At 46.2% G+C, this 70421-nt stretch overlaps 4 protein-coding genes across 7 annotated transcripts; 2 read left to right on the forward strand and 2 right to left on the reverse strand.

Moving 5' to 3' along the window:
• The first annotated feature begins 31001 nt into the window (after positions 1-31001).
• On the forward strand, positions 31002-33798 carry LOC101774523 (oligopeptide transporter 1). Its single transcript, XM_004974539.1, has 6 exons — positions 31002-31017; positions 31151-31608; positions 31732-31829; positions 31930-32502; positions 32611-32884; positions 32995-33798. The coding sequence occupies exons 1-6, from the start codon at positions 31002-31004 to the stop codon at positions 33796-33798; spliced, it is 2223 nt and encodes a 740-aa protein (XP_004974596.1).
• An 8525-nt stretch (positions 33799-42323) lies between these two features.
• LOC111257619 (ketol-acid reductoisomerase, chloroplastic-like) lies at positions 42324-45936 on the forward strand. 3 transcript variants are annotated; one of them, XR_002678155.1, is made up of 6 exons: positions 42324-42609; positions 42712-43344; positions 43485-43550; positions 44197-44252; positions 44880-44962; positions 45807-45936. XR_002678155.1 is itself a non-coding variant. In XM_022827523.1 (5 exons), the coding sequence occupies exons 2-5, from the start codon at positions 43204-43206 to the stop codon at positions 44890-44892; spliced, it is 276 nt and encodes a 91-aa protein (XP_022683258.1). In that variant the 5' UTR covers positions 42328-42609; positions 42712-43203; the 3' UTR covers positions 44893-45460. The 3 variants fall into 3 exon arrangements, 1 of the variants encoding a protein (XP_022683258.1); XR_002678154.1 differs by lacking the exon at positions 45807-45936 and adding an exon at positions 45085-45460; XM_022827523.1 differs by lacking the exon at positions 45807-45936 and having other exon boundaries at positions 42328-42609; positions 44880-45460.
• Positions 45937-46026: 90 nt separating this feature from the next.
• On the reverse strand, positions 46027-49294 carry LOC101769655 (60S ribosomal protein L17). 2 transcript variants are annotated; one of them, XM_012847093.2, is made up of 7 exons: positions 49148-49294; positions 49028-49064; positions 48884-48924; positions 46734-46964; positions 46545-46654; positions 46401-46468; positions 46027-46263 (listed from the first exon to the last, which is right to left on the reverse strand). In XM_012847093.2, exons 1-6 carry the CDS (start codon positions 49148-49150, stop codon positions 46426-46428), a joined length of 465 nt encoding a protein of 154 aa, XP_012702547.1. In that variant the 5' UTR covers positions 49151-49294; the 3' UTR covers positions 46027-46263; positions 46401-46425. The 2 variants fall into 2 exon arrangements, with proteins under 2 accessions (XP_012702547.1, XP_004973207.1); XM_004973150.4 differs by having other exon boundaries at positions 46072-46263; positions 46552-46654.
• A 16939-nt stretch (positions 49295-66233) lies between these two features.
• On the reverse strand, positions 66234-69584 carry LOC101770062 (heterogeneous nuclear ribonucleoprotein 1). Its single transcript, XM_004973151.2, has 6 exons — positions 69425-69584; positions 69285-69325; positions 68162-68325; positions 67914-68013; positions 67650-67822; positions 66234-67413 (listed from the first exon to the last, which is right to left on the reverse strand). Exons 1-6 carry the CDS (start codon positions 69463-69465, stop codon positions 66880-66882), a joined length of 1053 nt encoding a protein of 350 aa, XP_004973208.1. The 5' UTR covers positions 69466-69584; the 3' UTR covers positions 66234-66879.
• Between the last annotated feature and the right edge of the window lie 837 nt (positions 69585-70421).

Raw genomic sequence — 70421 nt, forward strand, 5'->3', positions numbered from 1 at the left:
AGGTATGTAGTCGGTAACTTGTCTATTACTGATGGATTTGAACTCGTTATTGATGTGGCGAATCTTGTTTTGGTTCGTGAAGGCTGTAGATACGACGCTTGGTGAAGATGAGGCTATTTCTGAAGAAATGGCCGTGACCGACCCAGAAGTCGGTAATGTGGCTGTTGACATGGTGCCGGAGAGGGTACCATCAACAGAAACTGGGGTAGCCCCCGAGTTAACTGCGTCAACTCCATCGGACACCATGCCGCCTATTGCTGACCAGGTGGTCCTGGGGCTGCCTGCTGGAGTAGCGGGTACAGCGAAAGAGGTGTCGCCAGTACTCGCTACTGGTACCTTGCTGTCCAATGTGATCGCCAGTGGTAAGCGTTGTCCTTTCCGATTGTATTCATTTGAGTAGTACTGTAGTCTTAACTTCGGTTTTGTAGGTCTTGGCGAGAAGACAGCGCCGGTCGGTATTCCCGTGGCGCCTAGTACTCGGCCGCTTGTCGCCGAGAAGAAGCATGTGCGACTACCGCCACGTTCAACCCGGTGAGCTTCCTTGTCTTTTTGAATGACGTTGGATTGTCTTGAAATCATGTAGTGACACTTTTTTGGTGCAGAGATGTAGAGGAGACTTGGAGTACTTAGCCTGCCTTCTGACTTGGAGTTCCAGAGGGCCATCGATATTTTCCAGGGCTTCCAGGTAGATGTCCTTGTTGAGTTTGTTGCATGACCCGAGTAGTTGTGAGGCTTGAAACTCACCATACCGTACTTGGATTTTTTTCAGGAAAGAAGCCATTAGTTGGAGCAGGAATGTGCCCGGCTGACAGAAGCTCTCCGGGTTCATGAAGTCGGGGCAAAGTCCTTTGCCGTGGAATGCGCGGATCACGCGGTTCTGCAGGAAAAACTGGAGAGCCGCTATAAGTCTTTGAACAAGAAATATCAAGGTAAGCATTCCGACTACTTTGCTTGTGTCCAACTATAGTTGGCTGTGGCCTGAGTTCTTTGTTTTGTAGAGCTCAAGAAGTAGGAAGCGGCTGCAAGGAGCCAAGTCATCGACTGGAGAAACGCTCATGACCGGGTGGCAGATGAAGCCGAACATCTTCGGGCCGCGCTGACGGAAGCACAGGCTGCTTGCAAGCACCAGCGGGACCGAAAGATGCAAAATGGCGTGATGCTTGCCATGGCCATGGTGGCATGCAGAGATCATGCCTAGACCCTGGGAAGACTCTGTGGCAAACTCCAAGAGTTGTCTGGAGCGGCCGAAGACTTGGTGAATGCTATAGCCCCCATGGAGGAAGGCGCAGGGCCGCAATCGCTAGTGGAGCGACTCAGAGGTGCCCCGAGTAAAGTGGCGGGACTTTGCAAGACTGTTTGCAAACAAGTTCTTGCAGTTGTGAAGTCCTACTACCCGAGGGCAGACTTGGCGGCAGCTGGTGATGGCGTGGCTCGCAACTGCACATAGGAAGCATATACGCAGTACCTCGAGGAGGCAGAGCCTATTGCAGCCAAGATGTCGGAGTTTGTCTCCTTAGAAGAGCTTTGAGCTTTTGTGTGTACTCTTGTTTTTTTTGTCGAGTACGTTTGAAACTTTTGAATATCAAGCCTGTGGATTTTGAATTTCGTTGTCTTGCTTAGGGAAGTTTTATTCCATTGTGTCCAATCCAGAGTACTGGAGTCAGCTGGGCCTGACCCTCTAGGGGAGAAGCTTCATCTTGTCCGACCTTGAGGCTTGGGGTCGGAGTAGTCCAAACCCCTTCGAGGGTGAAAACCACGTCTCACCCGACCTTGGGTCCTAGGGTCGGAGTAGTCCAAACCCCCGAGCTGTAGGCCACACTTGGCTTGTAGTAGTCCCGAGTGTCAAGTAGTCGTAAAGCTGTTGAGTACTCGTCATTTGAGGGACACGGGTGTACTGTACTCCTTTGTCCTTTGTGGATGCACGGGTGTACTGCACTCTTTTGTCCGTTGTGTCGTAAGTGCTGTCACATGGGTGGAGTCAGGGGTCGTCAGACTCATTGATCACGGATGCACAGTAACTCTTGGGCAGGTGGTAGTTGTGGCTTCCGGCTATAAATAGGGCCATTTGGTGAGCGAGCCAACTCAAGTTCCTGAGCAGCGATGGATTGCCTTCGGTTGCTTCTGTTTGAGTGTAAAGAGCCATCAAAGAGTGCACCGGTGCTAGAAGATTCCTCGTAGATTGAGGCCACCTTCCGTCCACAAACTCCTACGCTCGTAGGGATAGCCGCGATGCTAGAGGATTCCTCGCGCGCCTCATCTTGCAGCTCGTGATCAAGTGGGGTACGCACTGGAACTCGCGAGTGATGGGTGATGAGAGCCGTGGTCTTTATCCCGCTCTGAGAGAGGTGCAGGTGCTGCCGTAGAGTAGATTGGCTCCGCAAGGCTAGCAAAAGAGCAGCCTTGGTTCCCTCTAGGCACGTCGTGCCGGATTTGGCGTTGCCGCTGTCAAGGCAGTGGCGATGCTGGAGTTCCTAGCATTGCCTTGGGTAGGGTACCTGGGCATGGCTGCGTTTTGCGCAGCTTCCTTGCGTGTGGGCCCTTCTTGTGGTCGGCAGACCTGAGTGGCCTTGTGATATAGTAAAAGCCTGAGGCTTAAATGCAGCCCGCTAGTAGGCAGTTGCTTGTAGTCTTCGTGTATGCCAAATACTTGTACTCGTATGTAACTTGATGTACTCTTGTTTCAGTAAAGATATTGATACGAAGATTTTGTATTAGGGCAATGATCCTTGTTGTGCTTGAAAGCTCATGTCGAAGCTAAGACATCTTGAAGTTGGTAGTCGGGTAGTTGGTCCGAGTAGTTGCCTTGAAGCGATTACTCAGGTGCTGCTATGGGTAATACCGACAGAGATGTTCGATGTTCCAGGAATTTGGCACTTGTTCTCCAGAGAGCTCTTGGAGTCTGTAAGATCCGGGTCCCGTAACCTTTGATACGATGTAAGGACCTTCCCATGGTGAATTGAGTTTATGCAATCCTGACATGTCTTGAATACACTTAAGGACCATATCGCCCGAGTTGAAGGATCTTTCCTTGACGTTGCAGTCGTGATAACGCCTTAAACCGTCAAGGTATCTAGCAGATTGCACTAGTGCTGCGCATCTTGTTTCTTCTAAACTGTTTATATCTGTTCGCCGTGTTTCTGTTGCAAGTTCTTAGTTGTATTGTTCAACCGATGGTGATTGCCACATGATGTCAGCAGGTAGTATGGCTTCCGAGCCATATACTAGGAAGTAGGGTGATAGCCCTGTAGTCTTGCACGGTTGGGTGCGTAGGCCCCACAAGGTATTGGGTAATTCTTTGAGCCATCTGCCACCGTTGGAGTTGCCAACGTCATGTAGTCGTTTCTTCAGAGCGTCGAGTATCATGCCATTAGCACGCTCAACTTGTCCGTTGGCTCACGGGTGAGCAACCGAAACATAGCGGACGTCAATGCCGCTGTTCTCGCAATATTCCCAAAAGTCGTGATTATTGAAGTTAGACCCTAGGTCTGTGATAATCCTGTTGGGAAAACTGTAGCGGTGTACGATTTCATCCAAGAAGTCGAGGACTCGGTCTGTCTTGGGGCAAGTGACTGGTTTGACCTCGATCCATTTGGTGAACTTATCGATTGCCACGAGTACTCTATTGAATCCTCCTGGCGCAGTTGGTAACGGACCTATCATGTTGAGCCCCCAGCAGGCAAATGGCCATGTTGGAGGTATTGTGACTAGCTTGTAGGTCGGTACATGTTGCTGTTTTGTGAATAATTGACAACCTTTGCATTTCTGAACTAGTTGTTTGGTGTCTGCCAGAGCCATTGGCCAATAGAAGCCTGCTCTGAAAGCTTTGCCAACTAGTGTCCTCGAAGAGGCGTGGTTGCTGCAGATTCCTCTGTGAATCTCTTCTAGGATTTCTTGGCCATCTTCTCTGGTGACGCACTTCATGAGCACTCCAGATGATGCACCTTTCCTGTAAAGCTTGTTTCCGACTAGAACGTAATTCTTTACTCGCCGGGAGATTTGCTCAGCTTTATTCTTGTTAGATGGTAACTGGTGATCTTTGATGTAGTCGATGAAGGGTGTCCTCCAATCGACTTCTATCATCATGATTTCGCGAGAGACGTCAGTAGCCAAGGCTACTGGTGGTGTGACTTGTTCAGGTATGGACAGCTTGCGAAGTTCATGTACAAAAATTCCGGCTGGAACTTCTACACGAGTTGAGCCCATTTTGGATAAAACGTCGGTGGCAACGTTGTTGTCGCGGACGATGTGATGAAACTCCAAGCCTTAGAATTTGTTTTCCAGTTTACGAACTTCTTTGCAATAAGCGTCCATGTTGTCCTTGTTTCGGTCCCACTCGTCATTGACATGGTTTATAACGACTAGGGAGTTGCCGTACACCAGTAGTCGTTTGATGCCGAGGGAGATTGCGAGGCGAAGGCCGTGTAGCAGTGCTTCGTACTCGGCTTCGTTATTAGATGCTTCCCAGAATATCTGAAGCACGTACTTGAGTTGGTCTCCTTTGGGGGAGATGAGTAAGACACCTACGCCGGTTTCTTCAAGTTTGAGGGATCCGTCAAAGTACATTACCCAATGTTCTGGTCGTTCGACTGGTGTTGGAACTTGATTTTTCAGTTCACTCAGCTATGAAGTCGACCAAAGCCTGAGACTTGATGGCTGTCCTTGGCTTGAAGTTCAAAGTGAGAGCTCCGAGTTCAACTGCCCATTTGGAGATTCTACCCGTGGCATCTCTGTTATGGAGAATTTCGCCGAGCGGGAAGTCGGAGATGACTGTGATGTTGTGCTCTTGGAAGTAATGGTGCAGCTTCCGGGAGGTGAGCAGAATAGCGTATAAGAGCTTTTGTATCGGTGAATACCGAGTTTTGGAGTCCGAGATTACTTCGCTGACGAAGTAGACAGGTCGTTGGCCTTGTAAGCGTGGCCCGGTTCAGACCGTTCGACTACTATTGCCGTGCTGACGACGTGAGTAGTAGCGGAGATGTATAGAAGCAAGTCTTCGTTCGGAGAGGGAGCGGTGAGTACAGGAGGCTTTGATAGAAAGTCTTTGAGTTGTGTTAATGCCTCATCTGCCTCTTCCGTCCATTTGAACTTGTCCTGGCGTTTGAGAAGCTTGAAGAAGGGTAGTCCCCGTTCTCCAAGTCTCGAGATGAACCGGTTGAGAACGGCCATGCAGCCTGTGAGTTTCTGAACATCCTTAATGCTGGCTGGTGCCTGCATATTTGTGATGGCAGATATTTTCTCCGGGTTGGCCTCAATGCCGCAATGGCTAATGATGAACCCGAGTAATTTGCCGGAAGGTACTCCAAAGACGCATTTAGTAGGATTGAGTTTCCATCGGAAAGCGCGGAGACTAGAGAAAGTTTCCTCTAAGTCAGCAATGAGTTCCTCCTGGTTTCTTGTTTTGACGACGATGTTGTCGACATAAGCTTCGACATTGCGATGAAGTTGCTTTTCAAAGCACATATGTATGGCCCTTTGATAAGTTGCTCCTGCATTTTTTAGTCCGAAGGATATTATTTTGTAGTAGAAAGCTCCGAAGGGCGTAATGAATGCTGTTTTGGCTTGATCTTCTTCTTTGAGGCTTATCTGGTGATAGCCGGAGTAGCAGTCGAGAAAACATAGCAAAGCGCACCCAGCGGTGGAGTCAACCACTTGATCGATCCTGGGTAGCCCGAAAGGATCTTTCGGGCAGTGTTTGTTGAGGTCGGTGTAGTCAACACACATTCTCCATTCGTTGTTTTTCTTATGAACAAGCACAGGATTGGAGAGCCAGTCGGGATGAAAGACTTCTTTGATGAATCCTGCCGCGAGTAGCTTGGCTAACTCTTTTTTGATTGCTTCTCGTCTATCCTGAGTGAAATGGCGTAGTCGTTGCTGTTTTGGAGTAGCTTTGGGATCGACGTTGAGAGAATGCTCGATCAGTTCCTTGGGCACACCTGCAATGTCAGCCGGTTTCCAAGCGAAGATATCATGGTTAGCCCGAAGGAAACTGACGAGCGCGAGTTCCTATTTAGGATCTAGCCCTGTTCCGATCAGGACTGTCTTGGAAGGATCACCGATCTAGAGGTCGACTGATTTGAAGTCTTGCTCACTGGCGGGTTTCACCTTTGTGGACCCCGACTTGTTTTTCGGGATCTCTAGTTCGGTTGGGTGGAGCTTCTTGGAAGCTTTGAAGACTTGCTACATGGGATTAGGAGATTGAGTAGTCGCAGCAATTTCCATGGCTTCGGTGTCGCACTCGTAGGATCTCTGGAGATCTCCTCGTAGCGTGAGCTCCCCTTTGGGGCCTGGCATTTTGAGTACCAGGTAGACATAATGTGGTATGGCCATGAACTTGGCGAGTGCTGGCCATTCGAGTATGGCATGATAAGATGTCTCGAAGTCGGCGACCTCGAATCTGATGTACTCGGTGCGGTAATGGTCCTTAGTTCCGAAGCTGACCGGAAGGACAACTTGTCCTAGTGGTATAGCCGCGTTTTCGGGCACGATGCCGTAGAAAGCGGAATCCGTTGGGGTAAGCATTTCAGTGATGTCGAGGCACATCTTCCTTAATGTCTTGGCGAAGATAACGTTGAGGCCGCTTCCACCGTCGATGAGTACTTTGGTTAACTTTGAACCTGCCACAACTGGATCCAGGACTAGTAGGAAACGGCCTATTTCTGAAAATTTTAACCATTGATCTTTTCTGCTGAAAGAAATTGGAACTTCTGACCATTTTAACGGTGTGGGGTCCGTTGACTCTATGGCCATGATCTCCCTGAGTACAAGTTTGCTAGCTCGCTTGGATGCAGTGCCTGGGATACCGCCGAATATGATGTTGATGGTTTTTGAAGCGGCCTGGAAATCTCTGTCCTCATCTTCATCATTGCGGGCTTTATTTTTACCCTTATCTTTGTTTTTGGTGTACTCTTTAGGATTTGGTGGTGCGGGTAAGTCTTGCATGACTCGGCGCATGCTGTAGCAGTCTATCGCCGAGTGCTTGCTAGTCGGATGCCATGGGCACTGCTTTTTGAGTAGCTCTATGAAGGTTGGCCCTTCGTCGTTTCTGCAGTGCCCCTTTTTTCCGGAGCTGGTCATGGCGGCAACGGTGTTGTCGGGCTTCCTTTTGCGATTGTGATTACTCGGATAGGAGTTTCGAGCATCGTTATGCCGAGTTCTATCTGGTTCATTGTTATGGTTGTTGTCACGTCCTCGGTTATGGTGGGAACTGAACCGTTCTCGCTCTTTGTCTTCTTCGTCAGGCCATTATTGCACCATGACTTTGAGTTCTTTGACATCGGCTGGTCGTCGGCGATCGAAATCTTGGTATGTTCGTCGATCATAGAGTCCATTTTGGAAGCACTCAATGACATCTGTTTCGGAGATGTCAACTATGGTAGCCTTCTTTTCGAAGAACCGTCGCAGATAGTCGCGTAAGGTCTCGCCCTCTTTTTGCTTAATTTGTCTTAAGTCGATTTTGTTGCCTGGCCTGGCCATGGAGCCGGCGGAGTTGTTGGTGAAAGCCCTTGTCAAGTCTGCCCAAGAATCAATGGACTTGGGTTTTAATGACTCGAGCCAGGTCAGTGGTGCGGGTTCCATGCATATGGGGAAATGAACGACTTTGGTGTCGTTATTGCCCCCGGCTGCTTGGACGGCTAGCGAGTAACAGCGTAGCCATTGAATTGGGTCTTGCTTGCCGTCGTACTTGGTGATTCCGATTGGCTTTAACTTGTCGGGTAGTTTTGTTTTCATTAACCGGTTTGTGAAAGCAGGAAAATATTTGTAGCTGTTGACTTCCCGTTCGCGCCGACTGTTGAGAATTTCTCGCAAATCACTGAAGTTGGATATTTCGTTGTTCTTCCGAGTAGGACGGATGCTTTTAACTGAGTTGGTGCAGCTGACCTCACCAATATCTTTATGTCGTGCAAGAGGTTTATGCTTGCTTGGACCTTGGCTGTGTTGCCGAGGTTGGTTGACTGCATCATCGTTTCGTGGGGCGACGTTTTTGTCTGCAGCTCCCCTGCTACCTTCTTGATCAGATGTGATACGAGGAACAGACGAGATTAGTGATTCTTTATCGAGTAGCTTGTAGGCTTGCTCCACGAGTTGTGCGATCAGTCCATTGCCGCGCTGCACGAGTTGAGTTGTGGTTGCGTTGTCTCTATCCTGAGGCATCAACGTAGTTAAAAGGTTGATTGAGGCGATGGCCGCGAGTGGAGTATTGTGCTCCTGAGCCTGAACTGCGTTGAAAGCCCTTTCAAGATTCGTAATGGGGATATTTGTAGCCAACAACTGTCGTCGCTCGGCTCGAGTAGCATTGCGCGCCCTTCATTGGTTGCGCTGCTCGGAAGTTTCACCGTGAGGGGCGTCAGCAGTAGATTCATTTTTGGAGATGTTGTCGATTTGTGCTAATCACCTGGGGGTTCTGTCCTGGCTAGTACCCGGGTTGTTATTCTGAGTAATAACAAGTATTTCCCTATCCGAGTAGTAGCTTTCAGAGCTTGATGTTGCAATTTCTATGTAACTTTCGTCACGGTTGAGTGGAACGCCTTCTTGATATGGTAAGTTGTCTATATGGGTGACTAGGCACGAGTCGTAGTCACGGTTGAGAAGTGGTGGTCGCAATCCCGGCCAGTGGACGAATCTGCCTTGTGATGTCGAAGTTATTACCAACCCTTGGGCTGGACCAGATAATGGTATCTCTGGTGAGTAGGATGAGTCGGAGTCAACATCTTCGTCATGCCCGAGTTGGACTTGGGTTCGAGCAATAAAACCTTGGTGGACTTTGGTTCCATTGCGGAGTCCGTGCAGGAACCGCTTTGAAGTCGAAACCGATTTGGATGCTGACTGGGGCCATCGAATCCGAAGCGAGTCCGACCCTGAGTCCAGGGGTCGGCTGAGCCCGACCCTTTGGAGGAGTAGCTCCGCCTTGCCCGACCCTGAGTGAAACTCCGCCTCGCCCGACCCTAAGTCCTGGGGTCGGGAGTGCCCGACCCCTGAGCGGAAAGTTGGAGTAGTCCGAGGCGAAATCGAATCCGACGCGTAGTCGAACTTGAACTCGTTGACTTTGAAATCTTGATTTTTTCTGGTCAGATTTTCTGGTTTCTTCTCCTGAGTGTCGACGATCTGGCGCTAGAACGATCCCGAGCCTTCGGCGATGCAAAACCAGGATCCAAAAACGAAGGTGGCGTCAGCTTCGATGAAGAAAACGGGTCTGATGATGACCTTCGCCATTGAGTTCGCGCTGAGAAACTCGACGAAGCCCCCTACCTAGCGCGCCAGCTGTCGGTGTTTTAGACCGGCAACCCGCCTAGGGAGTACCCTAGGTGATCTTTTATGCGGTAAGGGTCGTCGAGAATCAAGGAATCAATGGTGATGTAAGGAACACGATTTAGACAAGTTCGGGCCGCTAGATCACTTAATACCCTACATCCTGTGTGTTGGTTTGTATTGATGTATGTTTGGGTCTTGAGAGATATGTTGAGGGGGGGTCCCTGCCCGGCCTTATATACACAGGAGGGCAGGGTTACAAGTCTGAGTCCTAGTCGGGTACTATTACAGAGTTCTACTCGGTATTGGCTTGAATAGTTTTCCATATACATACAAGACTAATCCGAGAAGGATACGCCCATCCTTGTTCGGATCTTGTCCGAGTACGTCCCTTGGTGGGCCATCCAAGGCCTACTCATGGACCTGGGGTGTATGCCCGACAGCTACTGCTCCATCTTCTGGCACCGAATGCAGCTCGTATGTGCCGTCGACGAGATTTAGTTCTACACGAATGCAAATGCAGGGGTTAACACTTAGATGGTTATTTCAACAACAATTGCAAGCTTTAGCCCAGAAACTTGTAGCAAAGCTACAGGAAAAGTGGGAATTTCAAGCTTCAGTTGATAGAGAACAAGACAAAAGGGTCAGATTGGGAGAAACTTATGATCTGACCCTCAGACCTAAGGAATAACTGTACCGGGGTCCTCAGACTTAATACAGAGAAGTCCCAAAAATTTTACACAAATAACCACGGGTCAAAGAAAATGGTACAGCCGAGCCCTCGGGCGAGGCGGAGAAGGGTCGGTGAAACAGACAGGGTCGGGTGAGACGAAAAAGGGGGTCGGGCAAACCAGACAGGGTCGGGCGAGACGGAAAAAGGGATCGGGCGAACCGGGAAGGGGGTCAGCAGCTTACCTTTAGGCCTACTGGTGAAGTCTTGGGGTCGTGAAGGAACAGACTTGGGCGGAAGGACTATGGCACTAAGGCTTGGGCGGCGGCGAGGTCCGGCGGTGCTCCGTGTGGCGGAACCGCCCAACTTAAGCTGGTTTAAGTGCGCCTAATTGCTGTCTTACCAGCAATTATCCGAAACGCACCTAAAATAGCGTAAGTCCGGTAGTCCGTCGAGTGTCCCTAGGACTCCTCGAAGGATCCACGGCGTGTCTCATAACCATACATCAGGATAATATCCGCGATGGGATAATATCAACAAACATTACATTTTTACATATATATATAAAAGGTACGAGTTATTACAGGACATAGGTTGAAACAAACTTAGTGATGCAGTGTTAGACAGGCTCTAAGATTTAAACATAAATAGTTCAGGAGAGGATGCGCAAGTAGAACTTTTTCTCTAGGGTATTGTGAGACTCAGGTCAATACCCTAGGGCTTCGGGGTCTCCTCCTCTGTAGACTCCTGCGGAGCTTCTGAAAGATAGCCACAAGGGGAAAACCCTGAGTACGGGGTACTCAGCAAGTCTTACCCGACTAACCAATATAATAATTTTCTTTGGAATGCATGCTAGCTTTTGGGTGTACTTGGCTAACATAACTTTTGCCGAAAAGCTTACTATGAGTAATGCCTTAGCTTTATCTTTTATTTGGGTTAAGTTATTATCTAACCATTCTAAATGATAACAGAAGGAAAACAACCATAACTTGTTAAATCATACATTAATTGATAACAGAGGGATACATATTGCATGAATTGATACTACGATGCTCAATAGTGATCAAGTGCATTCATAACCGAGAATTGCGGCGATCCGGATCTAATTACATCCTGCAGGAGAGTACCCTGATCACCAGCGTTATACGACTGTCCAGGTCGTATTTAACAACCTCTCGATTAGCAAAATCGATGATTAGGAATATGACTACCCGGACCCAGGGATGCACCCCCACATGAGACTCCACGTCTGGCCTGATCACCATGTGAGTTTCAGGCTACACCCCTGCCAATCTCCAGCACGTCAAGCGCGGGTACGAAGTATTCCTGACCATAGAGTTTACTAACCTACTGGGCTTTACTGGTCCCATACCCAGTAAGTGATCAGATGCTTATCACTTGATCAAAGGTTAAGACAACGAATCGGGCCTTAACCAAATTAATCTAGCAGACAGAACTATATCTCTAGCTTCTGTCCGTTTTCATTTCCAAGTTATCTTCCATAAGTAACATGTATGATTTAAAAGTTTTCCTTAAGGTTGGTAAACCAAGCATGTAAGCAAGTAAGCAATTCTAGACTTGGGTATCTTCTAAGGTTTGAACAAGTGGCAAAGATGTCCTTAAAACAAGGCATGATCATACACAAGAATAGGTTTCAAGCAACTCCTAGACTTAGTGCATACATATAGCAAATAACCTATAATTAGTCACATGAAATAACGACTCCAAAATAGATAGGTATAAATGCACCGGGGTTTGCCTTGTTCGTTAAAAAGATTAGTAGTCTCTGACGGATGGGCTTCACAGGGAACTAACTCAAAAACTTCTTCGGTCTCCGAAGGTCCTTCTGAAAATTCCCAATATTCTCCTTCCGGTGCTTCGGGATCTATGGCATAACACATGCAGGGTTAGAAATGCAAAATTTTGAATAACAGACTTCACAACTTTCCTTCATGATAAAGTTGCAAGCCAACAAGGACTATACAACCTATCACGAAAAAGTTGCAAGCCAACAAGGACTATACAACCTATCACGATAAAGTTGCAAGCCAACACACATAAACCCAAAAAGATTAACCCACAATTTTATTTTTCTTATTTAACCCTCCTTATAGCTTTTTCTTTTATCTTTAGAAAAAGTGATAATTATTTCCTAACTTGAAAATCTAATTTCCTATGAGTTAAGAATAATTTGTGATTAAGAAAGTGTGATTCATATTTTATACATTTTATAAATATTAAGTATTTATTTAATTACCTTAAAAGGAAGGCATTAAATAAATACCCGAATTTTTATTATTTTTCTAGGGTGTAAAAATTTTAATGCATAAAGGAAAATAAAACAAGCCTAACAAAATTGGTTTCACTAATTTTGGACACTCCTATAAATTTCTGTGATTTAAATGGTGTAAAACGGATTTAAACTAATTACTTTCCTAAAGGAAATCTAATTTTTCCCGAAATCGCCCGGAAATACTTTTCTCACCCAGCCCCTCTCTACCCTCTCTCACGTGCACTGGGCCCCATAGCGCGGACCCCACTTTTCCTATTCATTCTACCCGCCGGCCCCTTTCTCCCTCTGACAGGCCCCGTGGGCCAAATTCTCTTCTCTTTTCCCTTTCTCTGGGCCGACACCGGCGCACGGCCCTCCTTCTTTTTCTTTTTCTTTCGCGACATCAGCCTGTTAGCTGCTCTGGGCCCTCGGCCTCTTTCTGTTTTCAGCCGACCCGCGCGCTTCACTGGGCCTCCGCGACGCGCCGGCCCAACAGACGGCCGCGCCGCTTCCGGCCTCTCTCTCTCCCCCTCTCTTCCCACTGCCGCGCGGGCCCAACGCCCGGGTGCTTCTTCCTCCTCCCGCCAAAACGCGCCCATGACGCGGGGCGGCGCAACCCGCCGGCCGGCGCCCCACCGGCGGCGAAGCTCGGTTAGGACAGCACCCCTACACCTTCACGTACCCGTGCGCAGCGATAGCTCCCCGGGAGATGGCCAGAGCCATCGCCTCCACGGCGACGGGCGGCGACACCCTCGGCCGGTGGTGACTACTCACGACAACGGCATAACCTACTCAAACATCTACCCCTACACCATCCTAGGACCCTAAGGACTCGCCCACGACTACTAAAGAAGGAAGGGGAGCAGCGCAAGGTAGAGCTCACCGTGAGCGGGCGGCGCGACGACGGCGGACAGAAGCGGCAGCGAGCACGGTTATTCTGGCATGGATGTTGGACAACAACTGGTCTGGGGTGTAGCTGGGGTGTCTGTGGAGGAGTGGGCGAGAGGAATCGACGAGAGGCGAGACGTGGCGTTGGAATTTTGCTTGGCGGCGGTGCTTGACAGAGGAAACGCTGGCGGCGGTAAAAAGGACGGGGGTGAAACGGCGGCGCGGGAGCAGTAGATATTCAAGCGTTTCACCGCGCGCATGGGCGACACCGTGGCCTACCCATAGGCTTATGTGGTGAGGAGGTGGCCTAGCTAGACGCGCTGGCGAGCGACCGACGACGGCGGCGGCGACACGTCTTGCAGCTCTGTCACCGCTCCTCTAACGCCCGTGATCTTCAGAGTTCCACCGCGGCCGATTCCCAATCCAACAGTGCACAGATGCTTTAATCAAAGTTGCAGATAAACTCAAACTCTCCATCTTTTATTTTGGCTCCACCCCGAGATAAACATCAAACTAGATGAATTTTGGAAGTGTTGCTCGGGTTTGTTCTGAATATCGACTGAATCAAAAAATGCAGTTTGTCAGTTACCGACAGTGGTGTTGATCTTACTTGGTGAACCGATTCCATGATCCAAATCTTGTTCTTCCAGTCCCACTTCTTCCTAAAGGTGTTCTATAACATCCCAAAGTTCCATTTTGCTCATGAACAAGTACCCCTTTTGATCTACATTGTTCTGAATTCAAGTCCAAAGTTGACACTTATGTGGCTGTTTTCAGACTTAACCAAATTCAGTGATGTCTCTGGCAGTGACAAAGTGCTGACTTTGAGCTATAATTCGAAATTGTTCCCTTCCATATTCCTGGCCAACAACACCCAATTCTTGTAGTCCAAGATTCACACTTCAATATAGTGTAGTGGTTCTGGTGCACTTATTTGAAAAATTTTGCAGAATTAAATTTTGAAAACAGACTCTGCTGCTGTTTTTCTGAACTCCTATTTTCGGACGGTGAACAGTAAACACCCTTTGCTTTTTCTTTTCTCTGATTCCTTAGAGATAATTAGCACTATTTCAGTTCCGAATTTTTGACCCTTCGGTTCCAAACACTCTTACACTTGTATTCCATATTTTTGACAAATTGTTCTGAATTTCAAATTTGTAATTCAAATTTCGGCCAAATTTGACCCAAATTTGATTTTTCGGCCAATTTCTTTTTCTTTTCTTCTCAATTTACTTTTAATCCTTCAAAGTCATTTAGATGACTAGATTAGCAGCTATTACACTCCGGCGGCGGTGGTGCTTCTTGTTGACACAAGTAAGCTCTAGCACCGTGCGGAGGAAACAAGCGGCTGGTGGGTTGGGAAAGGCGGGTGTTGAGTGGAGAGGGGAGTTCTTCAAGAGCTTAGGTGGCAGCGCTTGAGCACGAAACAGAGGAAGATGCGGCAAGGCAATGATGGCGAAGGGAACTCCAGTAGGGGCTCTGGTACTCCCTTTTATAGCTGTGCGGAAGAGAGGGAGCCCGGGCAGTGCGAGGATCAGGTTGAACAGGGTTGAGTGCTCTGTCGTGGCCGGCGACTGGGCAAGGCGGGGCTCATCGGGGAGGTTGAGCCACGCGGTGGAGAGGCTCTGAAGCAGGGCGCACGCTTGCTCTGGCGCGCTTGACTGGAGAGATCTGTGGGATCTGGGTTTGGGTCCATCTTCCAGTCTCTGGCTCTTCACAGCTCCAAAGTTTGGAGGAACACTGTCTGTTGGGACTTAGAGAGAAATAGCGGGTTGTTGGGTGTCAGGGGTCGGGGCTAATTAGAACTGCAGATTTGGGAACTTGTCTTAAGATTAACTTGGCTGATGAACCTGAGTCGTTACAACCTACCCCTCTTAAAAAGAATCTCGTCCCGAGATTCGGGTGTAAGGACAACCAGTGGGGGTGCGGTTCTTACCTCCTTGGCTAAAAAGAAAGCCTCTGAAGTGCTTGTTCAGATACTCCTCCATTTCCCATGTTGCTTCATCCTCCGTGTGGTTACTCCATAGGATCTTGTACATTTTCACCACTTGTCGTCGGGTGCGCCTCTCCTTGTGGTCGAGAACTTTGGCCGGGTACTTAGCATAGGTCAGGTCGGGCTCGATTTGAAGTTGCTCCTGTTTCAAGATCTTAGTTGGGACTTGGACACATTTCTTCAGTTGGGAGACATGGAAAACATCATGAATGGCTGAGAGCTGCTCGGGTAGTTGGATCCAGTAAGCAACGGGTCCACAAATTCCCACAATCTCATAAGGGCCAATGTAACGGGGAGCCAATTTTCCTTTTACTCCAAACCGTTGCACTCCTTTGGTCGGGGAGACTCGAAGATATACGTGATCACCAATGTCAAACTGCAAGGGTCTCCTCCTCTTGTCGGAGTAACTCTTTTATCGAGATTGGGCTGCCTTGAGATTTGCTTGAATTATCTTAACTGGCTCTTCGGCTTCTACTACTAGATCAGGACCATAGGTTTGTCTTTCTCCAACTTGTGACCAATTCAATGGTGTCCGACATCTCCGACCATATAAGGCTTCAAACGGTGCCATCTTCAAGCTAGCCTGGTAGCTGTTGTTGTAGGAGAACTCTGCCAATGGTAGGCACTTATCCCAATTCTTGTCATAGTGGATGACACAAGCTCATAGCATGTCTTCAAGGATCTGATTTATTCTTTCGGTCTGACCATCGGTTTGGGGATGATAGGTTGAGCTACGGATGAGCTTGGTGCCAAGTGATGCTTGTAGTTGTTCCCAAAAATGTGCTACAAACTGAACACTTCGATCAGATATGATCGTCCTTGGCACACCATGCAGAGAAATAATGCGGTTAAGATACAGCTCTGCATACTTCTTGGCCATGTAGGCGGTGTGGACAGGAAGAAAGTGTGCAGACTTTGTGAGGCAGTCTATGATAACCCAAATAGAGTCATGTCGCTGAGATGTAGGGGGCAGTCCAACAATGAAATCCATGCTGATGTCTTCCCATTTCCAGGATGGGATAGGTAACGGTTGCAGGGTACCTGCTACCTTCAAATGGCTGGCCTTGACACGTTGGCAGGTGTCACATTCCGAGACATAGCGTGCAATTTCTGGCTTCATTCCACTCCACCAAAAAGTTTGATGGAGATCATGATACATTTTGTTGCTGCCAGGATGGATTGAGAACTTGGAGAGATGGGCTTCATCTAGGAGTTGCTTCTTAAGGGTGGGGTTAGATGGGACAACAAGTCGGTTCCCATAGTACACTCTCCCATTCTCATCCTGTCGGAAATGCTTATACCCTTCATCCTTCCATTAAATCTTCCTTTTAATTCGCTTTATTTCCTCGTCCTCCAACTGTGTCGTCCCAATTCGGTCCTCCAAAGCAGACTCAAGGGAGATATGATCGAGGGTTCCATGGGAAATAATCTCCAAACTAAGTTTTCCCATTTCATGACACAAGGTCTCTGTGAAGTTGGTTGCCGACAAGCAATTGCAATGGGCCTTGCGGCTGAGAGCGTCTGCTACCACGTTGGCCTTGCCGGGGTGATAATGTACTTCCAAATCATAATCCTTAATCAACTACAACCATCTTCTTTGGCGCATGTTGAGGTTGGCTTGAGTGAAGATGTACTTGAGGCTCTTGTGATCAGTGTAGATATTGTAGTGGATGCCCATTAGATAGTGTCTCCATATTTTTAGGGCGTGAATCACTGCTGCTAACTCAAGATCATGGGTCGAGTAGTTTAGCTCATGAGGTCGCAATGCTCGTGAGGCATAGGCAATGACTCGGTTGTCTTGCATAAGAACACACCCAAGTCCAGTGCCAGAGGCGTCACAGTACACGTCAAACGGCCTGGAAGGATCGGGTTGAGCTAAAACTGGGGCAGAAGTCAACAATTGTTTCAAGGTGTGGAAGAATTCTTCACATTTGTTGCTCCACACAAACTTGACTTCCTTCTTCAGCAGCTCAGTCATCGGCTTAGCTATCTTGGAGAAATCTGGGATGAAACGCCGAGAATAGCCTGCTAGACCAAGGAAACTTCGGATCTAGTGAACTGAAGTGGGTGGCTTCTAGTCCATGACCTCCTGTACCTTGTTGGGGTCAACTGCTATGCCATTCTGAGAGATGGTGTGTCCCAAGAACTTGACACTCTCTAACCAGAATTCACACTTGGAGAAACTTGGCATAAAGCTGATGATCCCTCAACCATTGAAGAACCACATGAAGATGATCAGCATGTTCTTCTTCGTTCTTCGAGTACATCAGGATATCATCAATGAACACCACTACGAACTTGTCTAGCTCGGGCATTAACACCGAATTCATGAGATACATGAAGTAAGCGGGTGCATTGGTGAGTCCAAAAGATATAACCAGGTACTCGTAGAGTCCATATCTTGTGGAGAAGGAAGTTTTGGGGATGTCACAGGGTCGGATATTGATTTGGTGATAGCCGGAGCGAAGATCAATCTTGGAAAATACTGGTTTGAAAATCAGAGTTTTACAAGTTCAAGAGCAGCGGAAAAAGGTAAATATAGCGGAAGCTAGCACCGGGGTCAGATGTCCCTAATGAAGCCGATCAGGACATCAGTGATCCCTTTCCTCGCCGTCCGAGGAGGGATCCCACTCGACCGTCCACCTAGGAGGAAGCTGAGGCGGCCAAGTGCCAACAGCAGCAAACTCAGAAGCTTCAACTTCACCTGAAAGAGATGCCACAAGCAAGGCTGAGCTGCTAAGCTTAACTAGACTTAACCGACTAGTGGGGAACCTACTCCACCAACATCTAGACATGCAAGGCTCTCTGGCTGAGGGGTTTGTTTTGTCAAAAGCGACTACAGTGGGTCCTTACTTTCAATATTTTAGCTCAGATTCCAAGTTCATTAACCAGTCTACATTGGCAACTTATGCTAAACAAACATAGTTTCCAACACAATGTATAGAACAAGCATCGAGTTCATATCATCATCATGTTCTATATTTACTCAGTGTAGCATAGCGATCAAGCAATCTCAAACTGTGAGAGGTAGACGAATCGATTCGAGTTTCTTAACCATGCATGGTGAACCTAATCTCACAACATCCGCGTACCACAAAGGGTCGCTTCCTGTGTCGGTCGTCCCCATCAATTCCCAGGCACGTGTCAGGTCCAAACTTCCCTTAGCATGCAATGCTCCACCGTCCCGACCTCTTGTCGTACTGTGGCCGCACTTGCACCCACATGATGCACCATGAGAACCTTGTTCCAGGGACAGCAGGGGTATAAGCCACACCCTAGTTCAATCAGGTACTAGGCTTCCCCATCCCATACTAGGTATGAGATTAGTACTTTCAAACACTTGATCACGAACACCAACACCTTCCGACCTTAAGCAACTTCATATAGACAGACGGGCGATCCACCGCCCACCAAAAGAGTTCACCAGTCCCTGCCCCGTCCACCGTCCTTATAGTTGTAACCAGAAGGAGAACAACCAACTCCTATAACTCGCGAGTGACAGGAAATCACTCGACTTTTACCAAGTCCTATTAAGCAATGCAACTACTCGGACTTATCAAACTAGTGTTCAGATCAAGGGAACTAAGTCATGCATCTATGGTCTCAAACAACTCCTGTAACATAAATGCACATACAAACGAAAGAAGGCATGTGCAAGTTTAGAAAATTGGGGTCATGCTCTGGGGCTTGCCTTCGAGCAGGGTGGAGGCAAACTGGTCCTCTGCGAGTTCTGCTTCAGCTCCTGCGATCGGTGGCTCAGCTACTGCTCCGTCTTTTGGCACCGAATGCAGCTCGTATGTGCCGTCGATGAGATTTAGTTCTACACAAATGCAAATGCAGGGGTTAACACTTAGACGGTTATTTCAACAACAATTGCAAGCTTTAGCCTAGAAACTTGTAGCAAAGCTATAGGAAAAGTGGGAATTGCAAGCTTCAATTGATAGAGAACAAGACAAAAGGGTTGGATTGGGAGAAACTTATGATCTGACCCTTAGACCTAAGGAATAACTGTACCGGGGTCCTCAGACTTAACACAAAGAAGTCCCCAAAATTTTACACAAATACCCTCAGGTCAAAGAAAAAGGTATAGCCGAGCCCTCGGGCGAGGCGGATAAGGGTCGGCGAAACAGACAGGGTCGGGCGAGACGGAAAAAAGGGTCGGGCGAACCAGACAGGGTCGGGCGAGATGGAAAAAGGGGTCGGGCGAACCGGGAAGGGGGTCAGCAGCTTACCTTTAGGCCTATTGGTGAAGTCTTGGGGTCGGGAAGGAACAGACTTGGGCGAAAGGACTATGGCGCTAAGGCTTGGGCGGCGGCGAGGTCCGGCAGTGCTCCGGCGGCGGCAGTGCTTCTTGTTGACACAAGTAAGCTCTAGCACCGTGCGGAGGAAACAAGCGGCTGGTGGGTTGGGAAAGGCGGGTGTTGAGCGGAGAGGGGAGTTCCTCAAGAGCTTATGTGGCAGCGCTTGAGCACGAAACAGAGGAAGATGCGGCAAGGCAACGATGGCGAAGGGAACTCTGGTAGGGTCTCTAGTACTCCCTTTTATAGCTGTGTGGAAGAGAGGGAGTCCGGGCAGTGCGAGGATTAGGTCGAATAGGGTGGAGTGCTCTGCCGTGGCGGCGATTGGGCGACGATTGGGCGGCGCCTCCATTGGCCGGCGAAGCGGAGCTTTGGGGATAGGTTCTTCAGTCATTGGGCACTGAAGACAGAGCTTATGTAGGCGCGGTTTTGCCGGAGAGAAGAATTGGTGAGGGTGAGCGCGGGTTTGGTCGCATCAAGCGGTGGATTGGGGGTAGCGATTCGGCTAGCGTGTGGCAGGAAGGAAGGAAGGGGCACTGCAGGCGAGAGCGCTGCAGGCGAGGTGACAGGGCGAGCGGTGATGCTAGCAAGTGCAGAACCGCGGCTTTGCCAGGGCACTCTACCAGCGAGGTGGAAAAAGGAGTTGTCACTGCTGGATCCGTGGTTGGCGAAAGCGGCATCATCGTGGAGCGCGCGTGTGGGCAGCGCAACAGAGGGGGCGATGGAAAAGCCGGAAGGTATTGGGGCGCGCGGTCGGGGATCTAGGTGAGATGATGAGCGCGGGAGGCGAGGTGGTCTGGCGCGGTAGCGGCCAATCTCTGGTCACAGCGGTGACAGGGTGCCTGGCGCGGTCGGCGAGGTTGCGAGCGAGACGAGGCGAGGCAGAGAGTCTGCAGGGCGCTTCTGCGCATGATTGGGAAGGAGGCGCGCTGATCCGTCTGGTCATGGCCGGCGACTGGGCGAGGCGGGGCTCATCGGGGAGGTTAAGCCACGCGGCGGAGAGGCTCTGAAGTAGGGTGCACGTTTGCTCTGGCGTGCTTGACTCGAGAGATCTGTGGGATCTGGGTTTGGGTCCATCTTCCAGTCTCTAGCTCTTCCACAGCTCCAAAGTTTGGAGGAACACTAGCTTTTAGGACTTAGAGAGAAAAAGCGGGTTGTTGGGTGTCAGGGGTCGGGGCTGATTAGAACTGCAGATTTGGGAACTTGTCTTAAGATTAACTCGGCTGATGAACTTGAGTCGTTACAGATTTTAACCCATTAACCTTATCAAATTCTTCAGCACACAATGAGCTCTTGATAAGATGCAAAGCTTGATAGTTGCATTGAATTTCAAATCCTTGGTCTTGTGTGAGAGTGGCATCTTTGGATGGAAAAGTTATACCTACTTCAAGAACATCCCAAAGTGCAGGGTTGACCGCTATCAAATAGTCCCTCATCGAGTTTTTAGACATCACCTGCTTGAGGCACCTCTTGACTTCCTAACGTCGACATCTTGATACTCCAAGCGGTTAAGCTTTAATCCGGAGACTAAAGCTCTGATACCAATTGAAAGGATCTAGGATGTCGACTAGAGGGGGGTGAATAGTCAAACCTGAAAACGTTTACAACTTCGAACAATCTTATCAGCAACTTCCAAAGTTTCCGGAGAAATCTACGGATTCTTCGGAGATCAGAGGCGTTGAACTACAACCTTATGAAATACTTGCTGAAATGTAAATCACCGAATATAGGTTAAGCAACAAGTTATTCTAGGTATTTGGTGCAAGATAGCACAGCTGGAAACTTGCTAGAAATGCAGATCAAGCACAAACCCTAGAAATATGTTCTATACTTGAATATGAACAAATTTAAGAACAACAAGCACAAGCGATAGAAGGATTTGTTTACCGGAGTTTAGCTTCACATCTTAAAGCCTACGTCTCTGTTGAGTACCCATGAAGGGTGGGCTTTTCACTCCTAAGCCACTTTCCTCCCTCTAGCGACCACAAAGATCAAGCTAGAGTCACTTACTCAATCATCGGGGTAATATAAAGTTCCCGTGGGCAGCCACACTCCTTGGATGCTCCACAGGCAACGCCTAGCCGGCTAGGAGCTTGAAGCTCCAAGAGTAACAAACACAAAACCACTAGCTTGACAAAGAACAAGGTGCTCACTAGCACTGTCTCTTGCTCTCCCTTGAATCCCTCCTTAAATCCACCACCAAATCTTCACCTAAAGGTCAAGAAGGGAGTAAAGAGGGGCTTTGAATATTTCTGAATAGCTCAGGTCAGTGTTAGGTTGAGAGGGAGACTGTGGAGGGGTGATAGGGTAACTATACCCCTTCACCCTGAAACTAGCCGTTGGGAGTTAAGTTCCGAAATTTTTTGGAACTTTTTCCGGAACCTCCGGATTCTTCCGGAATTTTTTTTGTAAAACTCCGGACTTCCGAAACTCCTCCGAAAACTCTAGACTTCTGGAACTCCTTTGGAAACTCTGCAAACTCTGGAATATTCCAGAAGATTTTCTGAAAAATCCAGAGCTCTCAAGTTAGCACCTATTTTAGTATCCCCATGTGATGTGCAGGTGCAAAGGTGTCTCTCATAGGTTTGTTAGGTCATCTTGAGCACCTTTTCAACATAAAGACCAAAGATTACACATCCCTCTTAACAGTGCGGCATTCCAATACTCAAATTCAAGCCAAAAATAAATTTAGGCTTCAAAATATGTCGTTTATCTATTCATTTCCTTTTGAGGGGTCAATCACAAGTGCTCCATGTCCAACATTCCTTTTAAACCTGCTTATGCACTTGAAACTTTGTTAGACACTTAAGCTTACGTCATTAATTCACCAAAACCCACTAAAGGGGCCAAGATACTCTTCAAAAGTTCATACAATCTTCTTCGGGGTCGAGATTGAATTCATGCAAATTGCTGTATTCCATCCACAATGCACCAGCTGCTAATTCACTGGGATGGAGATATGGCAGAAATAGTGGCGGTTGATGAAACTACTGTCATCGCTACAACCGATGTTCCTCTGTGGGAGTCTGACAAGGTGCATTGCTTGTTTGGAAAAGTCTGGGAATAAGATTAATTCATGGATGTTGCAAGCTTCTTGTTTCAGATAGGTCAGGCAGAGGATGAGGAAGCATAGATGAAAATGTGTCTGTCGGCTGACTTGTTAAATTGTAATATTCATAGGCAATGAGTTAGAGCCAATAATATGTAAAATCCGATGAGCAATTCATCACCTTAGATAGCCAATATCTGTTGATATCGCCTTTAGCACAAAAAATGTAAGCATAAATGATATCTTTATTTGGAATGAAAAGTATTGCCGATACAAGTTACATTGATAAGCTTTGTCATGCGAACTTTTTCATATTGATGGATTACAAAAGCCGATGATTGTGTTCATCATCTCTAGATAGCCGATATCTTGGGATATCGCCTTTAGAACAAAAAAAATAAAAAAATATATACAAGAGGAAGCGCAAGTTTGACGAGGGGTGAAGTCCTTCTGTTTTGGCATCTTCGAGAAGCTCACTAGAGATGATAATGGAGGTACGTCACGAAGATTCTTCTTACATCGTGACCTAGCTTCATAAAAGAGACTACGAAGGGAAGGAGCATCCTAGTCTATTTCACGAGAATTCTTCTAGCATCTGGTGGTCTTGGGTCTTCTATGAGCTACAAATATTATGAGATTCTAGCCTACAAGTCCTATTCTTTGAGCCATGGTTCTAGGTAATTGAAAGTGCCAATGTTGGTGGCCTATTTGTAACAAGATTGCTGATGCACAGCGAAGGCAGTACAAGGGGCTCGTGAGTAGTAATGGCAGGAATCTTTCAGCTTTCGTGGATCACCAGGGTAATAGTATTCTCGTGAGGTTTGTCCTAGCCTAGAGTGGTAAATATGTTTCATTGAGTCAGGTCAAGAAGAGTAAAGATGGCATTGAAGGGTCGCTTTCAAAGGGTGAAATAATTGTACACAAGACAGAGATTAAAGTAGAATTTATTGTTCTTTACAAGACCTTTTTAATGGCCTCCATCACCCAGGCAGATTTGGTCAACATCGGCTATTAATTGAAGGTCTTCTTCGTCAGAGCCTGGGATATCACTAACTTGCCGATGCTGACAACGCACTTGGTTGATGGAGGCGACCAGTTCCTTCTTCTTCTCCTGGATTAAGGAGGGATAATTGTTGAGCCTGTCTTGAGCTTTTGCTATTGCTTTGTTCACCCAATCAAGTTCAAGCAACACTTGGTCTCCAAGGTCTTTACATTTTGTGCATCCAAGGAGAGAGAGGCGTCAAGATTGTCAATTTCTAGTTTCAACTCTTTGGCCTTTGACTTGATAGTGTCCACTTGAGCATTGGCCTGACGATTAGCCTGTCTATCGTCTATACACTTTTTGGCTCTCTGGACCTCAGAATAGTGTGATTCAGTGAAGGCTGCAGAAGTCAATGAGGCCATTAATTCATCTATCACATGAGTCCTGATCTACCTAAATAACCTTTGAATCAGCTCAACATTTTCTAGCAATGTAGATGTGTCTTGACGCAGCAGCTGTAGAATGGTTGATAGCTGATCCTTTATAACAGGATTGTTCTGCACTGAATGGCTTGAGCCAATATCTTCTTCATCAACAAATTCTTCTATACTGAATGAGAAGAGATCTCACATTGATGGATTGCTGGCTTGTGGAGAAAGTTGGTAAGATCAAGAATCAAATACTTCAACATGTGCAGATAATTCTCATACCTGGACAGGGATTTCTTGTTGTTGAATGCCACTTTTAGGGTCTTCCTCGTCAGGTATGATTCTTGGGGATTGTGGAGCCGATGGACATATTTCTAGCTGAGTAGTCCTTTCTTCAGCCAATGGTTCATTCTACAAAGTAAGCATGGATTAGAATATGTGTTAGACATAGAAACATTGGATTGTATGGATAGAGATATTACCAAGATGATTTGTTGAATCGGTGATTGTTGTTGGCTTGGCACAGTATTATCTTCTGGGGTTTCCGTGTTTAATGGAGGAGGCGATGCTGATGTCGATGTTGATGTTGAAGCTGATTTTCCCATTAATAGCTGCTGAAAGAATGCGTCAGTACAAAACTAGGAGAGAGTTATAAAGCGGAATTAATATTACTGTACCAATGAGACCATTCTCTTCAATTGGAGGTGTGTTTCTTCCTGAGCTACTGTTGATTCTTCTAGAGCTCCGTCGGCTGCTGGCTCTTGGATATCAAGAAGTGGTAAATTTGCTTGTTGTAACCGACCAGGTTCAGGGTGTTAGTAGAAACAGGAGACAAATAGACAAGAATAAAATAACTACTATACCTCTGAAGCCGATGGGGATCCAACTAGCGATACAATGGCCTTCTTCTTCTTCCTCTTGCTCAGCAGTTTGGATGGTGGCTTGCCCTTGCAAACTGCAAGAGCCTTGGGTAGATCAGATACTCGGGGGGCATCAACTCCTAAGATTGGTTCAGAAGTGGGAGGACCATATGCAATTTGTTTGCCACTTAGGCTCACAAGGGGAGCATCAGTGTCATTTTCCTACAGAACATAAATAATGTTATGATAAAGTAAGGGAGAAGAAGGAAAATGAAACCATAAGTGAAGAAATTACCTCTCCATCGGATGGTGCATAGTCCGGATAAAGCCTCTTGTAGTAATGTGCAATTGCTCGGTTCATCAGATGGCTCTTCCATTCATTCCACCACTAACCAAAATACTCATATCAGAGTTCAATGCCAGTCTAGTGTTGCAGTTCAAATGGGGGGCAGCAGTGAAGTTAGAGCAGTTAGGCTTTCATATTCTGAACCATTGGTAATGGTGTCCCTTGATTTCACTTTGTCAATGAAACATAAGTCGATTGGGACTTTAACAAATCCAAGTTGGCGAGCAAAGGCCGAAGGGTGATAAAACTCGTAAGAAGAGGTATGAGATCAGCCATTGGCAAAACCAGTTGGGAGAATACAAGGGACTGCATAAGTTTTGAACACTAGTTTGAACAGTTCATGTGGGAAAGACTTTTAAAAGATAGAGTTATCTAGGAATTTGAACTGATCAATATCTGCATATGCACACCAGGTTATGGTATCTTCTCTGAGACCACAATAAAAAAGTTTAAAGAAACGGGATGTTTCTGGCACCGATGGTGAACAGCTTGTGATTCTTGATGATGCTTCTCCATAAGATTCACATCGGTGTTGGGATTCTTCTTCCCTTTCAGCATAATCATTTGGGAAAGTATAGGAGAATAGGTTTGTTCCTTCACCCTTGGCTATATAAATAGTAAGCTAGAGTTGAACAAACCACCACGAGCCGCCAGTGCTAATAACTTCATCGGCTCTAAGTTTGACTAATGTTTGATGCATCAACCGATACCCAGATCCAAGCAAGAATTTCCAAATAGGGAGTTTTTGCTCTGGGACAATTGTTCTGCGAAGACAAGCATGTTGGTTGTGGGGCCGATGGTGGATCCACAAAACACAAATCTCTCTAGTGACATGTTCAGAAAAAGGACATGCTCTTCATCAGTGACTATGCCATTTTCTTTGCTATATGAAGTGATATAACCAGTCCGTCCATTCATGTTCTTTGATTTGACCCTATAAGAAGGTTTGATCCTTAGGATGAAGGGGTCAATCGGAGTGGTGACATCAAGGCCTGTTAGCATAGATACATCTAGCAGGGTTGGAGACATTGCACCATGGTTGAATAGAAACGCATTCACAACATCGGACCAAAAATATGCAGAAGCTGCAAGAAGAGGCTCATTCTTTTCCATCTCAACTAGAGACAGTCTGATACAATGGTCGATTTTGAAATCTTCCCAATTTGTTTTCTTTTTGGCTGCTATGCGAAGGTACCAATTTTCTCCAACAGGAGATATTGCTTGGCCATAAGTGGAAAGTGCCTTTCTAGACTGACAGGTTCATTGTGGATTTCTTAAAAGGGATCCTCATAGTTTTAGCATTTATGAAATCTGTTGGATCCTCACTACCTATGGGCCCTAGGAAATAAGTTGATTGCAGATTGGCTCTAGGGATCAACAGATTGTTCCTAATTTCCTGCAGGAGGGGCAAGAATCGAAAAGAAGCAAGGTTTCAGTGCGTAGTAACTAGATCAGATCTAGATAGTAAAAAGAACAAGTGAAGGTGCTTGGTACTTGTGGAATGGAAGACATTGTTGCCATTGTTGATCTGGGGCGTCTTGATGGCTAGAGCTTGATGATGATGGAGCGATGGGGTTGTTGCCGGGCGCGTGAAGGGAAAGATTCGACTTTTGGTTGCAGCGGCAAAAGACTTCTGTTGGCTTGGTGAAGAAGACAAAAAGGACTAGAGTGGTTATATAACAGTCTTTGCAGGGTGAATCCTGGAAAAATGGGGAATGCTATTATAAAATCCGGAGAAAGGAATCATGATTGCGGCAACAACTATTTTCAGTTTTGGTAAGATATCGCCTCAGAACCAACCGGTTATTATATCCCAAAATTAGCGGGCATGTGTTGACACCGGTTTTTTTTATAAGAATCAACCGTTGTGGATAAGGTTCTCACAGCCGATGAAGGAGAAAGAAAAGGACTGTTGATGAAGCCGCATTGACCAGGACTAGCTGTTGTTGACCACGATTCCAGAAGTCGATGGAAGATCAGATGGGTCCAGTCTGAAGTGCTCCTTGGTTGTTCCTAAACGCTCACAGTTATCGAACAACTTAGATCTTGCTAGGTTGTCTTCATCGGCTCCCTTGCCTTGTTTAAACGTTCATAGTTATCAGATCGTATCAGTTGGTAGATCTTTGCATGCTTTTATTGCTTTATATATACTAGGTCTGATAGATCTTTACCCTTGCCCCTCGTATTGCTAACCGTCAAGCCCCTGACGTCAGCATGCTACCTTTGAGAGCTGATGCTTCGGTCGGATCTTATCCGTATCTTACGGAAGCATGATGACTTCATATAGTTGATAGGGGCACATACGAGGCCTTGCTGCTGCGAGCTTGTCTAGTTGAGTTAATAGGCCGAAGTCAATGCCCTCTCACCGTGTTACCTTATGTATGTTCAATTACACGGTCATGACATTGATAGTTTTATTAGCTTTATTAGCTTACAAGCGGTAGATAAGAGGTTCTTATTTGTGGTGTTCTAATCTTTTAGGTTAATAGATTGATATCAATACCCTCTCATTCATGTTACCTTACCTAAGTTCAATTACACTTATCAAGACATTGACTTGATCTGTTAATCTATCTGATGTGCGCATGGTTAACGAGGGCTCCTTTTATGGCTGTTGTGTTACAATGCTTTATCTTAGCCTGTCGGCACATATAGCCGATGGCACATGCCATTAATGCTTTATTTATTTACACCACATGCTTACATTAAATATCTATCTATCGTGGTGTTTATTCAGGAATGCCTACCCATGAGTTCAAAAGGATTCGCTACCGATCGGCAAGGAATTTAATGTTTACCTTGTCAATTTTTAGGTCAAATTGACTTCTCCTTGCACCACTCGCGAGCCGATTTGGAGCCTGCATTGGAGTTAAGCAGATTTTCCAGGTCCTTCGTGTTGTTCAATGCAAAAGCCTGAGGTCCAGATTTTGCGTCAACAATCCTCGAGCAAAGTTAAACTTAGGCTCGGCGGATTAGGAGTTGCTTCAAATGTTAGTTCCCTGCAAGCGTAAAGTGCACAATCCAACACTCTACCTTATGTGACTTGAATAAGTTGGCACAAGTGTACCCATGCCCTTTAATTCATACCTGCGAGGCTTTTGGCATTCTCACCTTATCTTTAGCGATTGAGAGAAGGAACAATCTTGATAGATTCTAACCTAGCTCAATCTCTTTTTAGGATTCAATCTTGGGGTTTCTGAGAGTTTTGCATTAAATGCACCAAGTTCCTTGAATGGTACTCTCAAATCGCTCAACTGGTTTTTATTCCTCACATGGCCTTTGTCCTTCTTTACCCTACGAACTAAAGGTTTATGTGGAGCACTGGTACAGATAAAGAAGAGCTTACCTATGTTGTGTATTTTGTTAAGTCAAAATCTGGTCCAAGTATAGATCATGACATGTCTTAAATTGATCATTGGAGAAAAAATTGGTGGTAAGGGAGAAAATGGACTCATGCCAAAGAATGGGACAAACACAAGCAAAAATAGTGTGTTGCTAATGAGTCCAATACATCAGATCTTGTGTTTGAGGAGAATATGGTCACAGTGAACTCCTTATTGCTTGATGCCCTTTTGGATTTTTTTTAAGTACTTGGGAACATGGAGCTACTCTCTATTTTTTTCTTCTTTCTATTTTTTCACAATTTTTTCTTTTTCTCTTTGTTTTTTTCAATAGCTCCATGTCTCTTTTTGAAAGGTTTCAAGAGGAATATGTGGAATATGGATGGAGTATTTATTTGGAATGACCATATTAGTAGATAGGTTCAAAGGTACACAATGACTTAGTTGTGTGGAGGAATGTCTGGTGGAGGTGGATTCTTGAATCCAATGTGGAATTCAGCATAACCAGACATGAAAAGGCTAGCAATAGAAGATAAACGCGAAGGAGAATTATTAGGTTAAAGTGTCACTACTTTATGTGGACACAAAGCTTGACGAGAACGTGGAGCTCACCTAAGTCAACCCACGATTAACAGTTTTGATCGTGTAGCACATTTGGCTCTGGTAGGAATTTAAACCAAGAACTAGTAAGAGTTTGATTTCTGAAAATAAACTCTGAGATTTCACTTTACTAGGATCACAAGCAGAATTAACTCAAATCTCTACTATATCACATTCTCACAACAACCTAGACTCGGTTCGAACCAATTTCTCCCATAAGGTTAAGGATATAGGTAGGATCACAACTCATGCCAACAAATTCGACCTTTTAGGAGAGTTTTGAGTTGTAAACAAGGCACTTACAAGAATCTAATAGAGCAACTATTAATAAATCCTTTAAGCAAGGGTATAAACAAGGTTCTAGCATCATTGTGTAGGAATACTGGATCGAAAATATTAATCTCTTTGACTAAGTGAATTAGGAGGTGCATCATAATATTGAAGAAGGATGGTGGAAAAAACATCTCAAAGCTGACAAGACATTGTACCATATCATTCTGTAGTTTTATTAGTTTGTTTGGATCGATTGCCTTCTACAAATTTGCAATGAGAAATATGCATAGCTTTACGAGTGCCAATCGTATATTCTACAGTAGAATACCCCTCAGCACAACCGGAAAAAAATTGTGTCATTAGCACGTGATAGTTATGGGACTTTCGATTTGTGAATTTTTTCTCTTTCATATTTATTATTCCCTTTATGTTCGAGAAATGGCACCTTGATACTATTCAAACAATCAAACATGATTTTCTTCTCTTTCTCGCTAAGAGTGTAGCTGGTAGAACGTAAGTAGTGCTCTCTTTTCTCTCTTTTTTCCAGATGTAGGCCATATAGTTCCTTCATAAGTTTCATATCATATCGTGCTTCTAGTGTATCTTTTGTCTTCCTATACGTACCTAGGAATCCTAGCACGTGGATGCAAATATTCTGCATCAAGTGCGTCACGTCAATTGTGTTGCGGACCTTTAGGATTTGCTAATAAAGTAGCTCCTATAATATAGACTTCTTCTTCCACACGGGTGCATGTCTGATATTATCATTTGGAACAGATTGGCTACCTAGACCTTTCCAAAGATGACCTTTACTTCCTTTATTATAGAAAAATACATACCTTCTATTACGGTGTGTAGGCTTATTATGATGGTATGTCTTCCCATTGAAATGCTTCCCTTTCTTTCTTAACTGATGGTTGACAAGAAGAAATCAACGATGGTCCATATACACAACCTTCTCAAATACATGTTGTCAGTATCGTTTAAAGAGTGGGTGCATGCACACTATCCCTTGTTTGTTTGTCCTAATAAGTTACTCAGTGTAGATCAATCATTAATCGTTACGAACAACAATGCTCGGGGCAAGTACATTGATGTTGTCTAATAGGCGGTCTCATACATTGACACGTAATCATGAGATGACTTAACAAATAACATATACAATAGGTTATCTTTTTAAGTTGTCTCATAGTAATTCTATTCCCTTAATTTGTGCATAGAAAAAAAATATTATGAGTTGGATGCAACCACAACTCGTACAATGTTAAAGTAGTCGTCTCGTAGTCCTAAAATCTAGCCTATAAGGCGGTTGTTTCGCAAAACAACGATCTCTTTCTCTCTCATCACCCTCTCTCCTCCACATCAGTAAAAATCCTATGTGGCATTGCATGAGATGACTTATGAGACTGCTAAGGTGTAGAATGTACTTGCCCTCAGCTCCAGTCCTAGTGAACGCTGAGGGAACCCCCAAATATAGGTGTATGTGCCGATTGTCAGGTGTCAACTATGCCTGTTCCTCCATTTGTCCTCCAACAAAACAGAATCTCAGAGCAGTTAACAAGATGTGCGTCCCTACAATACCTAAGGCCACACTAGATTCTCACTCAAATATAGGATGCTATTTTGGTGAGAGGAGGCGAACCAAACGGGCGAGGCACTCAACGCACGGCGTCGTGCTCATCACGAGTACCGCGGCGGAAACAAAGGGAGTTCTCGGCGGCCGGCCGCCAGACGGACTCCGACGAGCACTTTCCGATGGAGAAAACAGGCGGTAAAGAGAAACATAACCGGCAACTCGATCCAGTCGAAATGAATTCTATTGATTTCACTTGCATTCCATTCCAGAACAAGGTGTTTTTCCTTCGCATTTACCTGATCACGAACGAATCAAAATTGATTCGCAGGCGGGGACGAGGAAGAGGTTAACGACCATCCGATCGAAGAGGTCCGGAACACGGTGCCGATCACCGACGACCCGTCGGAGCCGTGCCTGACGTTCCGGACATGGGTCCTGGGGATGTCCTCCTGCGTGATGCTCGCCTTCGTCAACGAGTTCTTCAAGTACCGCTTCTCCCAGCTGAGCATCGGCACGGTGCTGGTGCAGATCGCTTCGCTGCCCATCGGCCGCCTCATGGCGTCCACGCTGCCGGAGCAGCCGATCCGCGTGCCACTCACCGGCGGCAGGTGGTACTTCTCCCTCAACCCGGGGCCCTTCAGCCTCAAGGAGCACTGCCTCATCACCATCTTCGCCGGCGCCGGGTCTTCTACCGTCTACGCCCTCAACATCATCGCCATCGTCAAGGTCTTCTATAAGCGCCAGATCAACCCCTACGCTGCCATGCTGCTGGCGCAGACCACCCAGGTAATTAAATTAAGGCTGTGCTATATGACATGGATTGGACCATGGATTTCTTGGCTCAAGGGAAATTTCATTACAATAAAATCCATGCCTCTAAAATACGCTCTCAACTATGGCTTTTTGTAGCTGCTTGGATACGAATGGGCTGGCCTGTTCAGGAAGTTCTTGGTTGATTCAGCTTACATGTGGTGGCCTATCAATCTTGTCCAGGTCACCCTCTTCAGGTCTTTGCCTTTGTGACTTCACATTTCGAAATGTCATTGCCAAATGTTGTGTTTTCCTCTTATGTTCTTGATCGATTAAATTAATTGTATCTCTCGACAGAGCAATGCACGAGGAGGAGAAGCGCCCCAGGGGAGGGCTGACGCGTCTGCAATTCTTCATCATCGTCATGATCTGCAGCTTCGCCTACTACCTCATTCCCAGCTACCTGTTCCCGACGATCAGCACCGTCTCGGTGCTCTGCCTGGTGTACAAGGACTCGGTGACGGCGCAGCAGATCGGATCCGGCCTCAAGGGCCTCGGCGTCGGCTCCTTCGGCCTCGACTGGAACACCGTGGCCGGGTTCCTTGGCAACCCGCTGGCATCGCCGGCGTTCACCATCGTCAACGTCATGGCCGGGTTCGCGATCAGCACCTACATCGCCGTTCCCCTGCTCTACTGGACCAATACCTACAACGCCATGCGCTTCCCGCTCGTCTCGCCGCACGTCTACGACGACGCCGGCGGTCCCTACGACACCAATCGCGTCCTCGACCCCAAGACCTTCGCGCTCAACCTCAAGGAGTACAACGCCTACAGCCGCATCAACGTCAGCGTCCTCTTCGCCATCAACTACGGCATCAGCTTCGCCAGCCTCATGTCCACGCTCTCGCATGTCGCGCTCTATCACGGCAAGTGAGTCGATCACTCGTTTCTTCAGTACGTTGTCACTGCCATCGCGCTACTCGATCGGCTACTGCTAGCTCCTGCTTCTCATGCTCCTGGAGACGTGACTGGGTCCAGGGAGATTCGGGATCTGTGCCGGAAGGCGACGGCGGGGAAGGCGGAGGGCGGTAAGGAGCAAGACGTGCACACGAGGATCATGAAGAGGAACTACAAGCCCGTGCCGCAGTGGTGGTTCCACCTCATGCTGGTCATCGTGCTGGCGCTGTCCCTCTTCACCTGCGAGGGGTTCGGCCGGCAGCTGCAGCTGCCCTACTGGGGCCTCCTCCTCACCTGCGCCATCGCCTTCTCCTTCACCCTCCCCATCGGTGTCATCTCCGCGACAACCAACATGGTGAGAACGAGAACACGTACGCTGATAAAATTTGATCCGCCGTCGGTTTGCAATTGCAGATTTGCAATTTCCCGTGCGTTCATCCATTTGCCCTGCCTGTACGTGTCCAGCAACCGGGGTTGAACGTCATCACGGAGCTCATCATCGGGTACCTGTACCCCGGGAAGCCACTGGCCAACGTGGTGTTCAAGACGTACGGATTCATCAGCATGGGCCAGGCGCTGTCGTTCGTGTCCGACTTCAAGCTGGGCCACTACATGAAGATCCCCCCTCGGTCCATGTTCTTCGCGCAGCTCGCCGGCACGCTGACGGCGTCGACGATGCACTTCGCGACGGCGTGGTGGCTGCTGACGACGGTGAAGGACATCTGCGACGTGGAGAACCTCCCCGCGGGAAGCCCCTGGACGTGCCCCGGCGACGACGTCTTCTACAACGCCTCCATCATCTGGGGGGTCGTCGGCCCGCTTCGGATGTTCGGCCGCTTGGGAAACTACTGGCAGATGAACTACTTCTTCCTCGTCGGCCTGCTGGCGCCAGTGCTGGCGTGGCTGCTCCAGCGCGCGTACCCGCGCAGCCACGTGCTCCGCGGCGTCAACCTGCCGCTCATCTTCGCGGGGGCCAGCGGGCTGCTGCCCGCGCGCTCCGTCAACTTCCTCATGTGGGGGCTCGTCGGCTTCCTGTTCAACCACGTCGTGTACCGGCAGCACAAGGCCTGGTGGATGCGATACAACTACGTGCTCGCCGCGGGCCTCGACGCCGGCGTCGCCTTCATGGGCGTGCTCACGTTCGTGGCGCTGGGGTACTTCGACGTCTACGGCCCGAGGTGGTGGGGCGGCGTCGCCGACGACCGCTGCGACCTGGCGACGTGCCCCACGGCGCCAGAGGTCGTGGCCAAGGGGTGCCCGGTAGTCTAGGAAATCCGTTCCACCAGAAACATGTGAATACAAACTAAGATGATGAAACTGTGTAAGTTTAGTTCATGCGACGCGTCGTGACTGTACAGTATGAAAGCAAAGGCCGCCTTTGCTTAACCCTGCCCGTTCCCAACCGATACGCTCTCGTGCAGGCAGCAGGCGCGGTGCAGGCTGCCAGTGGCGGATCCAGAAACGAGCTCCGCCCCGGACTAACTAATATAAGGCTTAAAATCTTACTAGCCATACACTATTAAATATAACATATTTTTCAAAGAGCACAATTCAACCAATAGACTCAAACAATACATAGAACATTGAAGGTAGAAAAGTACCAAATTAAGAGTCTTCCATGATAAAAAAAGAACCATACATGTCTTCATGAATTAACACAACTTCCACTTGTTCCGACGTCCTCAATTCTACATAAAAATTTTCAACATCTCAACTCTATATAAAGCAAGACAACATTATGTATTGAAATAGACTAATACAAGTAAACAACACGCACCTTGAGCCCTCGTTTGGCAAATTCATCTTACGGTTTCTTAAGCCTTGAAAGCGCTTTAGAATTTTTTCATCTTCAATCAACACAAACAAATCTCGTTCAATATAGCACATCATGCTACTATTCAACCAATCATCATTCATTTTATTTCTTCATTCAGTCTTGATAATATTCATAGCAGAGAAGGTTCTTTCAACTGTTGCTGTTGCCACCGGCAAAATCAATGCAAGTTCAATGAGACGATACACCAAAGGAAAAGTTGTATCTCTTCCGGTCTGAACCATCTTCTTAGCAAGGTTACCAAGATCAATACAAGTGTCAAAATTATCATCATTTCTGACTTCATCAATGAATATACGAAGGTCACCCGCAAGCTTTATGCAGTCATAATCACAGAAGTCATCTTTATAAATCTTAGCAAGCTCAACTAACTTCTGCACTTCAAAGTTGGCAAAAGAATCCCTTGGATCAAGACAAGCAATGCATCTCAAGAGTTGAGTTGATCTTTCTGGAAATCGATTGTTTAACTCACAATAAACTTGATCAATCACAACATTGAAAACTCCATGATGAAAATGATGGTAGTAACTCACTAATTTAGCACCACGACATCTCGAACGACCTCTAACTGGTATCATATCTTCCATATTAGGAATTTCTATGTTGTTGAGGAAGCAAAACTCTTTTACCTCTTCAAAAAGAGCATCCCAACCATTTTCCCTCATTTCATTCATATTTCTCATCACAGAGCCAATTAATCCTATTGCACGAACAATGTTTTGATTTTTCTTTTGCAAACATTGTGGCAAGTCTTGAGTCATCCCCAATACTCTAATCATAAGATGTAATATGAACACAAATTCAAATGACTCCATTCTTTGAATCAATCCAGAGGCTGTAGTTTTTTTTTCCCCATCAGTTCCATCTTCACTAATATTCTCTAACACCTCCAGTACAGAGGACCACATGATCATAAGACGTGCCAATGTTTTGTGATGTGTACCCCACCGTGTATCACCAGGCCTAGCAAGACTAGTTTCCTGGTTTTTCCCTCTCCCAGAAAAAATAACACTACTATCTAACTGCTCAACAAGCTTATCATGATAACTTTGAAGGAGTTGATCTTTCCTCTTGCAAGAAGCACTAACAACATTGACGATTTGTAACAGCTGCCAATTTAGTCATCTAAGTGACTTTGAAGAATTAAAAGCAAATTGAGAAGAAAAGGAAAAGAAATTAGCCGAAAAATCAAATTCGGGTCAAATTTGGCCGAAATTTGAATTTTGAATTTGAAATTCAGAAAAATTCGGCAAAAATATGGAATACAAGTGTGAGAGTGAATTAGAACTTAGGGATCAAGAATTTGGAACAAAAATGGTGCTAAATATCTCAGAGAAATCAAAGGAAGAAAAAGGAAAATTGAACTACTGTTCATCTTCTGAAAATAGAAACTCCGAAAAACAGCAGCAGAGTCTGTTTTCAAAATTGAATTCTGAAGAATTTTTCAAATAAGTGCACCAGGACAACTATACCATATTGAAGTATGAACTTTGGACTACAAGATTTGGGTGTTGTTGGCCAGGAACATGGAAGGGAACAATTTCGAAATGTAGCTCAAAGTCAGCACATTGTCACAGCTTGACTATCACTGAAAACGCCTAAGTCTGAAAACAGCAGCATCTGATCAACTTTGGATTTAGATTCAGAGAGATGGGGATCAAAAGGAGTAGGTGTTCTTGGGAAAAATGGAAACTTTGGAGGTTGTAGAACATCATTGGGAAGAAGTTGGACTACAGGAAGGGGATTTGAACTACTGAAATGAATCACTAAGTCGGGCAAATGATCACCTGTGAATCAACTGACGAAACTGAATGGAAGGGTGAAAAGGGGTTCAGACATTTGCCCGAGAAAAATTTAAAATTTGAAGACTTTTTGATGTTTATCTCGGACAAAGGTTTATAGACAAATTGGAAAGCTCGAGATTATCTACAACATTGATTAAGTCACCTGTGCACCGTTGGATTGGAAATCTACCATGGGGAAGCTCTGAATTTTGGGCGTCAGAAATCAGCGAAGGGAAGAGCAGCAGAGCCGATCTCGACGTGTCGCCGCCGCCGCTCTCGGTCGCTCGCCAGCGCGACGACTAGGCCACCTCCTCACCACGCAAGCCTACGAATAGGCCACGGTGTCGCCCATGCGCGCGGTGAACGCTTGAATAACTATCGCTCCCGCGTCGCCATTTTCACCGCTGACTTTTTACCGCCGCCGCTCCTCTATCAAGCACCGCCGCCGAGCAAAATTCCACCGCCACGCCTCACCTCCCGTCGATTCCTCTCGCCCACTCCTCCACAGACACCCCAGCTACACCCCAGCCAAGTTGTTGTCCAACATCCATGCCGGAGTAACCGTGCTCGCCGTTGTTTCTGTCCGCCGTCGCCACGCCGCCCGCTCACGGTGAGCCCTACCTTGCGCTGTTCTCCGTCCTTCTTAAGTAGTCGTAGGCGAGTCCTTAAGGTCCTAGGATGGTGTAAGAGTAGTTGTTCGAGTAGTTTGAGCCGTTGTCGTGCGTAGTCGCGACCGGGCGTAGGCGCCACCGCCCGTCGCCGTGGAGGGAATGGCTCCAGCCATCTCCCAAGGAGCTGTTGCCGCGCACGGGTGCGTGAAGGTGTAGAGGTGCCATCCTGACCTAGCATCGCCGCCGGTGGGGCGCCGGCCGGCGAGTCGCGCCGCCCCCTGTCGCGCGTGTTTTGGCGGGAGGAGGAAGAAGCTCCTGGTCGCTCGGGCCCGCGCGGCAGTGAGAAGGGAGAGGGGGAGAAGGAGGCCGGGCGCGCGGCCGTTTGTTGGGCCGCGGCCTGGAGGCCCAGTGACGCGAGCGCGGTCGACCGAAAAAGAAAAAGGCCGGAGGCCCAGTGAAAAGCAGGCCGAGCTCGCGGAAGAAGAGGAAAAGGGAGAAGGCCGTTGGGCCGGTGTCGGGCCGGAGAAGGGAAAAGAAAGAGAGAATCGGCCCACGGGGCCCGTTAAGAGGAGAATAAGGCCGGCGGGTAGAAAGGAATAGGGGTAGGTGGGGTCCGCGCCGTGGGGCCCAGTGCGCAAGAGAGGGGGTAGAGTTAGGCTGAGTAAGAAAAGTTTTTCCGGGTGTTTTTCAGAAAAATTAGAATTCCTTTAGGAAAGTAATTAGTTTAAATATGTTTTACACCATTTAAATCACAGAAATTTCTAGGAGTGTCCAAAATTAGTGAAACCAATTTTGTTAGGCTTGTTTTATTTTCCTTTATGCATTAAAATTTTTACACCCTAGAAAAATAATAAAAATTTGGGTATTTATTTAATGCCTTCCTTTTAAGGTAATTAAATAAATACTTAATATTTATAAAATGTATAAAATATGAAATAACACTTTCTTAATCACAAATTATTATTAACTCATAGGAAATTAGATTTTCAAGTTAGAAAATAATTATAAATTTTTCTAAAGATAAAAGAAAAAGCTATAAGGAGGGTTAAGTAAGAAAATAAAATTATGCGTTAATCTTTTTGGGTTTATGTGTGTTGGCTTGCAACTTTATCATGATAGGTTGTATGGTCCTTGTTGGCTTGCAACTTTATCATGAAGGAAAGTTGTATAGTCTTTTATTCAAAATTTTGCATTTCTAACCCCTGCATGTATTATGCTATAGATCCCGAAACACCAGAAGGAGAATATTTGGAATTTTCAGAAGGACCTTCAGAGTTCGAAGAAGTTTTTGAGTTAGTCCCCTGTGAAGCCAACCCGTCAGAGAATACTAACTTTTTAAGCGAACAAGGCAAGCCCCGGTGCATTTATACCTATCTATTTTGGAGTCATTATTTCATGTGTCTAATTATCGGTTATTTGCTTTATGTATGCACTAAGTCTAGGAGTTGCTTGAAACCTATTCTTGTGTATGATCATGCCTTGCTTTAAGGACAACTTTGCCACTTGTTCAAACCTTAGAAGATAACCCAAGTCTAGAAATACTTAGTTGCTTAAATGCTTGGTTTACCAACCTTAAGGAAAACTTTTGAGTCATACATGTTGCTTATGGAAGATAACTTGAAAAGTTGAAAGCAGACAGAAGCTAGAGATGTAGTTCCGTCTGCTAGATTAATTTGGTTAAGGCCCGATTCGTTGTCTTAACCTTTGATCAAGTGATAAGCATCTGATCACTTACTAGGTATGGGACCAGTAAAGCCCAGTAGGTTAGTAAACTCTGTGATTGGGAATACTTCGTACCCGCGCTTGACGTGCTGGAGATTGGCAGGGGTGTAGCCTGAAACTCACATGGTGATCGGGCCAGACGTGGGGTCCCATGTGGGGGTGCATCCCTGGGTCCGGGTAGTCGTATTCCTAATCATCGATTTTGCTAATCGAGAGGTTGTTAGATACGACCTGGACAGTCGTATAAAGTTGGTGATCAGGGTACTCTCCTGCAGGATGTAACTAGATCCGGATCACCGCAATTCTCGGTTATGAATGCACTTGATCACTATTGAGCATCGTAGTATCAATTCATGCAATATGTATACCTTTGGTTGATATTTGATGTATGACTTAACATCTATGGTTGCTTTTACTTTCTGTTATCATTTAGAATAGTTAGGTAATGACTTAACCCAAATAAAAGATAAAACTAAGGCATCACTTGTAGTAAGCTTTTCAGCAAAAAGTTGCATCAGCCAAGTACACCAAAAGCTATCATATACATCCCAGAAAACTATTATATTGGTTAGTCGGGTAAGACTTGCTGAGTACCCCGTACTCAGGGTTTTCCCCTTGTGGCTATTTTTCAGAAACTCCGCAGGAGTCTACAGAGGAGGAGACCCCGAAGCCCTAGGGTATTGTCCTGAGTCTCACAATACCCCTAGAAAAGAAGTTTTACCTGCGCATCTTCTACTAAATTGTTTAAATCTTAGAACTATGTCTAACACTGCACTGTTAAGTTTGTTTCAATCTATGTTCTGTAATAACTCGTACATTTTCTATGTATGTGAAAATGTAATGTTTGTTGATGTTATCCCATCACGGATACTATCCTGATGTATGGCTATGAGACACTTCGTGGATTTTCGAGGAGTCCTAGGGACACTCGACGGACTACCGAACTTATGCTGTTTTAGGTGCGTTTCGGATAATTGTTGTTCCGACAGCGATTAGGCGCACTTAAACTAGCTTAAGTTGGGCGGTTCCGCCACACGATTGAAGTGACATAATTGAAGAAATCAAAAGTTGAGCCACAACACTTGACTACAGAAACTACCACAAGCTGCAATTGATGAGCAAAACAATGGATGTAAAAGGCATATGGGTTTTCGTTCAATACCAGTCTTTGTAACCCATGAAATTGTTCTCTCATATTTGAAGCTCCATCATATCCTTGCCCTCTAATCTTGGAAATAGATAGACCATATCTTCTAAGCATAGTATCCAATGCTTCTTTTAGTGAAGTTGATATGGTGTCAAAAACATGTTCAATGCCAAGAAACCTCTCAATCACACTTCCTTTATCATTGACAAACCTACAAGAGAAAAGAGAAAATAGTGTTACTTGAAAGCAACAAAACAAAACCAATAAAATAACCAAATAAAGAGAAGGTATATACCTCACAACCACAGCCATTTGTTCCTTAATAGATGCATCACGAGCCTCGTCAACAAGAACCGCAAAACAGTGATCTCCTATTTCACTTTTAATTAACTCACTTGTCCCCTCTGCACAAGCCCTAGCCAAATCTTTCTAAATCATTGGACTACTCATTTGATTATTCCCTGGAGCATTTTCACCGATCACAAGTGCAGCCTTAGGATCCTTCTTTCTGTACCATTCAAGCATCTCCACAAAGTTCTCTTTATTTCTTGATGTTTTAGACTCATCATGTCCACGAAAGGCTAGAGCTTGCAAAAGGAGAAATCTAGCAATGCCTAACATGATACTTAAATGAGCTTTATATGCCTCCTCTTCTGCTGCACTTGTAACAGTCCACACATGTTCAACACTTTGCCTCTGATTTTTGAAATCAAGTGCACGCTTTCTTGCATTATTATGAAAGCCATCAATTGATTGAGCATGCTCCTAACAATTTTTTGCATTCTTCCAATTTCTAAACCCAACTTTGGTAAATGTATCATTAGTATGAAACCCAGCTTGTTATGGCTTAAAGAGATAGCAAGAAAAGCAATAAGCTGCATCCTTGGCTACACTGTACTCTAACCAATCAAATTGATCAAACCATGATCCAACAAATCCTCTTGATTGTCCTTTACCATCTTTTTTTATTTTTGGAAACTTATGACCAGTTGGCCTATATGGACCTATTTGTAGATATGCTCTCCTTGCCTCATCCCTAATATCATGATGAAAATCATCAAATGGCTTTCTTTGTCCTGGATCACCAACTATATCTCTCATATCAAGTTCAATCCGTGGTCTTTTTTGCTCAACCCGGCTCTCTATAGTTTCGGCACTACCACCACTCTTTGACGCATCTTTTTTAGCATAGTATTTCTCCATTCTAGCTTCTAAGGTATGAAATGTTGCAATTGCAAAGTCCTGCTCAAATCGGTCAATGAAATGAAATATTCATGATTTTGCTAGTAGGCAGTAGCAATCAACAATCATAGATTCATAGAGCAAATTTCAAAAAAAAAAGAAACCTCAAGTCCTCAACACTTCAGGCCTTCAGCTTCAGGCAGCCTGCCTTCAAGGGCAGCCGGGCAGGGGCTGAGGCTGGCCAGGCGCCAGGCCACCAGGGGACTGGGCCGCTGGGAGCCGGGCGGCCGCCGGCCGGCGGGGGCAGCCGGGCAGGAGCAGATTTGGGCGGGGGCGCGGCCGCACGGGTGAATGCGGTGCGGCGCAGGGGCGGATTTGGGCAGCTGGGCAGGGACGGACTTGGGCAGGGGCGGATTTGGGCGGAGCCGCGGAGGACTGGAGGAGCGTCGGGCCACTGGTCGGCGGTCCCCCTGGCGCGCGGCTGCGCGGGGAGCCGGGGACGGCGGCCGGCGGGGCGCCGGGGCCATCGGCCGCAGGTGGCGGCGCACGCAGCCGGAGCCCAGGACCAGCCGGCCGGCGCAGGTGGCGGCGCGGCGTGGCGGGCGGATTTGCGGTGCGGGCCTGGGCAGGTGCGGGAGTTGGGGGACTCGGGAGGGAGGCAGTCAGGCGGACAGGAGGCAGGGCGACGGGTGAATGCGGTGCGGCGCAACGAGGCTAGGGCGACGCCGCGAGGCCCGCGACGACTTGCTGGCCTACTGGGCTTTCTCCTTCTCGGGGTGGGCTAATAGGCTGATAGGCCTTTTTATGCCATTTTTATGAAGCAATTTTTCACTGTTCATGGGCCTCGCCCCGGGCTGCAGCCCAGGCAGCCCGAGGCCCAAATCCGGTCCTGCAGGCAGCAGACCACAGGCTACTTGAGCTTGCAAAACTACGATAACACGTCCACCAAAGTCGGGATGAAACCACTGGTTTTGTCACTATGACATCGAAAATGCTTTGGTTTTGGGCGAGACCAAACAGCAAACAAGCTATTAACTCTAACTGCAAAGGTTTTCACAGTTGCAGATTCAACAAAGTACAAATCAAAAGACAGGCCTTTCCCCCTCTAAATGTAGCCAACTTTTCCAAATTACAAACCAACACATTCCGACCAATCAAGTTCTGCGAACCAAACAAGATATTCGGGTAAAAAATAAACTGCCTTGTAGAATCATAGAGATTGAAAGATGTACGACAAAAATCAGTTTCTCCACTCCTAAAAAAACCAAAGAGGAGAAAAAACTTCGTACGTCGTCTGTCATCCGCTCCGTTCACCCGTCCGTTGGCTCCCGCGTCCTCCGTGCAACCCGGTCCGCCCTCCGATGGAACGCCCTCCGAAGCCCAACGCGTGCGCCATCCGCTACTCCTACTCCATCCCCACGCTTCACGCTCGGCCATCCGATGTTCCCCTCACTCGCCTACTCCTCCTCCCTCGCCCGGCATCGCCGCCGCCGCCCGCAATCCGCATCACCTCGGCTCGCTCGGCCTGCAACGCCGCCCGCAATCCGCCTGACCTCTGCTCGCTCGACCTGCAACACCGCCGCCACCCGCATTCCGCCTGACCTCGGCTCCCTCCGCCTGCTTCGTCGCCGCCGCCGCCACTGCGTAGCCGGCCTTGCCCGCCCTCCTCCTCTCCTCCGTCGTCCTACGTAGCCGGCGCCGCCCACCCGCCCTCCTCCTCGGCACGACCTCCCTGCACAGCCGGTGCCGCCAGCCCGCCCTCCTCCTCCCCTCGCCGGGGACACGCCACCAACAAGCCAGGTTCTACGTATTTGAGTTCTATGTACTTGCAAGAAATGCTTCAATTCAATCTCAGAATCTGAATGCTTTAGAGAAATTATCTAGATTGCATCTTGATTGCAGTACAAGCTAGAGAAGTCCCTTGCCCCTCGCCCGGGCTCGTCGCTCCCGCCATTGCGTGTGGCGAAGCTGGTGGTGCTGGTGCGGCACGGGCGGTGGCAGAGCACGTGGAATGCGGAGGGCCGCATCTAGGGGAGCTTTGACATATCCGTGCTCATGGCCAAGGGCGAGTATCAGGCCGAGACCTCCCGCCAGATGCTCCTCTCTGACTCCTTTGAGGCCTGCTTCACCAGCCCGCTCGCGCGCTCCCGCCGCACCGCCGAGATCATCTGGGAAGGGCGTGACGACGACCTCATCTCGGACTCCGACCTCCGCGAGATCGATCTGATTTTTGCATACCGATACTGTGTAATCTGTTCAATGCTGGCAGGGTGTTTGTGGGAATGCTTGCCCAAATTCAGTTCTACTAACCTGTTGGTTCCTAATCAGTTGCTTGTGGAAATGCCTAAATGTGATGAGCAGCTGGTGATTCTGATTTCCAAGGATTGCTGAAGAATGAAGGGAAGGAGAGATACAGGGTACTGTACAAGGAGTGGCAGAAGAGTGCGTCCAACTTCAGCATTGACGGGTATTACCCAGTGCTGTGAGCTATGGGACCGTGCACAGAGCTGCTGGGAGAGGATTCTACAAGGGCAAGTCAGTACTTGTTGTCATATGTAGTAGATGGCACCGATTTTTAGATGGATTTGTACTGCTATTTGGGTTCGGGGCAAGATAATCACTTCTTCCTCCATTTCTGTACTCTAGTTCTCGACAAATCGATGTTCGTTTTGCAGGGTCCCGTCCAAGCTCAGGACTTGAGGGATTCACTGGCTGAAGCAAAGTCGGACATTGTTGTCAAGGTTAGTTCTTCTCTTTTATGGAACATATATCAGCCCTGGTGCATGGAGCTATCTGTTTATATGAATACCAAATTGACTGAAAGATGTACAACTGGGTCGAATGACCTTGGTTCCATGAGGCATCAAACAAGTTTATCAAAAGTATGTATCCATCAGTGGTGGGTTCATTATCTCATTGTGCACATGAAGAGTGCATTATTTTGCCTTCGGCGGCAGGTTTCTTAATTTTCGTAATTGAACTGACCTTATTTCATTGCTTATAATAAAATTGATTCATGGACAACGTGGAGTAGGATGACCCTTGCCATTGGCTGCACAAGGATGATTCATACCAGCCAGCCCAAATTTGTACAAGCTTCAATTCCATTTAATTAGACTAAATTAATACTTTATGCAATATCATAATATTAGGGGCTTTGCTAGAGAACTCATTTGTTTGCTCAATTATTCTAGAAAGAAGCCACTGGTTTCTATTGGAATAATGGCAAGTCATGACTTATTTAAGAATGGTGGGATATCAGGTTGCATCTATTACTGAAAGTTAGCTGTTTTTACTGAATGAGGGGTAATTGTTGACTTTGTATTGAGCTGGGAAGAACAATTGTACTTGTATGCATGCGCGGAGCTAATGTTTTCCTATATGCAGCTTGATCAGGAGCACTACATACAGACATATATTTCTTGTGGTTTCAAATATCAAAGGTATAATATGAATTTTGGAATATAGCTTCGCTGACTGCTTGCAGTTGAATTCTGTGCAAAGTTGCAACTTGTGATAGATATGTAGCTTAGCTCTCAAATGGAAATTTAGGTGCCTTGCCTTTGTTTACATTTCTGCTCATTGGGTCCTAGATTGGGCAATTCATTGCTTACAACTGAACTTATTTGAGTTGACGTGCATAGGATAATTCATATAGATATTACCAATCTGCTGAGCATAATTTGACCATGTGCAAAGCTAGGGAGTGCTCATCTCTACTTCTCTCTCTATCTGAGTGTGGCTTAATATGGGCTTTAGTTGATAAAATCGTGATTTAGGAAACTGTCATTTTTCTGTCTGAAGAAAGTATCTGTTATCTTAAAAAAATTTATGTTCATTCTTGGCTTCAGACATTTGGTTTACATTCGATCTAATTCGCTTATTTGACCCAACATGCTTGTCTGATAAAAAAAAGCAGCAACCTGTTCATTGTAATGTTTCTGAAATGGCAAATTCTTTTTAGGTTGATTTCACCATGGACATAGATTTAATTTTTTTTTACTTTGATGCTCTTGAAGCTTAGTGTTTGAATGTTTTACTCTACACCTTCTGACATGTAAACCCTTTAGGTATTCAATTTGAGACCAACTGTGAAGCTGGTATTTTCTCCATGCTGTGTGGTTGCAATTAGAGGCTCAGAGAAGTTGTACAGGTCAGTATTACTTATCAATGGTACTATAGTAGATATTTGAGCAGTTCAAAATCCAAAATAGTATCTCATGTTAAATCTCCTAGCTGATTGTGGTGTGGATGCCTTATTTTCTCATAATGCAGGATGTAGCTGTGATGTTAAGAACATTTCTGTTGCTTTTTCTATTTTATTTTTTTTTGCTGAGAGCCATAACCTATAGACAAGTGAGTCTTGCTATATTTGTCAGCTATAAATGTCACTTAAACCTCTATTGGTCCTGATGATTTCTCCCAAAGGAGGAGGTTGTCAGTTTTTTGAATAATGTTTTGACTTGTGTCTGTCACAGTAAAGATATACCACCTTCTCTCCAGTCAAGCAATGGTACTTTAACAGTGGTTTTCAATAACGGATGATATGATTTGTCTCATGAACAATCAATTGTTTCATGACGTCATTGACATAGGCATGTTAGAACATTATGTTGATAAATACAATGATTTTTATTGAGATTTTGATCAATTCTTTTTGTTCTCATTGGCTGAGTTGAAGACATGCCTGAGATTTGGTGCGACTACTTAAGATCTAATCATGAGGGGTTTTGCTTGATTTTTTGGATGGTTTTGAGATCCTTCAAGCTTCCTTCTGTACAAATTATATGTGCATTAGGCATAGTACGTTCCATATATGCATAATGAAGAAATTATATTTGTAGCATCATCTCAATTGTGGGTTTTAGTGTTCATTGTTCATTCTTGGTTGATAATGCATTAAAATTGATGCTCCTAATAGCTTAGAACATTATGTTGCTTCAAGATCAGCTTAGAACGTTAGAATGACATTTATCTATGATTTGTTTTGCCCGTAGCAACGCACAGGCACGATCCCAGTTACTTATAATAAATGGAGTTCGCGAGGAAAATGGCATATTCAAGTATGGCTGATAGCACAAATGAGCGGTGTAATGACTAATTACACGAAATAAGAGGGTCCCCAAAAAAGTACACAAAAAAGAACAGTCTCAGGCAGTAAACGTGGACATGAACTAGCAACGACGACACAAGCATTTCAACCAGGACAAACTACGATAAGGTATGCACTTCGTAGTTCAAGCAGCCATGACAGGCAAAAACTGGAGATACTTTTGCTCAGTATGAACAAGAACCACTTGAGATACTTCAACTTCAAAATAGGTTCGATTAAGTGTGCGCCAACAGCACAGAAAAAGGAGATACAGGGATAAGTTCACTCCCTAACCAACATTAGCGAAACCATGCAAAGCTCCCTGTCTTCTACGCCTTCCTGGTTGCAATTTGGGTCTCAGCCTGCAGTGCATGAATATTCAATCACCAAGTTCAAACAGGACAATATTATGCTAAGATAAATAAGCCCTATGAAGAGGGCATACCTCTTTCTGGACAATATTATGCTAAGATAAATAAGCCCTATGAAGAGGACGTACCTCTTTCTTGACTGGCTCTTCCTTCTCAGACAGGATCAGTTCGATGTGGCACGGGGAGGACATGTAAGCTGCAAGAGGTAATCAAGACGGTGAGAACATTCAGAATGCTTTAAGCAAGTGAGATAAATATTTATATAATATTACAACTCACGGTTGATGCGCCCATGAGCGCGGTAAGTCCGGCGCCGCTGCTTCTGAGCTTGGTTCACCTGAACATGCGAGACATAGAGCGTATCGACATCCAAACCCTTAACCTACAGGCAGAGAAAGAATATATTCAGTGATCATAGCATGCAACAAGGCGCTCAAGGAGGTTACAGCAAGACAACATACTTCAGCGTTGCTCTCTGCATTCTTCAGAAGATCCAAAATGAATCTAGCAGACTTGACAGGCCACCGTCCCTGACCATTTGAGTGGCGAGACTTGGCTTGTGCCGTACGTCCAACACCACCACAGTACCTATGGAAGGGAATCGCTTGCTTGTGGGCAATCACATCCTCAAGATATCTTTTAGCCTTGGTCAGCTGCAGCTTCCTGATGGCAAAAGCTGTCTCGCGTGTGTTCTGAACAAAGTGAGTGCAAAAATACCAAAGATGTTACAATTCAGCAAAATATAATTACAACTGTACCAGTTAAAATCATAAAATTAACAACACGAGTGAAAAAGAAAAGACTGGTCACAACAATGTCAGTTGTTCCATTACTTTATCAGAAAAATAAAGGAAACAAATCGTTATACTTTAGTTTTCCATCAGTTACTGAACTAGCAATCATAGTCCACCCAAAAGTTAACCAAAGAATGTTATAAACATAATTTTCCTAAGGTTTGTAAGATCACTAGTAAAAAACAATGTATCATGTTTTTCTTTAGGTATAAAAACAAGACAATACCGTTACACATAACATATTACGATACGCAGGTGAAGAATGAACATGTAAATAACAAGTAGGTAGTACAAGAATAATCTCCTTGGCAACATTGTCTGAAATTATAATTTAAACAAATAGAAAAGGGCATCAAGGATTCGATCAACTCAACTAGTGGCCAATGGCCATGGTATGACCAATGGTTCACTCAAGAACAACATTTTTCCCCGCAAGATACTAGTTATAATAAGTTCATTCTAATTCAACTTAGGATATTCAGTTACAGACTTACAATTATAATAGACCAAATGATATAGATAATTAAAAGAATTTGAACTGCTTTTATTGATAAATGATCAGGACAGCTAGTGCTGTATAGAAATAATTCAAGTAGTCATGTGGCTTAAATAAAACGAAGTGTTAGCAAATAAAGATGTGACCTTTGATGCATTTGTATGTCTCAATGTATCAACATTGACTAAACCAATGGTAATGTTGGGCCCAACGTTTCACCCAAAAAAGTGAATAAGGTATCCCTAAAATAGGATAACGCATGTAGAGAAAACAAGCCTATTCTCAGGTTGTAAACTTCAACCATTGAAAAAACTAATGCTATCGCCCTTAAACGTAATGACACAAAAGGAGAGGGACACCCATAGTCTCATACAAAACCAAAGATTAATCTTTCCAGAATAATCTCTCACGCAGATCAATCATACTCTTAAATTATTATTATTATGTTATTATTTGCTAAATGAGAAATGAGAAGCATGTCCTTAAATTATGTTATTATTTGCTAAGCCAGTGGACATACCATGATCAATAGCTCATCCAAGAAAACTGAAAATGGCTTTCCCGAGGATTAAATGCCAACCATTACAGAAAACAATAGAGTACAGTTTTCACATTAGGTTTAGTTGTGACCAAGTAACATATCAATGTATTAATACTAAAAGCTGATCCTGAGCTAAGTAAACAAATGGTGAGCACGCAAGTAATGCTCTGTTCCAATAGCCTCAGCTAAAATATGGTCAAGACTCAAGAGATGGTTAAGATAGTTAAGAAAAGCTGGGCAGTCAAACACAAAAGCATTGAATTAAATAAATTTTGCACCTGATCGTCACAATTTACAACTAACATCTAAACCAAGTAGACATTTTGTAACTAGAAGAACAAAACACTGCTGAAGGACCATGCAATTGAAAGAAATGCATGTGTATTGAAATTGCATGAAGAACAGATTGTCAAGCATTATATGTCAAACAAACCCATTCAATTATAATTGTGAAGTCGAACTTTAACACACTTGTGGTCAACTTGTCATTAACTGAAAGTCAAACTATCTACAACTTCTGTCAACAGTTCACCTAATAAGATGAAGCCGTATCTAAAGGGTAGAGCTGTATGGTGCTTAAAGAGAGACAAAATACCCTACCAAGGTCATCTCAGATAAGATTATTCCCATTACAATGCCAAACTAGACATTCAACAGCCATATGCACCAAAACCCATCTCAGACATACCTAATTGCACGCATATACAGTAATACAGAATTATAAAACACGAATTAGAACACACTTGCACAGATGAATTCTTTATTCACGCGTGAACTGACCTTAAAGTGCACACGCAAGTCCCGGCCCATGGCCTTGGCGGCTGCAAAAACAAGACAGGCGTCGTCAGCTTCCGGATCAAGGTCCTTCGTACAAGGTGCAGCCACACGAATTAAGGAAAGAGAATAGGACGTGAAGACGATTACACTTGGTGGGGTTGGATGGCTCCCTCGAGTACTTCACCTGCCAGCAACCGGGGAAACAGGGATCAGAAGATCGCAGCAAAGAAGGGGGAAGAGCAGAAGCACAGATAGAGACAGACTGACCATGGCTGCAGCTGCCGAGCGTACCCGAGGAAGCGGCGGCGACGGCGGCGGCGGCGAGCGAGCGAACGAGGAATGGCCAAGAGAACGGGTTGGAGCCTTGAGGAACCCCTGCTGCGATGGCTACAGAGTAAAAACCCTACTGGGCTTCTAAAGGTGCGGCCGAACCATTGGACCGCTAATTTTACGGCCCAAGTATGAAGTCAGAGTTCGAAATTTTTTTATTTTTATATATTTTTTTACGATTTTGCAGAAATAAATAGTTGAATAAAAAATTTAAAAAGTAGACATATGCCGCCGAACCAAATGGCGGTATGGCTCTTTTCGCCATATGAAACAGCAGAAGGGTGCCGGCGCCACGTGCACCTACCTCGCCGGCTGAAACGGTGGAGGGGCCTTACCGCCGTTTCATGCAGCGATAAGGGCTCTTCTGCCATCTGAGTTGGTAGTAAGACCCCCCGCAGGGTTGGCGACGCTATAGCCGGTTGAAACGGTTATAAGCACCCTTTCAACTATTTTCCCTTCATTTTTTTTTGACTTTTATCAATTATTTTTCCTTCATAACTTCGTAATATGAGGCTATACCTCTATTTTTGAATATTGTTCCTTTAATTTTTTATGACATTTTTGAGAAAGGTAGAGTGATTGCACGAAATCATTGAACTCTTCCAGTCTACGGATAACCACACATCATACGTTATTCAATCGTACACATGATAGCCTGCACTGGCGTACAAAAGATAAAAGAAGTCCTACGCACTAAATGCGATGCGTACTCGCTTGAAATAAGGCTGGTCACCCCGGCCATGACCATGCCTCACTACCCGCTGCGCTGCTCTGGTCTGCTGCTGGTCGTACGTCAAGGATTCCCGTGGGGCAACGTCGCGAGGCAGATGTCCTGTTGCGGCCTCAGGTGGTGTCGCGAGCTCCTAGGTCACGCCCTGTGCAGGAGCCTCCGGGGCTTCACGCAACTGCGAGGCACCGATCACGTCAGGCTCAGGTCTGAAAAGATCGTCCACCCATGCATGGACGTTGGACCTCTGTCCCTCCTCCACGATGGAGTCCTCCGAAGCCCCTCCGCGGTCTACGAACCCTGTTATGCAACAAAGGCAATGGTATTGTTAGTTTCGTTGCGTATTTAAAATGGAATATAAAACATATATTCATCACGCACGGTAGTGACATAGCTCTATGCCTGGTGCGCAGAAGATGGCCCGCTCCACTATAAGCTCCGTACATCTATGGGCTGTGTTAATAAATTATTAGTTAGTAAGGTGAATTAGACAACATTTCATCAATGGTGTACGACTAAATAATGTTCACGTACCTGTCGGGGTCACGTACTGCGGAAGAGTGGATGGACCGACGGCATGCCAAAATGGTGGTGGTGGCGGTGTGGCCCAAGACGTCCCGGCCGCTAGCGCATGTGCCTATGGTGCAGTACATGGGCCCGGGTACGGCAGACGAACGGGTGGTTGACAAGACGTACCGGCCTGGTGGGTAGGAGCTGGAGAGGACGAATGGGGGTAGGTAGCCCGTGGTGGAAGCACGACATCCCCTCGATCGCCACGGCAGCTGACAGCCCTTAGGAACCTACTGTAGGCGTCCAAAGCCCTCCTGTACAGCGTCTCATGTTGCTCCATAGACAGCTACTGGAAGTGGTCAACGTCGTACCTGAGCTCAGTAACGTCGTACTTTTGGCAAGAGGATAGGGTTGAAGTTAGCCACACCACATGATGCAGTTTGAGTAACAAATAATGTAGAAGCTTACTGCGACGTTGAAGTTGACGTCCCTCGAGTGCGGGTACTTCTGCGTGACAAGCGCAGTCTCTGTCAGTGGCTGACTCGGAATGTACGTGTAACGACTCAGGTTAATCAGCCGAGTTAATCTTAAGACAAGTTCCCAAATCTGCAGTTCTAATCAGCCCGACACCTGAAACCCAACAACCCGCTATTTTTCTCTAAGTCCTGAAACCAGTGTTCCTCCGAAACTTTGGAGCTTTGGACCCCCAAATCCACTGCATCTTTGGACTTTGACCTGAGTTCTACAACTCTTGTTAAAGCAGCAGAAGTGGTGCAGTTTGGGTTTTGGGAGAGCCAGAGACTGGAAGTTGGACCCAGAGAAAGGATTCCCTAGATCTATCGGGCGAAGTGCGCCAGAGCAAGCGTGCGCCCTGCTTCAGAGCCCCGCAGCCGCGTGGCATGGTCTCCCCAACGAGCCCCGCCTCACCCAGTCGCCAGCCGCGACAGGATGGATCAGCGCGCCTCCTTCCCAATCGTGCGCAGATGCACCCTGCAGCCCTTTTCCGCCTCGTCTTGTCTCGCATGCAACCTCACCAACCGCGCTAGGCGCCCTGTCACCGCTACAACCAAGGATTGGCCGCTGCCGCGTTAGTTCGCCCGCCTCCCGCGCACATCTCCTCACCCGGATCCCCAGCCACGCGTCCCAACGCCTTCCGGTTTTTCCGTCACTCCTCCGCGATGATACCGCCTTCGCCAACCACAACTCCAGCATTGACAACTCCTTTTCCCGTCTCGCCAGTAGCGTGCCCCGGCAAAGCCGCTGGTTCGGCGCTTGCTAGCGTCGCCGCTCGCCCAGTCACCTCGCCTGCAGCGCCCTCGCCTGCAGTGCGCCTTCCTTCCTTCCTGCCGCACGCTAGCCGAGCCGCCGCACCCAATCCGCTGCTTGACGCGACCAGACTCGTGCTCACCCTCGCCAATCCTTCCCTCCGGCAAAACCGTGCCTGCACAAGCTCTGTCTCCAGTGCCCAATGACCAAAGAACCTATCCCCGAAGCTCCACTTCGCCGGCCAATGGAGGCGTCGACCAATCACCGCCACGGCAGAGCACTCCATCCTCTTCGACCTTACCCTCGCGCTGCCTGAACTCCTTCTCTTCCGCGCCGCTATAAAAGGAGTACCCAAGCCTCTACCAAAGTTCCCTTCGCTATCGCTGCCTTTGCCGCACCTTCCTCTGTTTCATGCTCAAGCGCTGCCGCATAAGCTCTTTGAGAAACTCCTCCTCTCCGCTCAACACCCGCCTTTCCCAACCCACCAGCCGCTTGCTTCCTCCGCGTCGAGCTAGAGCTTACTTGTTGTCCACAAGAAGCACCGCCGCCGCCGGAGCACCGCCGGACCTCGCCGCCGCCCAAGCCTTAGCGCCTTAAGTCTTTCCGCCTGAGCCTGTTCCTTCCCGACCCCAAGACTTCACCAGTAGGCTCGGAGGTAAGCTATGCCGACCCCTGTCCGTTTTACCCGACCCCTTTCCATCTCGCCTGACCCTGTCTATTTCGCCCGACCCTTGTCCGCCTCGCCCGAGGGCTTGGCTGTATCCTTTTCTTTTGACCAAGGGTATCTGTGTAAAATTTGGGGACTTCTCTGTGTTAAGTCTGAGGACCCTGGTATAGTTATTCCTTAAGTCTGAGGGTCAGATCATAAGTTTTCCACGATGCGACTCTTTTACCTTGTTCTCTATCAACAGAAGCTTGGAATTTCCACACCTTTCCTATAGTTTTGCTACAGTTCCTAGGCTAAAGCTTGCAAGCGTTGTTGAAATAACCGTCTAAGTGTTTTAACCCCTGCATTTGCATTCTGTGTAGAGCTCAACCTCGCCGACGGCACCTACGAGCTGCACCCGGTGCCAGAAGATGGAGCGGTAGCCGAGCTGCCGACCACAGGAGCTGAAGCAGAGCATCCAGAAGATCAGCTTGCCTTCGCCCCGCTCGAAGGCAAGCCCCGGAGTATATCCCAATCTTTCGAAACTTGCGCATGCCTTCCTTTGTATGTATGTGCATTTACGTTATAGGAGTTGTTTGAAACCATAGATGCATGACTTAGTTCCCTTGATCTGAACACTAGCATGATAAGTCCGAGTAGTTGCAGTGCTTAACAGGACTCGGTAAAAGTCGAGTGATTTCCTGTCACTCGCGAGTTATAGGAGTTGTTTGTTCTCCTTCTGGTTACAACTGTAAGGACAATGGACGGGGCAGGGCCTTGTGAACTCTTTTGGTGGTTGGTGGATCACCCCATCTGTCTATATGAAATTTCTTAAGTTCGAAAAGTGTTGGTGTTCGTGATCAAGTGTTTGAAAGTACTAATCTCATACCTAGTATGGGATGGGGAAGCCTAGTACCTGATTGAACTAGGGCGTGGCTTATACCCTTGCTGTCCCTGTAACAAGGTTCTCATGGTGCATCATGTGGGTGCAAGTGCGGTCACAGTACGACAAGAGGTCGGGACTGTGGAGCATTGCATGCCAAGGGAAGTTTGGACCTGACACGTGCCTGGGAATTGATGGGGACGGCCGACACAGGAAGCGACCCTTTGTGGTACGCAGATGTCGTGAGATTAGATCCGCCATGCATGGTTAAGAAACTCGAATCGATTCGTCTGCCTCTCACAGTTTGAGACTGCTTGATCGCTATGCTACACTGAGTAAAGATAAAACATGATGATGATATGAACTTGACGCTTGTTTTATATATATATATATATATATATATATATATATATATATATTATTTGGAACTATGTTTGCTTAGCATGAGTTGCAAATATAGACTGGTTAATGAACTTAGAACCGGAGCTAAAATATTGAAAGTAAGGACCTACTGTAGTTGCTTTTGGCAAAACAAACCCCTCAGCCAAAGAGCCTTGCATGTTTAGAAGTTGGTGGAGTAGTTTTCCCACCGGTCGGTTGAGTCTTGTTGAGCTTAGTAGCTCAGCCTTGCTTGTGGCATCTCTTTCAGGTGAAGTTGAAGCTCCTGAGTTTGCTGTTGTTGGCACTTGGCCGCCCCAGCTTCCTCCTGGGTGGACGGTCGAGTAGGATCCCTCCTCGGACGGCGAGGAGAGGGATCATTGATGTCCTGATCAGCCTCATCAGGGACATCCGACCCGGCGCTAGCTTCCGCTGTTCTGTTTTTATCTTTTTCCGCTGCTTGAACTCTGTAAGACTTTGGTATTTTCGAACCAGTGTTGAAGAACTTGATGTACTTGTTTAAGTGGATGATCTGTTGTATTCTCTGGAACCACTCACCTTCGTGTGAGCTATGCTAACTCGGTCTTGTATAGTGGTTTATCGGATGAAATCCGACAGATTGCCGAGTTAACATGATTAAAGCATAAGATCGCGTGTTAGGCGACTTAGTTGTGCTTTAGCCAAGTTAAGCCGAGGTGTTCCGCCACAGTACGTGAGCCGCGTCCTGGTCCTCGGCAAGAACCACCGAAGGTACATTGCGAAAGCATCGTCATCGTGCACACGGTACTCCTGTACCACCTCGTCTAAAGCGGTCGTCCAAATATCGACCCACTGAACCATCCTCGGAGCCCACTGGACCCTAGGCCCACCACCACCACCACCACCACCACCACCCTGATGGCTATCCCTAACATAACTCTCGTGCAACGAGTTAGGTAAACTAAAAATTCTTATTGGAAGGAGAATCAAAGGGTGGGGTGTACCTATGAATGACGGACGGGACTGCAAACGTAACAGGAAGTGGGGACTACTGGTACAGACCGAACTGCCTCATCGCACGGTGAATCGCGTAGTCCTCGACGTGGATTCTGTATACCAATGGCCTCGTCGTCCTCTAGTACTCCATGTCCTGATGGCATAGCGAAGAGAGGCCACGTGGGGCACGAGACTGCACCTCGTCGATGGTGTAGGGTCTCCACCTCATGTTGGTGTTGACAAGAGCGTCGAACTGACTGATGAAGTCCGAGTACGACTTCTTTGTCTGCACCCCAACCCACGATCCCTACAACAAATAAAGGTGATTGCTAACAACCATAGGAAATGTACATTTTCCATAGGGATTTCATGAATTTATTCCATCATAAACAATAAATTTGGGAAGATCATGAATTCAGAGTGAAATAGTGAAATACAACATAAATAATGATTGATGATAGAATTTATAACATGTTGATTTAGTTGGAAAAATTAAGCATTAGAATTCTTAGTTATTCTGTATTTATTTAAACAATCTCGTATGAAAATTGTAGTTGAAGCACCGTACCTTCCTCAAGCACCACAACGACCCCATCATGGGCCTTTCGATGTCGTCGTGGTCCAAAGGCAGCTCTTGGTAGGGGGACATGTCAATCCGTGGCCGCCCGATCGGGAACCGCTCCTACGACCACAGCTGAAGCAGCAACGGGTAGCCAAGGAATATTGGCTCCACCGAGGCTACCTTGCAACAGCCCGTGCAAAGACCCCTGTAGGTGGCCGCCAATACAGCTGAACCCCAGCCGGAACGTCATCGAGCGGGGCCTTCGCAATGGCCCTCGTGTAAGGAAGTAGGTGCTTAGGCACTGAGTTCCCCTGCGACGTGCACAACATGATCCACTCAAATAGCCAGAGCAGGAACGCCTCCAAGTGTCGCGCTACTGTGATGTCGTCGGCGTCGTCTCTCATGTATATGGCCTACACCAAATAAAAATAATTAGATGAGAAATTAACAATAGTTAGACAAAATAATTTGGACACTCAGGTAACTAAGTACTCACACTGAATTGCAACAGCCACACCTTCGTGGGCCCGTGTGTCGAGCTGAAGGTCACATATGGCGGAGCACCAACTTTGTGCTGAACATCGGCAAACCGGCCCAACAGCTCGTCACGCCAGGTGTTAAAGAAGGAATTTCCCCATCTCTTCAGGACTCAGTCGAATCTCGAGGACGAGATTCAATTTAAGTGGGGTAGGTTTGTAACGCCCGCAGAAATCACTAACTAAAATCACCCGTTAAAAACCGTCTTTAAAATCTTTTACCGCTGAGCTCCCGGAAATCGGAAACCTCCCCGGCGATTTCGCCGTCCCGGTACCCATGCCGACCCCCACCTATCTTTTTTATCTGTGCCCGCGAATCTCGCCGCGTGCCGGTGTCGGACGCCGTGCGCGTGCTCCGACCGCGTGCCGCGAGTGCCGCCGGTCTCCCCCTTTTCTTTCTCTTTTTCCTCCCCCTTTTTCCTTTTTCTTTCTTCTTCTTTCTTCCTCTTTCTTCTTCTTCTTCCTCCCTCCTTCTTTCTCTCTCTCCTCCTTCTCTTCCTGGCGCCACTCCCTGGCCGGCCCCCCCCATTACTACCCGGCGCCACTCCCTTCCTGGAGCCACGCCGCTCGGCCTCCCCGCGCGTGGGCCCCGTCGGCCGGCCCGGCGTCGGCCACGCCGCCGCCCCCCTCGTTTCGCGCGCCCGGTCCGGACCCCGGCCGCCTGCTCCGGCGCTGGCCTCCCCGGCCCCGCTCGCCGCTCCCCCAAGCGCGGCCGTCTCGGCCCCGCACCACGCCGCCTCGCCGGCCCAACCTCCCGCACGGCACGCCACCGGTGCCGTGGCCATCGAGCTCCCACCGCCGGCCAAATAACCGGCCCCTACCTCCGGCCACCACCCCGTCGGCCTATAAATAGGGGCACGACCGGCCTCCCCTTGCCAAGCCACTCCCCCCCAACTCGCCACCTCCACCCGGTGCCGCCGTCGCCTCTCCGCCGCCGCCGCATTCCGCGCCGCCGCCGCCGCCCACCTGCCGTCGCCGCCGCCCACGGGCGCCTGTGCCCCGCCCTCCTCCGACACCACCTACCCGAGGTGAGGCAGATGGAGCGCCCCCTCGGCTCCCTTCGCCGCCCCTCCGCCCCACGGCTCGCCGCCGGCTGCACCCCACCGGCCGACCGCCGGCCCACTCCCTCTCTCCCTCCCTCTCTCCAAGTTCCTGGAGAAGAAGAAGAAGAATTCCTTTTATTTTAGATCCGACCCCCAAGTTTCCCCAAATTACACATAAGCCCCTCCACTTCCGAAAGAAATTACAAATAGGTCCCTGGTTCATTAAAAATCAGCCCTAAACCTCCGTTTAAGCCCCTAATCCTTGTTTAACCCGTCATTTCATGCGCCAAACTTCCTCCAAATAATCCCAAAATTCACCACGTCATCCTTCAGAATACTTTCGCCGATCCATATCCAAATTTCCCAAAAATAATCCCTCTACCTATTTTCCGTTCGCATTTCCTGTTCGGAGCTCCCGGTTAAAAACCGTTTTCTCTTTTATTTATTTGTGTGTCTGTCTGTGTGTGCCGTAGATCGCGGATTGCCCGAGGAGGAGCCCGAGGAAGAGTTTGACCGCGAGCCCGAGCCCGAGGACCAGTACCGCGAGCCGGAACTCCCGGAAGGCTTTGAAGACGGCAAGTCCAATCTCACCCCTTTGATGCATACTTAATACCTAGTTTTTCAAACACCACCTATTGGCCTGTTTTACAAAATGCATATTATTTTATCGCAAGACATGGTTGGATAGCCACTCCTTGATTGTTATGAACATTCCTTGTTGTCCTATGCTTATCTCTAAATATGACTTGCTCTGTTTAGTGGATAACCGCCGCTAGAACGCTTAGGAATCTGTTACTCAAATGCAAACATTATTACAATGGTGTATTCGGGAAATTAAGGTGTGTGTGTGTCCAAATAAGAATAATGGCTTTTTGGTTCGGGAAAAGAAATGTGTGGACGGGATGGATGGGTGTTCCTTGTGTGGGATGCCCAGTTGTTGTGCTCGTACCTTGGTGGTTGGGCAATGTTGGGAGATATCCATCCGGTCGTAATTAAGGACCGAGTTAATGTGTCATCTTGCCTAATTCCACTATCGTGCAACCACTCGACCGTTGTATGGGCAACGGCTTAGCATAAATCCCACTAGCTGGATGGTTAGTCCTCAGGAGTGCTGGTGAGCAACGGGAACCCACGGAAAAGGATTAAGATCTTGGTGACTTGAGTCCCGGTTACGGTCTCCTGAATGAGCCGTGGACCCCTTGGGTGTTCCGTGTGAACTAGCCAGTCTTAGCTAAGGTGGGTAATGGCTTTGTTAGGATCCGTACCGTCACTAAGGTGATTGCGAGGTGATTGCGCTACGGTACCCTACTTGTGGGAAAAGTGTACACCCTCTGCAGAGTTAAAACCTATCCGGGTAGCCGTGTCCACGGAATTGGACGAATTACGGCTTGGTCACATAACTAGTGTTTGGGCAAGAATGTCATGAGTGTGTGTGTGTGTGTGTGTGGAATTTCAGAAGAGTCCGGCAGTTGTGCCGTGCGCTATGACGGACGGGGAGTCCGATAGCGATAAAAGCTTGGATCCTTTGTGTAGGATCAACCCCACTCAGTATTTCGGGTATTAAAGGAAACTTTTTAAAAACCTTTCCGAAAACGATCCCCTGCATGTGTAAAAATTAGCTTTTCCGCAAAATAAACCTTAGCCTACCCTTGATTATACTTGTGCATAAACTTGCTTGTATCCCCCTCCGTGGATGGGGTTGGACTTGTTGAGTACGTTAGTACTCACCCTTGCTTCATTGCTACAGAGGAAGACCCTGAGTTCGTCGCAGAAGACCTCGAGTAGAGGTTGTGTCCGCACCCGACGCTGCCTGTGGTGTTGCCCTGCCCAAGATGCTGCTGCTGCCGTGTAGTCCCGAGTGCTGTCTTTTGGCAGTCGCTTGGTTAGCCGCCGTTATCTATTTACTGTTTATCGCTGCGTGGCTTTCACGCCCACTCCCTCGGGAGTTGTACGGTAACTGAATTATCTGTCGAATAAATGTGTTATCAGCCTCCTGGGACTGATATTTGTATCACATTTAGTCTCTACTTATGTGGGGACGCTTCACCATCTCACCCACTAGGAGGTGGAACATGTGCGTCTCCAGCCGCCACCGGTCCAGCAGAGCTGCTAGCAGTGACATGTCGAAGTGGAACCATGTAGACTTCTCCTCGGGCCGCGCAGCGGCGTCAACCATGTCCCCCTCAACCAACCTGGCTAGAGGGAGAAGGCCCGCAGCGCATAACCTGTACCATGCATAAAATTAATTAGTTCAAACAACATAATGTTACAACTTACCATATAAATTTAACTCAGTACGACGTACCTCAGAATCCAACGGGCGTCGATCGGCATCATCGAAAACAGGTTACGTGCTCGAAACATGCCCAGCCTCAAACCCCGAACGGCTGACATGAACGACTTGTGAAGGCCGTCCAAGGTAGGGTCGAGCAACTCAGGGGTCTGGTACCCCTCTGGAATTGGCTGCGCCATACCTACAACACAAAACAAATAAAGTACGTGCCTAAAATAATAATGACTTGAAAATGTAAATGAAATAAAACAAATTGCAAACGAGATATTGTAAATAAACTACGCCACGATATGCAAATTTTACATGGTCATAGTACTACAACTTATGTTACATATTACATGATATTTCGGAAGGTTTGCCTGAATTATAAGTACACAAACATGTATCACAACTACTTGACAAACTTAAGATACAACTAGTTCATAAACATACAACACATGAGTCACAACTTGAAAAAACTTCACAAACTTAAAATACAACGAGTTCAGAAACATACAACACATGAGTCACAACTTGAAACGACTTCACAAACTTAAAACACAATAAGTTCAGAAACATACAACACATGAATCACAGAATCCCGTCATTATTGCTACGTGCACGATGACTCCCACCATGTGCTGCAGCAATTCTGTCACCGTTTGATGGACCAGCTTGACTACTCGCACTTCCATATGTCGTTGCAGGGCAGTTCTTGTAGGTGTGACCTGCTTCATGGCACTTGGAGCAGAGATGGACATCAGGACCAGCTTCAGATTGATCCATGTCATTTCTGATATGTCTATTCTTGCATTGCCCGACCCCTTGGAATATTTCTGGATCAGGGTCAGGAATGTAGCGCATGGCATTACCAGGATTGTTTATGAAGTCTCCTAGTAAACGATATCCAAAAATCTCGTTCCTCGAAGTGTGCCATATGGTTTCCTTCAGGAAGTAGTGCAACACGAATCGACGAGGCTGAAGCCTCGATGCATGCAGCAATGACATGGGTGCAAGGCCTGTGCAGCAACCTTGGCTTGTGGCAAGAGCAAACACACCCTTCATTGCTGATGATGCACTCCTGTGTGTGCTTCTCGCGCCTCCCACCCATTCGAGATTTGTCCCTGCAAACAACCTTGAACCGGCATTCCATGGCTCCCACTTCATTCACACAATGCAAATGAGCCTTCTTAATCGCCTCCTCCATGTACTGTGTCATCTTGTACCCATATATTCTGTGATTGTCGTGCATTGAATTATCAACCAACTGGTACCTTTCCTTGAAGTACTTCATGGTGCAGTACAGGAAGAATTCCATGATACCAACAAGCCGCAGTCCCCGAAGACCGCGCAGGACCCAGTTGTAAACCTCAGTCAGGTTTGTAGTTATTATACCCCACCAAGCACCTCCCTCATAAAAGAGTAATTCCCACTTTTCCTTCGGCTCATGCTCAATCCACTGTGAGAAGCTCTTGATGGATCTTCCCCGTCTTCGCCTGACACTTGGAACATCGAGCACGATGTTCTCCAGAGACACAGGGTGGTCGGCCTTGCTGTTGACCGGCCTCTTGGCTAGTTCTTTGCATTGTTTCTTTGTAAGGTCGTCAAGTTTTTTCCACAGAAAGTTGAATTTCCTCTCTTAATTCTGGCTGCATACACACTTGAGCAATGTCATAATCATCTTGTTCTTGAATTGCTTATGAAGGTTTGCACCCATATACCTCATGCACCACCTACTCTTCAAGTCCGACCATATCGTCACCCTGAAACGCTCCTCACTTCCATTCTATAGGTCTTCGATTACTTGTAGAATGCCTTTGTGCCGATCATGAATGAGACAAACCTCCTCCACATCCTTCACAATCATGTTCTTCACCCTCTCCAGGAACCAATTCCCGCTATCTCCAGACTCCTCCACAAGTGCGATCACAAGCGGCAACACCTGATTGTTGCCGTCGGACCCAATAGCTGTCAATGTTGTTCCTTTATACCTTCCAGTTAAAAATGTGCCATCAATGCAAATGACTAGTCGACACGCTGGAAAGCCTCAATGCAAGAACCCAACACTAGGAATGACCGCTGCATGACCAGTTTTGCCTGGAAACTGAGCACGTGGATAGGTTTTCATGTCGTAGAAGCTTCCTGGGTTCCTCTAGCGTATGGTACGCAACAAGACAGGGAGGTTGTCATAAGATGCTTCGAACGTACCCCACTTCATCTCCAGCGCCTTCTGTTTCGCTCGGTAAACTTTGTTGTAGCTAATATTATACTTGAACTTCTCTATGGCACAAACAATGGACTTGGGCTCGAAGCTAGGATTCTGCACTATCTGAGGATACATGTATTGAGCAACAAAATCAGCAGTGAGATTGCAGTGTGTTTCTTCCAATTCATCCAGCAAGCATTAATGCTCAACCACTATAGTCACCTCCTAGTAATCCTTCCATTTTCCCTTGTATGCATGCACCCTGAACAGACAATCATTTCTCACACAGCGGACATTATACACCATCGGGTTGCTCTTCTCCACCCTGAATTGATGCTACAAAGATAAAGTGGACCATTTCTTCACAGCTACCTTCACCTCATCCCCACTTAGGTACAAAGCACCCACGCATACCTCATTCTCCCTGTACTCCCAAGGGATATTTTCTCCTATATTGACCTGTAGAGTGGAATGGTCATAATTTGACCAGTTCTGCGGGACATGGTAAGCATCTTCCTTATCGGACGAGTCATCATCCATGGCACCATTGGCCTCCTCTCCTTCCCTCTCCACCTGCTCAACTAACTCAGCAATTTCTTCTCCCTCATCAGCCTCCCCATTTGGCTCATGAGCTGCAACATCATCCTCTGCATCTCCCCCTTCTTCTCCATCATTATCAAGTTCTTCGTTTGCCCCCTCAGTACTCTCCACATCTTCCTCCGCTCCAACTTCAGCACCTCCCACTTCTTCTTCCACCTGACTGCTAGACCCAGCCTTCGTGAACAGTTGAATATACCATATGATCGGTAAACCCTACCTCGTGCAGCCCTTTACATAAGCCCGGTAGCTCAGGGTTCCTTTAAGTGGGAGCAGCTCCCAAAATTTTATGTCAGGCTGTCTCTTCACTACAACCTTCACAGACACATCCACTTGATCTCTATCAACACCGAAATTCTTACAAAGCTACCTACATATACCTCCAAGTCTTCTCTCTTGCTCGTGGTAAGTACTTGTAGAAATACAAAAATCCACTCAAATCTATCCCTTCTGGACCATATCTAACCTCCCCCCGGACTATAGAACACTTGAAAATATAAACTATCCGACATGCCTGCCAAAATACATGAAACGAGTAGTCCAAATTACTACAATAACTTATGCCAAAATACATGAAACGAGCAGTCCAAATTACTACAATAACTTAAATCAGTTAACTAGAACGACGCCTTCATTTCAACCACACTAACAACTATTTAAGACTAAACGAACCTTACGAACTAAATTTATCATAGGCATCTACCCGGGACAATATACACGACAAGCATAAAGGTTCTCATTAAATCTAATAATTCCAACTACCCCTATAACAACTACATTATCAATACCTAAACAACATGTGACCCTAGCAATGCAAATAATATTCATATAAATTTAATGTACATAAATAAATAAAATTTACTGTGAACAAAATACCTAAGCTAAATCCACTATACTAACTAAGCTACATTTTCCTATGTCTAAAATCGGCTAGATTTTTCTAAGTCTCAAATCCACTAAACTAACTACTAGATCTATGTACTACTACATCCATCCACTACACTATCTATGCTAACTAAACTACGAGATTTAAAAAAATACATAAAATAAAACGACGACCGAAACTCCAATCCCTTCCCCTCCCTCCCTCCCTTCCTCCCCCTCCTCCTCCTCCTCCTCCTCCTCCTCCTCCTCTCCTCTCCTTTCCCTACCTTCCAAAGTCTCCCTCCCTCCCTTTGCTGACTCCGCTCCTTTTGCTGGCGCGTGGGTGGGAGCGGCCGCACGCCATTTATAGAGAGGAGGAGGCCCTGCCAGATGAGCTGGCGGTAAGGAGTGCTTTCTGCCGTTTCAATTGGCGGAGCTCCCTTACTGCCGGATGAAATGGCAACAGTTCCTCGAAATCGGCGCAATTCGAACCCGTGGGTGGCCCGCTGGATGGGGGACAGTAAGGGTCTTATTGCCATTTCACCCGGCGGTAAAGACCCTTACCGCAGTTTCTTTCGGGGATAAGCGCCTTCCATCGTTTGGTGCAGAGGCATACATCCAACTTTGCAAATTTTTGGTTCGACTATTTATTTCTGCAAAATTGTAAAAAAATATATAAAAATAAAAAAAATTCTCAGAGTTCACTGCCAGCAAGTGGCAGCCCTCAAATCTTTTTGGTATTATTTTTCGAGCATATTCAATTGCCAATTTCGATCAAAAAGCGAGTCCAAGCCGAGAAGAAACAGCAGGAACGCATCCAATGATCCACAACTTCTGCATCAGCGGTCACGAGCTTGATCCCGAGCACAACCATGTCCCCAACTCCCCGTCGCTTTCGTGCTTGGTCCGAGAAGGGAGCTGGATAGGAGGCCCCGAGCGCTCGACTGCTCGTCACGGCAGCTCAGCTCCATCAACCGTCGGGGTGATACCGTGAGAGAGGATGTGAGTTGGACTATGAGTGTGGAAGAGGAGCAAAAATATCACTGCTTTAGTGCTCCATGGCAGAAAGCATAGGATATGAACGACCATGAGATCTGTGGTGACTTTTGAACCGCTAGTGAAATCTAGTTTGCGGGTCATGGACCCCACATGGAGGAGGGTCCCTATATATAAAATAAAACATATTTTTTACCTTTGTATGTTATCCATTCCTCCCTTCCAAACACCTATATTTCTATTTTTCCTATATTTTTCAATCATTACATTCATGTAGTTTTCCGATTGCTCTTTTTTTTCCTTTAAGACATCATGCAAAAACTATAACATTAATCATGAGGACAAAATGCCATAGTTAATCATGGGGTGGAATATGCCCATCCGAATTTTTTTATTTGAATCATCAACTCAGCAAGGGTGTTCTTATTTTCCCAAATTTATTTTACAAGCAATGATGAAAATTTTATGACACATTTGTTCTCGCCATAGATCTATGACGTTTCTAGTTGAAAACGTTATAAAGTTTCACATCCGAGTAAATTTAGTGACCAAGTTATGGAACGTCATAAAAGTTGCCACTTTAGCCAAAAAGAAATCGTCACTCGCTGTTTCATGGTGATTTTGTGATGATATAAACTTTGTGAAAACGTCATAAACCAACAAGGGTCCCACATGTAACTTTAAGCTCATAAATAGGACGGTAAAATAAAATGAAAAACATGCTCCTCCTGTGGGTCGAACCTGTTACTGGTCGAATGTGAATTCATTATGCAACCGGATCCCACATATAAATTTCAGGTGAGTTGGTGGCAGAAGTTTTAGTAAGTTTTAGTAAGTTATGTTAGTCTGAGATGAAAAAGGGAAGGAGAATTAAAAGGAATGAGTGTCCATAGCAAGGCTCGAACCTGTGACCTCTTGATTCTGTTGAGACAACACTACCAATGAGACATAAACTATGTATGTTTTTAAACTATGTATGTTTTTTAGGTAGGATAAATTTTATATATCTTGCTTCTAATAAGTATGGTCCACATGCAAGTTGCAGGCCCAAGCATCGACTAGATAGTTCTCATTTCTCAACACGGCATACACTACTGCAAGAGACTCGCCGACACCATGCTCCTGTTGGTTGTGCCAAAGACTAGAGCTAGCGTCGGTGCGCAGATATGCAACGACCAGCGGCATGAATGGCGGTGACAGGAGAAGGAGAAGGTACGGTCAGGTCAGTCCCCTAGTATGTGCTGCTATTTTCCCCTATCGTTCTAGCTGGGAAGGAGATTCTGGATTTGGGGATCTGGGTTGAAGAGACTAGATTCCAATTTTGTCATACCTTTATATTTGTATTCCGATTGGTGTTACAAGTTGATAGGCTATAGTTTTATGAAGTGCAAAGGTAAACATTGATTTCAAGCTAAACATTAAAACATATTCATAAACAGCCTACAGCATTTAAACAGCCTGCAACATTTAAGTTTTGCGTGGAGTTATAATCAAACATTTCTTGCATTAAAACTATAACATTCTTAGTGCAAGTTTCATTAGGTTTCATAGGACTTGGTAACTGTGCCAGGTAGGTTTCATGAGGATGAAACTCCCTCTATAGGTCGTCAAGTCAGCAAAACTGCTAATGTGTCATGATTTAACGCCTATAAAATCCTCCATGATATTCCACTGAGACTGACCTAATAGTAGTAGAGATAATGAATACAAGTGTACAACGCAAAGACTATCAGTTTTCACTTGATTGTTTTTTTTATGGAATTCCCTATTCTATTCACTTAATTGGTTTGAGCCCAACATGTAATGGTCTTAATGTTCTTTGTGAGTTTCTTTGCTTGAAATTACCAACAGACATGACATGATATGTTGATGTGTGTTATACCTGGTCACAAACCAAGATGCTGTGGAGGCTGTGGAGTGAGCCTCAAATAGAATCAGTGTTCGCCTACACGGCCATTTAACCCGTTTACACGCTACACAGTATCTATTTAATCACCCGTTTAACCTAAACTAGCCTGTTTAGACCCAGGGTAACATTGAATAGAATACTGGTGCAGCTCAGTCGCTCGACTCACGGACGAATATTCTGGACTAATCGACTTCTTTTGTAACCTGGTACACTATTTTTCATGTTATGTAGGATCGTTTTTAAGGGATAACAGCGTCACCAGTCGAGCATTGTAACCTCTGATGACAGCAACAATTTATTTTCGCATTAACATATACGGATATGATCCGGTATAGCCTTTCAAAGTTGTTGCACGACTGAGAAATCTGATGCAAGTACATAAAAATGGCTTGAGATAGAACATCCAGTGAGAATAGACAGATCTGAACTTAAATAGTCGACAATGCTGTACTACTAGCGATTTCCACAGCGTCACTGTTTGCAACAATCACTGATTACATTGACGAGAAAAGGGGAAATTTCACCACATAATAAATGTGTCACAAACAGCTGCTGGTCTGGATTACTTTTCCAGATAACAAAGACGTTGCATCAAAATAATCTTAGGGTCAGGACAGAACTGTGAAACTTAACGCTATCAATAATCTGTTGCATATGAAAACACTCAGCAGTCAGAGTCCAAAAAACTTCCCCTTACGAGCATCCCCAGACCACTCCAGGTCCAAATAAACTAATCCACAAAATGTGACAATTCAAGATACTTTGTAAACCAGCCCTAAACAAATAGCCAATGCAACTGCTAAGACCAAGGCCCTTCTGTAACAATCATCATCAGACAAACATAATCACGTCCCAAGAATTAACCTCAAGAAACAAGGCTGGTGTTGGACCAACCACCATCAACATTGGCCCATAGCTTAAGTCAGACAAACTACCACAATCTTCATAAACACAAAGCAAATCCTCTATTCTAACAAAGAACCAACACATACAATCATCAAGCTTAATGATAAGACTAAAAAGACAACCAGCTCATGAGCATAAACTAAACTAATGGCTATCTTTGACTCACCGAATTGTCTATCTATCAAAGCGCATACGCAGTCTTAAGTATGCTTAAATTCCAAACACTAAAATAGTGGCTTTAAGTTCTACAAGTTGATCTAAAAGTAGTCCACCAGACTGAGCATATTGAACTTCAATAAGCCTTTCTAGATGCAGAAAATATCTCTTGAGCGCACATCTAGAATTGATCTTCTGCAAGCTTCTCTAGCAAACACAGCAGCACCTGATGCTTTTCTATCTTCCATATGGATGGTAACGACCAGCAGCACCACTGCCACCGGTGCTACCATAGCCTGTCCTAGCACCGTAGAGTCCACCTGTGCCATACCCAGCACCAGAACCAGCACTAGCACCTGAAGAATCATAACTAGGCCCATAGCTAGAACCACCATAACCCTCAGGATCACGCCCATATGCACCAGCTAATCCACCAGCATAACTGCCACCACCATAAGCACCAAAGCTTCCTCCATAAGTGCTACCAAAGCGACTAGAATAGAGTGAGGATTCTCCCCGGTATGCTCCTAATGCTCCACCATAAGCACCATAGCCACTACCATAGTCACCAGGACCATAAACACTACTGTATCCACCAGGCCTAGCACCAAAACTTCCAGGTGATCTATAGGGGCCAAAACTACCACCATAGTTATAAGAGCTGCCAAATCCATCATAACTTTCCGCATATGGACGGCCCCTAGGTTCGCTATCAAGTGAACGAGGTGGTGGGTTAGAGGGTTTCTTTGGTTCTGCCTTCTTGATCTCCACCTACAGCAAAGCAAGAAAGTCAACCTATATTCCCTTTCAAATCTGTTTACTTCCAAGAACGGAGTGCTAATAACCTGCCACTCATATCAGAGTGCAACTAAAGCAACTGAAACAAAAGAAGCAACAGGATGTGCTCTCTTAGAATTAACAAGAGAGCCACAATTTATTACTGTGTGCAAGCCCAGCTGTACGAAACTAGATTTACAAAGTTCAGAAAGCACTACGCGAAATCTCACCTGAGAACCATTTAGATCAATCATATTGCCTTTCTTAGCTAATAACTCATCTACAGTTTTTTCTGCATCAAAGACTATAAAACCAAATCCACGTGACCGGTTGGTTGCATGGTCACGGATGATTTCATGCTCCACCACCTTTCCAAACTTTGAAAAGAACTCCTTGAATTCATCTGTCAAACCAATTTACGTTGACAATTTCAGCTTACTATCCAAAATATTAGATCTAGTTAGCTACTATGCAGCCAGTAACACAAACAATACCTTCTTTTAGAGCAGTGGGTAATCCACCAACAAAAATCTTCTTTGTCTTGAAATCTTTCAAGGGGGCAGCACCCTTAGGAATAGTTCTTTTAATTTCAACCTGGATTTTAACAGTGAATGAGAATTCAAACTACACACGGAAGTGCCTGTTATGTTTACTTTTTTTTTAGCATACACTTTCATGAAACATGGTGTATCGAGAGAATCAAGATAGAGATATAAACCAAAGACACAACCAAAATGTTTACCGGCTTTCCATTGATAACATGCTCATCTTCAATCACTCTGTCAACAACAGCAGGATCTGCAAAGGTAATAAATCCAAAGCCTCTAGGCTTTTGAGTGTAGCGGTCCTTCATTATGACGGCATCAGTTATATCACCATACTTCCCAAAATGCTCTTTGAATGTACCTGCAAGTTAAGAAGTAAAGAAGTTAGCTGCAAGTTGAAGGTCCGAGAACAAAACCTGCAACTAAGGGCAACCTTAACACCTTCCATGATGATTAGTAACTTTACACTTCAAGTCACAGACATAAAATAGAAAAAAAGATTCCAGTACTACAGCTCCAAAACACCTAGTAAGCTAGTTTATTAAACTTAAATGTGAAAGCCCCAATTGATCAGCTCAAAGTACATACAAAACGTAGCTTCTAAAAAGCCATGTATCATAATATGCCAGAAGAAACATGCAAGTACTTGTTTTGACACTGAATGTTTTTTGTACTTTGCTTAAAAACATAAAGTGTAGACACTAATAATGTAAACAAACTGTCTTTCTCCATAATTTAAGAGATGCCAAGTTAACAGAAAATACTAGTAGGAAAAGGGCTAAAATTACTTGACACCATAAAGTTACAGGCACAGCTTGCCAGGGCGTTCCATAAGAAAATTGTAGTGCTGTAGAGCAAAATAATAACCATGTATTTATATCACATTGACTTAGACAGGATTAGTTCATCCCCAACCTGAACAGTGTCATGAGCTCAAGAGAAAATCAAGTAATCAACACAAGAAATAACTACCACGTTACCAAATCCTACAAACAAGAAATTCAAGGAGTATCTCCTCGCCCCAACTAAACATGTCAACAAGAACTCAATTCAGTGATCCCGGAATTAAATTAGACACGCTTCCTTAGTGCAAGGACAGCCATATACCTTAATACCTACACGACACACAAAATTCGCTAATCAATTAATATCCGCTGGATCAACTAGACCGCCGCGCCCATAACAACATAAACGCCAATACAAGCAACTAGCTACCAGATCTGAGTTAACACGAACAAACCCTAGCTAATTCAAGGTAAAGACGCCAGAACGAACAACGGGATACACGAAAAGGCAAAGCAGGAGCGGATCCGCACGTACCCATGCTGGTGTCCTTGGAGAGTCCCCCGATAAAGATTTTGCTGCATGAAGCCAAAAAAGAAAATCACAAAATTCAGCGAAAACCGTTCCCGCGGCGCAAAAAGGAATCGGATGGGCGTAAGGCAGAGGAGAGGACTCACGCGGGGCTGGCGCCATCGAACTCCTTCGTCTTGCCGGCCATGTCGGGCGAGATCGGGGCCGGATTAGGGTTGGGGCTTCGCGTGCGGGAGGAGACGGGTGCCGTCGACTTCGGAAGAGGGGGAAGACGCGTCCGTGCGATACTGGGATCTAGCTATTTTTATCTTTGCGTGGGTGCTTGGGTCGGATCCGGAAGCCTCCACCGTGGGTTCAGACGTGGGGTCGTTTCCGTTGGATCGGGGGAGGACGTAGAGCGCGGTTACTGGTGACCGTTGGATCGGAGGAAGCTCGCGTCGGACGGTGCAGGGAGTCCTTGTGGTTTACCGGCAGCAGCTCCAAGGCTGTAAAAAAATTAAGCCATTCTCCAATGCTCCCACCTTAGGGTGCGTTTGGTCTTGGGACCATGTGAGTTGGGCTGGAGCTAACCCACTTTTCTGGGTTGGAGTCGACCTATCTTTTGTTTGGACTAGCAAGATGCCCGTGCGTTGCTACAGTAAAACGACGTTGCTTAGCACGCGATGTTTTTTATCGTGTTGTGTAGCGCACCACATTTTTTTATCATCTTGTCGTGAAGCCAGTGCAATTAGTAATATTGTCAATTTATACTTAGTTATGTAGAATCATATAAAAAACCAAATGAGACACAAAGGATGCAATCTGTTATGTAGAATCATATAAAAAACCAAATGAGACCCAAAGGATGCAATCTGTGAACCATGTTGGGACAGATGCTAGCTATGGATGGATGGGCTAAAAAAAATCAATGCGAACACGTTTAGCCAGGCATGGGTTGGTCTAAAAAAAATCAATCAGAACACGTTTAGCCAGGCATGGGCTGTGGTGTGGCTAAATCCTCGCTACAGCAGCACATTTAGATACCGTGTGAGTTCCAAGAAACTCTAGTGGGTTAAGGTTTATTATTAGTAAAAATGGTTAAAAAAAATCTTGAGTGTGTTCTTTATTTTCTGAAACGATTAAGACCAGTGTTTCTATCCTCAA

This window comes from Setaria italica, chromosome VI (genome assembly GCF_000263155.2).
Source record: "Setaria italica strain Yugu1 chromosome VI, Setaria_italica_v2.0, whole genome shotgun sequence".
NCBI classification, from domain to species: domain Eukaryota; kingdom Viridiplantae; phylum Streptophyta; class Magnoliopsida; order Poales; family Poaceae; genus Setaria; species Setaria italica.

Excerpts from the sequence above, each read along its gene's own strand:
- LOC101774523 (XM_004974539.1), top strand. Across the intron at positions 32,503-32,610 it reads GTCGCGCTCTATCACGGCAA|GGAGATTCGGGATCTGTGCC; the intron begins GTGAGTCGATCA and ends GACTGGGTCCAG. Across the intron at positions 32,885-32,994 it reads TCTCCGCGACAACCAACATG|CAACCGGGGTTGAACGTCAT; the intron begins GTGAGAACGAGA and ends GTACGTGTCCAG.
- LOC111257619 (XM_022827523.1), top strand. The coding sequence starts at position 43,204 with ATGAAGGGAAGGAGAGATACAGGGTACTGTACAAGGAGTGGCAGAAGA. Across the intron at positions 43,345-43,484 it reads AGAGGATTCTACAAGGGCAA|GGTCCCGTCCAAGCTCAGGA; the intron begins GTCAGTACTTGT and ends TTCGTTTTGCAG. Across the intron at positions 43,551-44,196 it reads AGTCGGACATTGTTGTCAAG|CTTGATCAGGAGCACTACAT; the intron begins GTTAGTTCTTCT and ends TCCTATATGCAG.
- LOC101769655 (XM_004973150.4), bottom strand. Across the intron at positions 48,925-49,027 it reads GCCATCCAACCCCACCAAGT|CCGCCAAGGCCATGGGCCGG; the intron begins GTAATCGTCTTC and ends TTGTTTTTGCAG. Across the intron at positions 46,264-46,400 it reads AAGAGCCAGTCAAGAAAGAG|GCTGAGACCCAAATTGCAAC; the intron begins GTACGTCCTCTT and ends CATGCACTGCAG.
- LOC101770062 (XM_004973151.2), bottom strand. The coding sequence starts at position 69,465 with ATGGCCGGCAAGACGAAGGAGTTCGATGGCGCCAGCCCCGC. Across the intron at positions 67,823-67,913 it reads ACCCACTGCTCTAAAAGAAG|ATGAATTCAAGGAGTTCTTT; the intron begins GTATTGTTTGTG and ends TTGGTTTGACAG. Across the intron at positions 67,414-67,649 it reads TTGATCTAAATGGTTCTCAG|GTGGAGATCAAGAAGGCAGA; the intron begins GTGAGATTTCGC and ends GCTTTGCTGTAG.